This window comes from Lactuca saligna, chromosome 1 (assembly GCF_052625555.1).
Source record: "Lactuca saligna cultivar CGN05327 chromosome 1, ASM5262555v1, whole genome shotgun sequence".
Taxonomy (NCBI): domain Eukaryota; kingdom Viridiplantae; phylum Streptophyta; class Magnoliopsida; order Asterales; family Asteraceae; genus Lactuca; species Lactuca saligna.
In genome coordinates, this window is record NC_136417.1 from 6,023,360 (window position 1) to 6,095,448 (window position 72,089).

Consider the following 72,089-nt stretch of genomic DNA (forward strand, 5'->3'; position numbering starts at 1 on the left):
AGTATAGTGAGAAGACTTACCTCGAATGTAAGCAAGTAGATCTAGTACCCCACGAACAGTCTAGACTCCGCCTACATAGTATAATTATCTATAATAGGCAATTTGTAATAACCATTCTGAGATGCTAAGCTAACTCCTCCACTAAATCTCAAAAATGGTGAAAAGACCATTTTACCATGGTCTCTAAGGTGCACAATTGACCAAACCCTAAAAGTCAACGCTCAAGTCAACAGTTCATGTTGACTAAACTCGTCGAGTGCATCTATGCGACTTGTCGAGTTCTTTCGTTTTCTCTGAAGAATAGCAAAAATCCGACTCAACTTGTCGAGTTGTCTCATCAACTCGCTGAGTTGTAGCGCATCCAGTTTATCGGGGAAAACCCTAGCTGAATCTTCGAGTTGGCTCATGCACTCATCGAGTCCCTCTAAATCAATATTCATTCATACTATTCTAAGCATAAATAATGTCCCAACCTCTAGATCTTGCCTCCCAAGGCTGAAATACCACGTAAAGCTGCAAGCTTTACATCCATGCATGGCATCTAGGGCTCGAAATGCCATAATAAGCTCTATATGGGGTTTAATGCATAAAAGCTTGTCATTAGCTTGATAAAGCTTGGATCTTTGGGCTCCAAGGACCTCATACAGTCCAGATCTGATGTTTCAACTTCATGTCATGCTTAAAAGACTCAATAACCAAAAGATGGATGGGAGAAGCCCTAAAACCCCTAGAAAGAGATCTAACAAAAGAAATGATCAGGGTGGTAGCTTTTTACCTCCAAACATAAGATAGCATTGAAGAACATTGGATTCAAAAGTTCCTCGTCGTTCCAAGCCTTGTTGCTCCCCAACCTCCTGGGAGTCGGGATGTTAGATAAACGACATTAATCGTAACTTAATGTATATTCATAACACAAAGTATCAATTATTCTAACATCCATTACCTTTTTAAGTGATAATACTTATTTTTATGATCATTTAATAATATCATATAAACACTTTAACACATATATAACCATATATGGTTCACACAATACATGTTATAAAAAAACATTTAATCCAATATTCCAAAAAATAACAATTTAATTCAAATATAAACTTTCAATAGGAATTTAATATTTTTTCAAAATAATTTGTTTTAAATCGTATTTATGAAAGTAATTATGCATTCACCTGATTTAGGTGGACGACTCGCACGAAAGTTAGATCCTTGTGTAACACTTCTTCTAATGACATGTTTTCTACGAAAACTTAGAAACTCGGTGGGTAGAAGTTCGTCGTTGAATCCTTCATTAGAAAGATTCTTCCATTGCTTTAGCGTCCAACTTAATATACTATAACTATAGAAAGAGATGTCGAATCACGAGGGATCAACATGATTGAGGGTAAGAAAAGATAAGTTTTTAAAAGAGACTTGGGCAAAAAATATGAGAGCATAGAGCCTAAGAATTATAGTAAATGAATTTTCAAAAAGCACTCATATAATTATTTAAACGGCTAAACGACCCTTAATAATATTATTTTAAATAGATTTAATGATATTTGTGCTAAACTAATGTCGAAAGTATTCAATATTAGTCTTATATCGACCGCATCGTCGATACCTTTCTAATGATATATATATATATATATATATATATATATATATATATATATATATATATATATATATATATATATATAAGGTTGTACTCGTTACTTGGTACCTGTTCAGCCGATTCGGTAATTCATGTAGAAATATTTTTAGGGAAATTATATATGTCAAAATCATAAGTTGAAATAGAAAGTTAATTGAAATATATAACAACATTAGATACATGTGAATACCCAAAAACAAAAAAATGCATAATGGTCTCACTTTGTGAATAGTTATTGACAATTTAAGATGTATATGTAGTAATAATCACATATATGTGTGTTAAATAATAAATCATTAAGTATATTATACATATTAATCACCGAGTTGACCGTATTTTACAACACCGCTCAATTCAGTAAGGAGCCGATCGAGGAGTACTCAGGATTCTGCAACTCGCCTCGGTAAGGGGCGAGTAACGAGTACTCGGAGGAGTGATCGGACAACTTGGCGAGTTTTACAACATTGTGTGTGTGTATATATATATATATATATATATATATATATATATATATATATATATATATATATATATATATATATGATTTATACTTTATTTTATTACGTAAATATGCTATTACAAATCATAGCTTTTTTGAACTTCGTCTCAACATTCTGCATATCGACGGATTCGTATTTATGAGGACATCAACTTTCATTTAGATGTAATCGGCTAATTCTCATTCTATCACAAATTTACAAATATGTATCGAATTCTTTGCGCTCAAATAGTAAGGACCAAGTTTTGTCCATAACTTTTGTATATGAGCTCCGTTCTCGACGTTCTCTATATCGACGGATTCATATTTGCATGGAAGTCATATTTCAATTAGATAGTTTTGTCTAATGAGCGATCGATCTTTATTTTGTACTCTATGACATATACTACTATAATATGTTGTTACAAAAAATTATAACTAACTCATACGAAGTCAGATTTAGGAGTTCCTGTTATGAAAGGTCTTGTATTCGCGAAGACTTCAACTTTCCTTCACATTACTTTGGCTAAAAAACAACCTATATACGGTTTTCTTTCTATGACACACACTGCTGTATCAGGTAGAAAGCGAAATTTAGAAAAATCATAACTTTTTCATACAGATTTTGACGTTCTTTAAACTCACAAAATTGTCATTATTTCTGCTACAACTTTCGTTAAGATCATTTATCCTAAATAATATTTTATTGGTAATGTTATTTTATCTCTTAACGATAAATTTTATATTAAAGTTTTCTACAAATATTACAAACTAATAATATTTGTTTACATATCGTGGAAACGATAATTATTTATTAGCTTGTAACGCGTACAAAACACGATTACCCTATTCAACGATTTAAATTGTTCGATAAAATATATAATTACTATTTATTATACCTTAAACGTCTGGCCTGAAATTGCGGGTGTTACATTGGACCAATGATATAACGACAAGACATTTTGGACCAAAGTCTTAATTTTTGACAAACTATAGGGACGAAATTTACAGTTTTATCTATTTAAAACTATAAGAATAAAAAAACTTTATAATCTACTATAATAAATGAAGGTTTTTTTCTACATGTCCTCTTGTCCTTCATTTGGACACATGATATTTTCTAGAATTTTTAAATTTTTTATTTTCCACTTGTCATTTTATTGTATTTTTCATTTTATTAAATTAAAATTCCACATTTAATATGTAAGGTAATATATATGTAAGATATTTATTAGAAAATGTTTATATATATAATGTGTTCAATACATTAAAGTATCATTAATTTTAATAATTTAAATTTTTTCTCATTTTTCTTATAAATTCAAACTTTTCAAATTGTTAAAATTTCATATTTTTTTTTAAGTAAACCCATGTAATACATGGGTCTCACACCTAGTGTAATACATGGGTGAAAGAATAAAAAAAACACGCCTTCTTCATCGAACAATAATTAGCCAATGAGAACAAATAAAAGATTGCTTCATTTTATTCCCTATGAGGCGAGAAGGTGTACCCCCATGCATGGTACCAAACATCACACTTGGGTGCGGTGATGGCGAGCCAAAAAAACCGCATCGGAAAAGGTTAGCACACTCTTTCTCTTTACTTTCTCTCCTCGTTCTTCTTTTCTTTTCCTTTTAATGCTTTCACAACTTATACATTAGAATACGCTAATGCTTTATATTTATTCAAAAATATATATAAAAAGTGAGGAAAAGTGAGGTGTGACCATTTCCAAGATTTTGAGAAGTGATGAAAGAGTGAATGAAAAATGAGATGTTCCTTAAATGGCGGAGCAAAATTGAAGAATGAAATGTGAGTACTCATTTTTTAATTTTGCAAATAATGTTTCTTTCTATTAGACATGAGGATGTACCCTTACCATATGGTGCAGTGGGGTGAGTTGGACATTTCACCGTACCGGACACACCACATCGCCATGCGGTGAGTATGAAAAGAGTTGTAAGATAATAGGGATAAAATAGCCTTGGAAATTCTGAGAATTGTGATTTCACTATCAAGTCAAAGTATTGGGTGGTACTCCCTAATATTTGATTGGATAAGACTCATAAGAGAAAAGAACAGAGAATGAGTGTATGAATTTTCGTAAGTACCAGAAAAAACTGACCAAAATCGGTTAAATACCTTCTTTGTCTGAAAACTATCAAAACTGTCATAAAACAGTTTGGCAACAGTCAACAAACTGTCATAAATCCGGGTTTTCTATAAGAATTAATACCAAGTCAAAAACGGGTCAAATATTCTAAATTTGGATTTCTTATGCATTTTCAATACCAGCCAGGGGCTGCCGCCCCTTGGACCTCGCTCTCATGTGCGCTGCCCCCGGACCCCCGTTCGTTCACAGGCTTCGCCCCTAAATGACAGTCTACTTTTAATCTTGAATAAAATTAAACAATTGTGCACTCCACACCTTCCTTACTTGTTTAATATTTATCAAGATCACTTTTGGTCAACAAAAGTAATCCCATTACACTTAAAACATATTAGTGAAACAAATCACCAACAAACCTCCCCTATTTAAGTGTAATCTTGATTAACTTAAAACAAAAACATAACAAACTGATGCATAAATGAAATATCGTGACGATTGAATTTCACATTAGTATATTATTCATTCCAAATATTCGAATATCAGGGTGTCACTAAGGATTGAACCCTTTCTATTCTAAGTGAATACATGAAGATAATATACACAACAGTTTACATTCTCTAAGTTCTAGCATGACACTATATTTCACTAGCTTGTGTCCCATCCTTCAATAAGCATATCAAAGTCAAGTCCCAACTTCTTAAAGCAGCTAAACTTCATGCTTATATAGGTAGTTCTTTTGTTCTTGTACCTGCAAATGCATTTTTTCAAAGAACTATTAAGAAATAAAATTTCAACCTCCTTAACTTGCAGTACTGAACACATACCTTGGGATGATAATAAAATGTGTTCCAATCTTCAAATATCAAGCTTTCCACATTGAATTCAACATCTAATATTGCATTAGATGGGAATTAGGTATCTCAATATAAAAGATTTAAGTGGACTTTAAACCCATCCTTACAGCCGCCTTGTGCACAAGATCTCTTGCTAACCCTTTGGTTAGATGATCGGCTAAATTCAACTGAGTTCTGACAAACTCCACAGATATCACACTAGTCATGATGAGCTCACGAATCATGCTATGTCTAACACCTAAATGTGTAGACTTTCCATTATAAACTTGACTATAAGCCTTAGCCAAGGTTGCTGCACTATCACATCTGATAGAAGTGGTAGATATCGGTTTGGGCCATAATGGAATTTCATAAATCAAATTCCTTAGCCACTCAGCTTCTTTACCAGCAGCAAACAATGCAACAAACTCAAACTCCATGGTTGAGTTAGTAATACAAGTCTGTTTCTTAGATGCCCAAGAAATGGCACCTCCTCCAAGAAGAAACACCCAACCACTTGTACATGAGTGATCCTCTAAGTTGTTAATCCAGCTGGCATCTGAATAACCTTCCAAAACAGAAGGATATCCACTATAAGTTAAACCATAATTCATGGTCCCTTTCAAGTACTTGAATACTCTACTCACAGCTTGCCAATGATGTGAACTAGGATTACTAGTATATCTACTAAGCCTTCCCACAACATATGCTATATCAGGCCTAGTACTAATCATGGAATACATTAGACAACCAATAGCCCTTGAGTATTCAAGTTGAGACACTGGAGATTCTTTATTAGGTAGAAGCTTAAGACTAGGATCTATAGGAGTGCTAACAGGAGAACAATTCTCAAAGTTAAACTTTTTCAATATCTTCTCAATATAATGTGATTGAGAAATTGAAATCCAATTGTTTCCTTTTCTAATTCTTATACCAAGAATTACCTCAGCCTTCCCCATGTCTTTCATATCAAAACTAGATGATAAGAATTTCTTGGTTTTATCAACTTCTTCTAAATCAGTACCAAAAATCAACATATCATCTACATATAAACAAATCATGACTCCTTTACCAGAAGTATCAAATTTACTATATACACACTTGTCAGCTTGGTTTAATGCAAAACCATTAGACAAGACAACATCATCAAACTTTTGATGCCATTGTTTTGGTGCTTGTTTCAAACCATATAATGATTTCTTCAACTTGTACACTTTGTGTTCATTTCCAGGCATCACAAACCCTTCAGGTTGTTTCATGTATATTTCCTCATCCAAGTCACCATTCAAGAATGTGGTTTTCACATCCATTTGGTGAATCACAAGATTATGTATAACTGCAAGAGCTAATAATAATCTAATAGTAGAAATTCTAGCAACAGGAGCATAAGTATCAAAGAAATCAATGCCTTCCTTTTTCTAAAGCCTTGGATAACTAATCTGGCTTTATACTTATCAATTGTGCCGTCCACCTTCATTTTTCTTTTGAGGATCCATTTACATCCTAATGCCTTGCAATCAGGAGGTAAATCAGTCAAAACCCAAGTATTGTTATGCATGATAGAATCAACCTCATCATGAATTGCCTCTTTCCAGAAATGAACATCCCTAGAAGCCATAGCTTCACTGAAAGTCTTTGGATCCTCTTCAATATTAAAACAATATTGATGTTGAGAAATAGTCACATTCCTTGTTCCTTCAACTAAATATAGTTGAAAATCAGATCCAAAAGACTTAGCTTTTCTAGCTCTGGTGCTTTTCCTAAGTTCAGGTACAGAACTTGCCCCACCAGAAACATCTTCAGCTTTAGTAGTACTCTTGCTGGAAGATTGATGAATCATGTCCCTTGGTCTAGGTATAGATGTAAATCTTTCTTCATCAAAGATAGCATCTCTTCACTCTATCACTATGTTTACAGACATAAAGTCATTATATTCTAAAACATAGAATCTATATGCTTTGGAATGCTCAGCATATCCAATAAAGATACAATCTATACCTCTCTCACCCAATGTTTTCCTTTTGGGTTCAGTGAGCCTTACAACTGCTCTACAACCCCAAACTTTGAGATAACTCAAATTTGGTACCTTTTTACACCAAAGTTCATAAGGAGTATTCTTACTCATTTTATTTGGAGTTCTATTCAAGATGTAACATGCAGTTAACATTGCCTCACCCCAAAACCCTTCACTTAAACCAGAATATGACAACATGGAATTTACCATTTCTTTCAAAGTTCTATTCTTCCTTTTAGCTACACCATTTTGTTCTGGTGTATATGGAGTTGTGGTTTGATGTATTATTCCAGTTGATTCAAAATAATTTGGATCATAATACTCACCACCTCTATCAATATGCAATACTTTTATTAATTCATTTTTATGAAGCTCAACTTGTTGTTTATAAATTTTAAATTTATCAAGTGCTTCATCCTTAGAATGTAGCAAATAGATATAACAATATCTAGATGCATCATCAATAAAAGTAACAACATACTTCTTGTTTCCAAGGGAAGGTGTTTCATGGAAATCACATAAATCACTATGTATAAGATCGAACACCTTGCTTTCCCTAACAACATCTTTGAAAGGTTGTCTAGTGATTTTAGTTAGCATGCATGTTTTACATTTTCCATTATTTTGCATGTCAAAAGCAGGAATTAAACTCATTTTAGACATGTCTTTTAATCTCTTGTAATGAATGTGCCCTAATCTAGCATGCCATAATTCAGATTTATGAAAATTATTGTTACTACTACTAGAAGCCATGCAAATAGAATTATCACTAGAAGGATAATTAATATTAAGCCTAATCATTCCATTACATATATATCCAAATCCCATAAAAGAACCATGTCTTGACAAGATATACTTGTCACTTTCTAACACTTGTTTGTAACCACAGATATTTAATACAATTTCAGATACGAGATTCTTACGAATCCCTGGAACATATAAAACATTGTTCAAACACAAACATTTTCCAGAAGTAAAAGTAAGTAAAACAGATCATATACCCTTGATTGGTTCAGTCGCAACATTTCCCATCTTCACAACAGATCCATCTTCAATTGGTTGAAAGTTCTTGAACCAATATAGATCTTTGCAAACATGACTTGTTGCTCCCGAATCAACCCACCATGCAACTTTATCATCCTGCACATAAAATGCTTCAGAAATCACAGAAATATAATTCTGAATATATTTAGGATTCTGCATGAAAATAGAAATCTAACCTTGTTGCTTTTTCTGGATCCTTGGATCCACTTGGTCCAGCACCATCCTTGTTCACTTTGCGAAGACGACAATCTTTCTTGAAGTGACCCGGTTTGTTACAATTCCAACAAACCAACTTAGCCTTTTTGTTGGAAGATTTGTCATCCTTTCCTTTAAACTTCCTTTTTCCATTAGACTTCTTGGGATTCTTTGAACTTTCTCCTTCCACCATGTTCACAGAAGAGGAACCAACTTGGTTCTTGCCTTTAGGATTGTTATCAAGTTCTTGAGTCCTTATGGACTCTTCAATCCTTAAATGGCTTCCAAGTTGAGTCAAAGTCAATTCCTTTTTGTTATGTTTCAAATTGTGTTTAAAATCCTTCCAGGAAGGGGGCAGTTTGTCAATTATCACAGCCACAGAAATGACTTCATCTATTTTTAAATTGTGTTGAGCAAACTGTCCCAGAATCCTCAACATTTCATGGAATTGTTCCATAACAGGTCTGGAGTCAATCATCTTGTAACCCATAAAGTTACTAACAAGAAACTTCTTACTATAAGCATCTTCAGCCATGTACTTGGATTCAAGAGAATCCCACAGTTCTTTTGCAGATTCGAAATTTTGATAAATGTCAAAAAAAGAGTCAGACATATCATTGAGAATATGACCACGACATATATAGTCATCATTTTCCCACTTTCATCTTCTTCTTGTTGCCTCCAAAGGTTCATCTTCAACAGATTCTGGTAAGACTAGCATGGGTGTACTCAGAACATACACCACTTTCAGAGTGGTAAGTAGAAACTTCATCTTCTTCCGCCATCTACGAAAATCTTGCCCTTCAAACTTATTCAGTTTTTCAAACTTACTTGTCATTTCCTTCATAGAATCACCACTTGCCATGATCACAAAATACTTTGATTTTTGTAAGATCATAGGGATAAAATAGCCTTGGAAATTCTGAGAATTGTGATTTCACTATGAAATCAAAGTATTGGGTGGTACTCCCTAATCTTTGATTGGATAAGACTCAAAAGAGAAAAGAACAGAGAATGAGTGTATGAATTTTCGTAAGTACCAGAAAAAACTGACCAAAATCGGTTAAATACTTTCTTTGTCTGAAAACTGTCATAAAACAGTTTAGCAACAGTCAACAAACTGTCATAAATCCGGGTTTTCTATAAGAATTAATACCAAGTCAAAAGCGGGTCAAATATTCTAAATTTGGATTTCTGATGCATTTTCAATACCAGCCAGGGGCTCTGCCCCTTGGACCCCGCTCCCAGGGGTGCTGCCCCCGGACCCCCGTTCGTTCAGGGACTTCGCCCCTAAATGACAGTCTACTTTTAATCTTGAATAAACTTAAACAAGTGTGCACTCCACACCTTCCTTACTTGTTTAATATTTATCAAGATCACTTTTGATCAACAAAAGTAATCCCATAACACTTAGAACACATTAGTGAAACAAATCACCAACAAGAGTCATCGCACGGGCATTGATCACCACATTTTCTTCTTCTTTTCTGCTTTCAATGTTTTAGTAGCTTGTACATTACCATATACTAATGTTTTATATTCATTAAAAAGAACAAAAGGAGTGAGGAAGTGAGAAATAACCATTTTTTAATTGTTGGAGAGTTGAGGGAAAAATGAGAGTAAAATAAGATAATGCTTAGGTGACAAAGTAAGGTGAAGGGTGAGTATTTTCCTACTTCAAATACCGTAAACAAAGCAGTAACTTACGTTTTTCTTAAATGAAGTCGTGATCTTTTTTATTTGTTGGTAACTTCAAGTCCTCCACACAAAACTTTTATGGTCATAACACTAAATTAAAACGTTGAATTAAAATAAGGGGTAAGAAAAGGGAAACGATATTAATTTTTTATGACATTGCATCTTTGTAGGTGGTTGACAAAACAAAGGCATTGCCGTCGTACGGCGGGACTGGGAGGTGGGCCAACGATAGGAGCTAATGGATGCGTGGGTTGTAGTATATAAGTTTCCAATGTCATTTTAGTTGGATATGATGCAAATGAACCTGATTTGATAATTAAGTTGCTTGTTTTGAACTTTTTATAAATAAATAACCTAAGGAAATTTGAATCTAACTGATTTATGATAAATAAATATGAGGGTCAATACATGGCTATGTGCAATAACTCCATCACTCATGAAAAGGGCTGACTTCAAGAATTAGATATCATAAGATTTGATTAAATGAACATGGAGAATGACTTACTTCCAACTCCATCCCAACCCACTTCCAGTTTTCACTTCACTTTTACATAATAAGTTTTACAATCGAAATTAAAATATTTTCATCCTTAAGAGTTTTTAGGGAAAATCCTAGAAGACACAACATATTATATTCTCATATGTAAAAAAATCATTATGCTGTTGTTTTGTATAATAAAATCATTTTATTAGTGATTATGTCTAAAATGATATTTCATAACCAACAAAACCTTCGAGAGTGGTTACCTAGTCTATGTGGTTTTAGAAATCTCAACTTGTTATCCTTCAAACTTCAATATATATAAAAAAATTTATGTTATTATTATATACAATAAAACCGATTTTATTTTCTGATTTTGTAGACTAAAACGTTTTTCTTCCCCTTTATTCCAAAAAAAATCCACTTCAAAAACACTTCGTAGGAATTGGACCAACTGCCTAAATTATGAAATACCTAGCTATCTCCTAGAAACCATCATAAGTTCATCATAAATATCTCGACTAATTACTTCGTTACCAGTTACCTACAAGTGTTACTGATTCATATCATACATAATTCATATCGTCGTCATTTCTACAATTGGAGTATGCTTATGTTAGGGGTGCCAAACCCAACAAGTAATAGGGATACAATAGACTTAAAAAAAATTGCTAAATTGCACTAAAAAGCAGTACAATGCAAGCATGGTCGATCCTCAGAGACACGAGATAAAAGTCTATACCTCTTTGCGCAAGGTACTTTGGCTACAAAAAGGGCGGTTTTGTTTGAAAATATAAATAACAATCTACTTTTCAAAGCATGTTGAATATTAAATATATTTGTAAACAAGTTGTTGAAATGATTCTAGTTCTAGTTCTCAATATTGTCATTTAACTTGATTATGCATTGATGTAATTCATGATCATTATTCTATGTTGGTACTGAAAGATACTAACATGCTCTAATATTTCTCGCTTGCCAAATTATCTAATCAACACACACTCTTTGATTAAACATAGCTTCACTAATTCAACATAAATACACTCTTAGATTTTATTGAAAATCCACATTAAGTTTTGTATAAGCTTCACAACAATGTTCATTTCTTCTTATATGCTCAGAAGTGTGAAAACATATGATATATGTTCTACAATAAGAAAACATATTGCTTGTTACATATACATGGCCAGTCAAACATAAATCAAATTCAAGGATTGTAGTTAAAACAAGAACATAATCACTAGAATAAAATCATAAACCAAACATCAAGCCATATATATCAAATCAAACGATCAACATATTTTGAACTAGAACTAGAAACGAGGGTTGTTAGCCATACATGGCTAAAAACAAATCTAACGAAATGATGAAATTGAAAGTGTTTAATGCTTACACACTAATAATCCAAGTCTTTGCAATGATTAGAAGCATTCATAATTCTCCAAAAATCGCCCAAAAGTACTCCAAAAACTGTTTATGTAAAAAATGAGCCAATTTCCTCTAATTTAGCACAAGTGGTAACCGCCGTCAAAAAAGCACACCACAGTGCTGTTTGGTTGTGAGTTTTTGTAACATCCCAAAATACGGTCCCAAAAATTTCATTTTTAAAATAGATAAAATAGTATTTCCAAATATCATCAATACATCTCAAATAACCAATGTATCAAATGTCATAAAAATCAGAGTAAAACATCATATGTGGAATCCTAATGGTGTGTGCAATGCAGTCAACCAGAGCTTTTGTTTTGCAACTAGAAGTACCTGAACCATAAACTGAAAATCGTAAACACAAAGGTTAATGAGTTCCCTAAACTACCCCATATCATACATAATAAATCATACAGTAGGACCTCGCCTGGCATCGGGCCCCGATCGGCATCGATCCCCGCTCGGTATATAGATATATTATTCTTAGGCCTCACCTGCTATATACAAACCATCAATATCACATAATCATGCTAACACATAAAATGATCATAAACACTAGCATATGTTCCAGTCCTCAGGCTTCGCCTGGCATCGAGCCCTGCCTGGTATACATAGTAGCACATAACACATGCAAGGGTCACGTAGACCCCTAGCACCCTAACATAATCAATAAGGGTCAGCATTGGTGCCTTACACCCACTAAAACCCAGTGAGGAAACTCACCTAGAAATCCGAACGATAGCTGAATAGTTCCCGACTCCGAATATCAGCTCTACCCACCACCTAACAACAAATAGCGACCAATCCTTAGATACATCATAGATGACCTCAAGTACCTCTTATGTCATACTTGGTCAAAGACAAATGTCAAATGTCAAAGTCAATAGTTCGTGTTGACCCAAGACGCCGTGTTATCCTTTAACACGTTATGTTTCTCCATCATTTACAATGTCGGGGAAAAACCAAGCCAACATGCCGTGTTTACCAATAAACACGTCGTATTCGACTGAAATCCAACAACTTAATGCATTAAGTTGACTTCATCGAATCTAAGACCTCCAAAGCTCAAATCTTGACCAAAATGATATCTAGAAGGGTAAAGTTTCCAACTTTACCCCTAGGGACCACTAAAATGGGTCCAAAACCCAAACCATAGGCTTAAGGGAGGGAGAGAGAGAGAGAGAGAGAGAGAGAGAGTGAGTGAGTGAGAGTGAGAGAAAGAGAGATGACTTAACCATTAAGCTCTTAATCTTCAAGACATAGCCCCAAAATGCAGATCTGACACCCTAGAGCTGGATGACCACGTAAAGTTGCCAAATTTACATTAATGCTTTCCAAATAGAAGCTCTAAAGCTCAATAAGGGCTTAATAAAGGACTTAATGCATGAATGAGACCTAGAATCTTATAAATCTTTCACCTTTAAGCCAAAGGAGGTCACAAAACGCTTAGATCTAACAGGACAACCCATGAAACAACATAACTCTTTAGACAACCTAACAATAAGCCAAAAACCATATTAAAACCCCATAAAAGAAGATCTAATCAACAAAAAAAGCAATGTATGAAATTGATACCTCAAGGAGACTGCAACAAGTTGTAAGATTTTAGATCTATGGCCTTCCTTCCAAGCTTGGTACCTTCAAACTCCAAAGCTCCTTCAAAGGGACACAAAAATCCACAAGGATCCACTTAAAACCTCAAGAACACCACCAAGAAGGCTCAATATTCAATTTAGGGCTTTAGGTAATAAGGAGGCTAGTAAGGAGGCCGGTCAAGGGGACATAAGACCTTTAATTAGGGTGCAATACCCTAAAATTTAGGGTTTCCTTCCCAAGCTACCACCATGCCGTGTTGAGGCACCTCAACATGTCGTGTTGGTTCATTAAACTCCACGGCCAAAAACATCTTGACGCATCGTGTTGAGGCCACAACATGCCATGTCCCAAAGAAAAACATAAATAACTTGGAATTAAAATCATACTGGGAAATCAAGCATTACAGTTTTGGCAATAATCGTGTTTTTGGGCTTACGACTGTGCTTTTTTCTAAAATTCAATTGGCATTTAATCTTTACCTCGTCTTCATTCAAACTTCAACCTAAGTCGTGTTACTCAAATATATTATGAAAAGGACAAACACTATCCATATCGATGTAACATAGACCGCATTTTAAACGCAATCCTTTGTTATGATAGTGTGCAACGACTTTAGCTATATCTTCATGTTTTCTACCACGACCTAACCGATCCGTATTCTCTCTATGCTCCATGGTTCATCATCCAAGCTCCATGATCTATGTTCCATGTACCCGTAATGCCTACAAAATAATTAAAAATGACGAAGTACCAAACATTCCGAATAAAACATGCAAGTGCCCTAGTTGTTAACTAAATTCAAGAATTAAGAACTAAAATGCGGCGAAAAGATGGAATATGCAAAATAGGTGCATAAAATGCACCTAACAACTTAGTGTCATGATGGCTACGAGCTTGAATGCTCCCAATATTTGGAGATATTACCAGGACTATGCTAGACTATTATGCATTAAAATTATATAATAGTTATCATCGCAAAGCAATCTGATAAGCAAAAAGAGTTACGGTGATAAGACCTTCTATAATTTTGAAGCATAATAGCCCAACATACGGCCAAGCATATCTTTAGATTCTTGGCATGTTCGAGATTGTAGTAATTGATGTGCTAAGCATGCTCCATTTGCATAAATGGTGAGAGTATGAATATAATACTTATGGTCTAAATCATTTTCGTTTGCAAATAATTTGTAACATAATTATTAGAAACTTAGGATGGTTTCTAAAGGATATATAGGTATTCTGTAATTCTGGAAAGGTGTTTCTGAAGAGATAATTTGTTGAGTTTTTCTAAAGCCACGTTGGCTAGGTAACCGGATGTCAAGGGTTTTCCAATGACATAATATTATTTTATATATGATCAAAACATAAAACGATTTATTGTACAAAAGAATAAAATAATGATTTTTTTGCGAATTGAATGATAATAGGTTGTAGTTTTATAGGATTATACATTGCTTTTTTATATCAAACTCTACACTTAACACTAGGAATATTTTTAAAAGACGAAATTAAATAATTTTATATTTCACATTCAATCCCATTGATACTTTTTAATGTTGAAAAACACAATTATATCCACAATTATTTGAGAACTTGCATAAAGAAAATCAATTGGAGGTTCACACAACTTGGCTGCTGGTTTGGGCCAAGATCCATAGCTCTCATGGAGAATTCAATTATAGTGACCTAATGCTCTACAATATAGTCATTGACTCTTCGTCTCGCATCAAAATCACAAAATTGTTGACTATAAGTCCTCAAGCGTGCATGAGGCATATCTGTAGATGAACACGTTTTCCCTACGAGATGGTCTCCACCTTTGGAAATCATTTGTGGTGGGTTAAAATAGCTAACATGGTCCTTTTAGATCTAGATTTAATTCTTTATTTCTCCTATCTTTATTCGTTAACACACTAATGAATTTGTAAAGCTTAATTTTCGTTGATCAATATTTACAAGTTTCTTATTTCTCCGGTGGATATACATAATGGTACCATATAAATGTTCATGTCTCGTATGTTTATTTCTCATATGTATGTATTTGATATCATGGTACATGTTGCTCTAATTTATTAGATATTTTATCATACCATGTATTCTAATTTATTATATGTTTTGATTGTTGATTTTTATACACTTATTAATGGTATTTGGATATGTTTAAGGACTTCAACAAATGGTATCAAAACCTTTAGGTTTTAGTGGACTATTTGAGTATTTTCTTGTTTCTAAAAATACCAAGTGTTTGATAAATATTTATGGCTAAACAATAAACATATAACAGATAAATTAGTTTCTCTTAAACCTCGTCTTCTTGTTAAAATATAAATGTACACAATAGTTTTGGGGAAATTATAAAATTTGTTAAGATACTCCTCATAATTAGTACAAGTTATGGTATATTCAACTTTTTTGAATTAATGTCATCTATATTACCTACCACGGTATCCTCCCAGCATGTCGTCGTGATGGGTTCTGATTCATGGACAAAGACTCGACAATCCAACCATAATTCCAATGTTTAGTATCGTGATCATGTTTTTCACTCAAAACGTGTTAGCCCTAATATTCATTCCTTCTACAATACAAATCTCCCATATTACATAATCCTAAGAGATTTATGGCATGATTGTGATTGAATTGGAAAAATCACTTATATTTTTATATCTAATAAGAGGTCACGATTAGGTAAAAGATTTCGCTTTGTTCGGTTCTCCGGTGTGACTAGTAATGATGTTATAATTCAATAACTTTGTGATCTTTGGTTTACTTACCATAAGTTTTTTGTTTCCCTCCCTAGAGCTATGAACCCTGGAAATCTGAAATCAGAATCTCCAATGCCTCATTCTCGTAGGGTTTCGTCCAAAGTGGAGAAATGATATCCCCGGATAACTCTTATGCAAGTGTTGTTAAATGGCCACCTAATGGTCGTGGTGATTGGATTAAGACTCATGTTGATGACATTTTAGTCATTCCGTCTGGTGATTTTATAGTGGAAAAGAGAAAATGTGATTGTCTGGTTAAAGTTAGAGATTTCTACTCATTACCAAATATTCGTATGCTTTGCTATGATGAAGGTTTTGAAGATTTTGATCTAAGATATGCTGGTGGGTATTGGGTTATGATTGAATTCAAAGTGAAAGAGGCATGCACAAATTTCATGACTTATGATGGTTTGAATCATTGGTTTGTTGAAAAACAAGAGCGGGATAGGAATTTTACTCCTCTTGAAAGACTTGTGTCGCGAGATATCGAAGGAGTTCCTCTCCATGCATTGAGTAAGGATGCTTTTAGAAGAAGTCTAGCTAAGTGGGGGTATATTGCTCATCTTGACGATTATCTTAGTGAAGATGTTTATAAGAACCAGATTTGTATTTTGACCATATTCCAAGGAATTATTTCGGAAGACATTAAGATCAAGGTTGATGATTTAGTTTTTACTATTCACATCAAAGAAGCTTCGGGATAGGCACCTTATGTCTCTTCTTATTTTCCTAAATCTACCATGGAAAACCGTGAAGCACAAGGCCCTTTTGATGAAGATGAAGAATTTCAATCTAACCATGATAACAAATATGTTTCTGAGGACCCATTTGGCATTTATGATAGTTGGATAATATGAAAAAGATGATGATCTTAATAATAAGAAAAAGTTAATAGAGGTGGAACTCTTAAAAGCGGTATTCTTGATCCATGTGAAGAAGTGAATGGAAAAAATGGTAAAGATCCCATGCAAGAATTGGTCTCAACTAAGTTGAATCAAAAGGATAAGGTTTCATCTCCCAAAAAAATAGGAGATGGGTAGATATTTGGGTTATACAATGGATGTGTGCTTTGATCGGGTAATAAAAAATTGTACAAGGTCAGTGAAAAATAACCTAGAGATATGACTTATATCTCAATTAACATTCAAGGAGTGGGTTGTAGAGTTAAGCGGGTTTGGATTAAATCTCTTTTCCATAAACATAAAGTCAATTTTTTTTTATCTATCCACGAATCGAAAATGCCTAAGGTGGACTTCGGTGTGTTTTTCCAATGCTTTTTCTCCTTCTCGTGGTGCTTCGAGTGGTATTATTACCATTTGGAATCCAAACGTTATTTCTCATAATAGCATTGTGATTTCAGATTTATTTGTGTTGGTAGAGGCGAGTTGGAGGAATTTGGGCCTTAATATTATGTTTATTTCATTTTACGCTCCTTGAGATATGGAAAGTAAGCGATGTCTTTGGGTCCAACTCCTCCATTTGATCTCGAATTTTTCTGGTGAACGTATTATTATGGGAGATTTTAATGTTGTTAGAAATGAACCGGAAAGACGGGGTTCCCAATTTAATCAGGTGAATGCAAAATTGTTCAATAATTTTATTGAGCAAACTGACTTGGTTGATATTCCTTTGGGAGGTCCTAGGTACACTTGGAGCAATAAATGGGGATCAAATTTTAGTAAACTGTATAGATTCTTGGTTACTGACGGTATACTTGGGCATTTTCCTCATCTTTTTGGTATGGTTTTGGAGAAAAAAATCTTGTATCATCATCATATTCTTCTTTTGGAGCATATTGTCGATTATGGCCCTTCCCCTTTTACGGTGTTTCAGTATTGGTTTGATATGGATGGTTTTGATGGTATGGTGAGACATTCTTGGGCCTCAGGTTGTGGAGGCTAATAATCATTGGGTTATATTTAAGAAAAAATTGGAAGCTCTTAAATATAACATTAAATTGTGGAATTTCTCTTCTCAGGACCGGTTGGTATAAAAAAGAAAAGATTTGCAGGTGATTATTGAATCCATTGATTATCGGTTAATGCTCAATGATAGTTCGTCGGTTTTGTGTGAACAACGGGTCTCTGTTCAAAAGGAGATAAATGAGTTAGATCATATTTCTAATATTGATATAGCTCAGAAGGAAAAGATTCATTGGGGGTATAGAAGGGGATGAGAATTCGAGTTATTTTCATGGTGTTGACAATTGAAAGATAAGTTAAATGACAATTCGTGGGGTGTATAGTGATGGTATTTGGGTGGATGATCCAGGGCGGGTGAAAGCCGAATTTCAGAATTTCTATCAGTATTTGTTCTCTCACCAGAAAGGGAATAGACCTAATACTGATGCTTCTTCATTCTCTTCTCTTTTGGGGTCTGATTTACAATTTATTCAGGCCCCTTTTACTAGAGATGAAATCAAAAGAGCGGTTTGGGATTGTGGTTCTTCTAAAGCTCCGGCACCGAATGGTTTTACTTTTGGATTCATAAAGAGATATCGGGATGTCTTGGAGGATGATTTAGTGGCTTTTGTTACTCATGTTCATTCAAAATCGTCTATCCCTAAAGGTTGCAATGCTTCTTTCTTTACTGTCATCCCTAAAGTCAAAAACCTGAAGTCTGATTGTGATTATAGACCCATTATTTTAATTGGTTGCCAATATAAGATTATTGGTAAACTTTAAGCTAACAAATTGGCGGTGGTTATTGGGTCTATGGTTATTCCATAACAGCCTGCTTTTATAAAGGGTAGACATATTTTAGATTGCCCTTTCCTACTTAATGAGGTTTTTGCGTGGTGTAAAGATTCTAAAACTCTTATGCCGATTTTTAAATTGGATTTTGAGAAAGCTTATGACTCTCTTTCTTAGGACTACCTTCTTGAAATTATAAGCATTATGGGTTTTGGGGCTAAGTGGTGTGGGTGGATCATGGAGATGTTGAGTTCTACTCGAGCCTCAGTTCTGGTCAATGGGTCTCCTACTTAGGAATTCTGTATTCAAAGAGGATTGAGGCAGGGAGATCCTATTTCCCATTTTCTTTTCATTTTGGCTATGGAGAGTCTTGATGTGGCACTTCTTAGAGCTTGGGTGATAGGTGTTTTTAGGGGTATTTCTATTGGTGATATAGAAATATCTCATCTCTTTTATACAGACGATGTTGTTATTCTCTCTCATTGGGGTCTGGATGATGCTACTCGTATTATCTGTATCCTTAGATGTTTTTTTCTTGCTTCGGGTCTCAAAATCAACCTGGATAAAAGTATATTGATTTGTGCTTGAATTCATTCTTCTCAGGTGGTAGAAGTGGCTAATACCATGGGTTGTGTTTATGAGTTTTTACCTTTTACTCATCTTGGGGTTCCAGTCGGTCAAAATATGGACCGGGTGAATTCTTGGGCTCCTATTACTGATATATTTTGCAACATGCTTGCGAAATGGAAGGCTAAATGCCTCTCTTTTGGTGGTCGCCTTACTCTCATCAAATTGGTGTTAGGTTCTTTGAGTAGCTATTTTATGTCAATGTTCCCAACTCTGGTTACAATTATTCATGAATTAGAATCTTTGACGGTCATATGTTTTTAGGGAGCTAACCTTAACGATAGAAGGATGCATTGGGTGAGATGGAAAAAAATTATGGCTTCTAGAAGGGTTGATGATCTTGGAGTTGGAAGTCTTTTTGATTTTAACAGAGCTATGATGTTTAAGTGGCGGTGGAGATTCTTTCATCATTTTGATCTTCTATGGTTAAGGGTTGTCAAATCCGTTTACGGAGTTGATGGTGGTTTTTCTTCTCTTTCTTCGTGTGGTTTGTTTTTTAGGCTTTGGAATAATCTTATTCACATGCTTGTGGATCTTACAGGTCATAGAATTGACCTTCTTTCTGTATGCCCTTTTAAGGTAGGAGATGATGTTTCTACGAGTTTTTGGCATGAAAAATGGTTACTTGACAACCCCCTTGCAACTGCTCTTCATAGGATTTATGCCTTGGATAATTAGAAATTTGCTACTATCAGGGATCGAGTTGGTATAAGTTGGGACCCAGGAACTCTTCATCATTTTCCTAGGGGAGGAATAGAGAAAATCCAGTGGGATGTTTTTTTCGGAGACTATGAAAAACCATCATTTGGAGGACAGAATGGACAGTTTGGGTTGGCTTGCTGATACCTCAGATGTTTTTTCTGTTTTTGTGGCTTGTTCTATTATTCATTCTAGCATGCTCCTTTTCCATGGTGTTGAGACAAGGTGGAATAATTGGGTTGCTATTTATCTCAATTTCCTACTTGGAGGATTAGATCGGAGAGTATCCATACTAGGGAGAGATTATCGTATCACGGGGTAAGGTGCAGTCGATTTTATGTCCAGTGTGACATACGTTTGTTGAGACTATTGATCATATTTTTGCAGGATGTATGAAGATGATTGATAATTTGAGCAAGATTTCTATTTGGTGGGATGTTTAGTTGCCTGAGCATCTTACAGTTTCTGATCTCCTCTCATGGTCTAATTCTCTTCATTCGAGACACGTCAACATAAGGTTTTTGATGCGGTGGTGATAGCGGCCTTTTGGTGTCTCTGTAACTTTCGAAATTCCACCATCTTTGGAATGGTGTTACCTACGAAATCTCTTATTTTCGATGATATTGTTGAAATGACGTTTTTTTCCAATTGGTGTAGTAAAGATAAGCTTGTTTGGACTGATTGGCTTCATAATCATGTTTTAGTTTATATTTTGTTGTAATGTGTTTTTTTCTACCTTCTTGCTAGTTTTCAATAAAATCTTCTGTTGTTCTACAAAAATACCCACTATTAACCATTATAATGATGGATGTCACCTCATTACCACATGCTACCACTAAAACCATGAGATACCTACCACTAAAACACCATTCATACATCAATTTCTTTTAATTTAAAAATACATTAAAAACATTTATACTAGTATTTTCATTGAATTAGAATACCACATTACATTAAAAAAATTTACATCAATTAAAAAAATGCAACGTTAAATAAAACCTAAAAATTCCAAACATAACAAAAACAACTACCTCCTATTCCTATATCGGGTTCGAACATACTATTTTATCGCGATAAGTATCCCTAAGTCTTCGCCTTCGAGATCGTCCTCTTTCATCTTCAATATCTTCATATATATTTTTGTTTGAAGCTTCGTTTGTGCCTCTTGAAATAACGTTTGCGCTTCTAGCATATTTTTCCACCTAACTCATCATCTTCGTCTTGCTCTTTTACATTTGGACATATTAATCAAATTTATCTCCAAAATGATCGATAACGCTATATTCGAAACCGATGAACCCACTTTTTTGCTTTATTTCTTCCACCGGGTCGATAAAAAGGTTGCTAGTCTTCAAGATCTATTAGATTATCATTGATGTTGATGTGTGTTTACCCGTCAGATTGTCGTGATGTTGTATCGAGGTGTCTTCAACGCTTTGAACCCGAAGAGGTTTGTAAATTTCTTTTGGTTTGCTCTTTCCATTATGGAGTATCTTTCAGTTTTAGCCACAATTTGAGATATGGAAAAGCTTTGCTCGTTGTCGTTGTTTTTTCATATTGATCCAAGGTTACCTTAAACATATCGAAACCGCTTGACCCACTTTCGTGTAAGTTGTTGAGGTGGTTGTAAAACTTCCTCCAAATTTGGTACCTTTTAGCCTCAAATCATGCCGCTTCGAGTTAGTTTGGTTGTAAGAAAGTTGTGTGTAAATAGCAAAAGAGAATAATGGTGTAAAAATAAGGTTGTCTATTATGGTATTTTTATATGTTAAATGATTGTTTTTTAATAAATGTCTTTTTCTTTTTTTGAAAAAATGGCCGTTGACTAGCTAGTCAAAAGCTGAAAACAGTCAAATTGCCTTCGTTAGCCGTTGTCACTCGTCTTCGCCAAAACAACCATCAACAAAAACGTCCAACCACAAATAACCGGAAAGACCTCGATTGTGGCCACAGATGCCTTTGTGGTGGGTATTGCAGTGTGTCTAAAGAAATATTTTAAAAACGGGCTTGAACCAGTCGGTCGAACCGGTTAGACCGGGAACCGGGAAGGAAGTGGTTCAACTATTACCGGTTTTATATCTATTTCTGAACCGGAACAAACCGGCAGGTTTTTACAAAAATCTGGTTAAACTGGCTGAAGCGGTTAAATTGAATACAAACAAATGAAATTGAAACATTTTGCATAATAAACTTTGATGTGTTTTCACATCAATTAAAATTTTTCTAAATAAAAATTTATGAAGTTTTTTGATGTATTGTATTCATCTAGGATTTTATTTTCTTTTTTAATGCATGTAGATTAAAGTAAAACATATGGTTATATGTTATTTTAATATATTTAATTTAATTTACAACTTATTTTTTATGTGTATTTTTAATATTTGAATTTGTAGACATCAAATTCTTGATTATATATATATATATATATATATATATATATATATATATATATATATATATATATATATATATATGTATGTACACGTAGAAAAATATGAAAAAGAAAATGAAAATTATAAAAAACAATTTATTTAACGGTGAAACCGATTGAATCAAAAATTGATTACCAAACCGATTCAACTAAAAAATCGATTTTTAAAACATTTTTCTATAGGGTTTTAGATGTAAATTGTAGGCGTATAATCAAAATTTATAATAAGAAAAGTAAAGGTAGTAGAGGTGGCCACGTAAGAGGAGAGGGGAAAGGGAGGAGCACGTGCAACATGTATTTGCTAGCCTACCATTAATCAAATCCTCGTTGTTTATTGGGCTTTGTTGATCCCTATGCCGTTATTTATATATTATTTTTATTATAATCATTATTATAATTTTACTTTTTCTGAAAATCTGGTTTGACTTCCTCCCAACCAATTTTGCCATTTTTTAAACAAAATTTTATAAAAATATAATATAAAAAATCACTAAAATGACCAGAAGTTATATATATCCGTATGATCAGTTTATCACCTACTCATCTTTTATTACATGACAACCAATCTAAGTCACGAAAAAAATTTGGAAGCACATGAGATTATTTATAAACCTAGAGAAATTGAAAAGAATAAGATGGTGATCACAAGAGGAAACGCACTCCTTTTTATTTATTTATTAGTTTTATTAGGGGAAGATAAGCAATAATAACAACACCAACTAGTTAAAGTAAAATGGGTAAGCTTCTTATGTGTGTTCTTATATATGAGATTGAAAAAAAAACAAAGGAAAACACACATCCTGTGTGTGTGTACGCCTGTGTGTGTATACGCGTATACATAATCAAGAACAAATGAAAGGGGGACTGTTGGAGTTATAGAGAGCTCGAGGAACATAGCCGAAAAAGAGGAATGCATGTAGACCTCCAAAGTTGGACCATGAAAGATGCAAAAACAATGACCGATTGGAGAGATATATAAAAATACACATAGAATATATAAAACGCAAATGTATATTCATACACATCAACATATGCTATGCATTTAGACGTAATTAATCATATCGCATACCAAGTACCAACCATCAACTGATAGTGGTTGTGGATGATGACATGGTAAGCATTCCTCCATGAATGACCGGGTTTAAATCTCATCCAAAACACATAGTTGTTGATACTTGCTACATTACTAGGTCGTAAACGTTCTTAGGAAATGTCTAACAACATTTTTTTAGTTAGGAGCATTAGAATGGCAATTAATAGGGTTCAACGAAAAAAATAATGTTGGTTTCGTTAGCTAATTTTTTATTATGTATCTCGTAAAACATAAACTCCAAAATTAATAAAACTAGGAACTAACTAAAACAATATTTTTATCACATACAAGAAGAAAGAAGGGCAATTGTGTCAATATACACCAGAAACAGTAATGCCAACTTCATAAAGTTTGACTTGTAAAGATCCATCACAATCCGAAGTACACAACAAGGGACCGTCCGTTTCCCAATAACTTAAATCACCAAACCCAAGACCCAATGCACAACTTCCAATGCATAATTTACAAGTCAATGCATGTATGCAACAACGTAACATTCTTTTAATTAATGAGAAGATTAACCTCAAACTCCGAAAACACATATTAGTGTGTGAAAGGAGATTAAGATTTAACGTACTTCCTTCTTGTTAACGGGTTCAAAACCGCCCATGATCTCTACATCTACCTTACTCTACCATAGTAACCCTCTATTTCTATATATGTATATATACATGATACATCTTATTCTTCACTTCAGAAAAAGCTATACTCGATCTTTACTTTCTCTCTCTAGAAATGTTTGACCAAATGATGCTACACTACCCACAAAGGCCGATCGAAAATAGGTGGAAACCTAGTGTTGAAATCGCACCAAATTGTCCGAGATGTGCCTCACCCAACACCAAGTTTTGCTACTACAACAACTATAGCTTGTCACAACCTAGATACTTTTGTAAAGGTTGTAGAAGGTATTGGACCAAAGGTGGGTCCCTTCGGAATGTTCCTGTAGGTGGTGGATGTCGAAAAAATCGACGATCCAGACCTACCCGGTCATCACAGACCGGGAATGGTAGTACGGGTTATATTAGTAACCCGAGTTACAGTGGTGACTCTGCTAACGAGTCACCTGAAAGGGCCAATATTGACCTTGCTGACGTGTTTGCTAAGTTCTTGAATCAAAGTTCAGATGATCAACAAAATGATGAGATTGTGGGTGAAGATTCTCCTAGTGGATCTGAAATGTTGCTATGTGATTTCACCGAGGAGGCTGAATTGCAGAACATGGTGGTTCCTCCATTTACAGGCGAAGACAATGAGATTGAAGAATTTGTGGTTCAAAACACGAACCTTCTTGAGCTACAAGATATACTTAATGAAGAATGGCCACAAGATATATCTTGGAGTGATGACACTACCACACTTTCAAGTTTCACATGGCAACAAGATTTTGAACCTTTCATATGCAACAACGATGATCTAAACATATCTTCGGACGTAGTTACTGATAACTGGAGCTCAACACCTTTGGATCTGCCATTGGTCGGAAATTTTTTTCAGAGCTTTTAATTTGATGAATTCTCTTCCTCATCATTTTTTTTTCATAATTTTTATATATTAGGAAAAAGTGTTTGTCTTGGAAGTTAAATGTCACATTCCAAGAAAACGATACATATAATGATATACATATACATATGGTTATTATTAAATATACTTAGCTAAATACAATAAACATTGAACATTAGTTGATTTGATTTCAATTTTCAATTTATCTTCTACTTCAATTTTGATTTTATTACGTTTTTATGTAATTTATGATTACGTTAATTTAATAAAACCATTATTTCAATTAGCATATTATATATATATACATTTAGTGACCATCTTACAACGGGGCAGCTGTTCCCACAAGAAAAAAAAATAATGAAAAAATAGGTTTTTTTTTTTCAAAAAATATTAAATTTTAACCTTTCAAAATTATATATTTTGACTCTTCAAAAATATTAATCATTAAATATACTCAGCTAAATACAATATACAGTATACATATTGGATTATTAAATATACTTAGCTAAATACAATAAATATCGACTTTACTTGATTTGATTTTAATTTTCAATTTATCTTCTATTTCAATTTTCATTTTATTACGTTGTATGTCATTTATAATTATTTAATTTAATAGAACCATTATTTCAACTTGCATATTATATATACATTCGGTGACGGTCATACAGTAGGGGCGACTGCCCCCACATCACAGAAAATTAATTAAAGAATAGTTTTTTTTTTTCAAAAAAAAATATTATTTAACCCTTCAAATTTATATATTTTGATTCTTCAAAAATATTTGTTCCCTATAAAAAGTTATAAATTTTTATTTTGCCTCTTCTTAGGAAAATTCTTGGATTCACCGATGTATACATTTGATAATTATATCGACCATAGTATTTACTACCTTAATCAGATTTATCAAAATAAATAATCCTTAATCAAATATTAACATTCTTCCATAGAAAGTATTTGTTAGAAATTAGGGTTCACGAAAATGAGGATTTGGTAATCAAGAATGTGATACCTCAGGGATTATGTATTATTATTTTCTGTATTGGTATTTCTCTTCTATGTGTTTGGGTTAGTGAGAAATTTAAATTGGGATAATCAAGTAGTAAATTTTAAAGTTCTAGGAACCAAATAGTGAGTTTGTTTTTTGAGTGTATAAGGAATGTTAGATTTCGTATGAGAGTTACATGAGCGAAATATGATTACATCTACTCATCTTTCTAAAAATTGGTTAAGGCTTATAAAAATTATGAAATCTACATTTGAATAAAGGTTTCTAGAAAAACTATCCACACAACTAGAGATGCCTGAATATCGACTTTGAATTTACTATGTACTATTAGTATCCATTGTTTATAACCACCATGTCATCAGTCGATCCGTGTAACCCTTTGACAAATAACAATGTTTCCTCCTTTACATGCATATGTTGACATGTCCTAAAGCCAAAGAAAAGTTTGACAATACCCATAAAAATCAAAGAAAAAGGAGCTCACTTTATGAGTCACTAAACCTTGGAAGAATATGCAGTAGCACAACAATGTTGACAACTCTTCTAATAATCAACCTGCTAATAAAACTCATGTCTTTACTAGCAGCACCCTAGAAGCTTCACCACTAATGACGACAAGGAATAAACCCTCATCATGATTACTACCACAAAATAAAGTCCAAACTAGCTTAGTTTTCCTAATATTCAATTTAAGACAATCATGGCCTTTGATGTTCCATTAGTTCATATATTTCTATCATTCTCGATATGTATACCATTGAATATAGTCATAACAAGGAAAACCTAGTGGAGTGTTATGGAGTTAGAACGATTGGGTGTCGAGGTGTTCATGTGGTTCGATTCACATCTTTTCGGCAAAGTTCCAGTCTCCGGCGCCCTGTGAATAATCCATGAAGCATCATTGTTTGAGTCCTCCGGTGACTCTTGTTTACAGGGCGATGTACAAATAAGAGAAGCTGAGCTCTAGGAAATGATCAACGAAGTGGATGCAGATGGCAATGGGCCATTAATTTCCCAGGGTTCTTAACCCAATGGAATCTTTCAGCCTATTCGATGGGGATCTCGATGATCGCATCATGACAAAGGGACTTTGAACTGTTATGAGATTGCTTGGGCTTACATTTGGACATGTAATGCATTTCAGATTTGGGTTCTGAATGTAGGCTCACTGTAGCAGCCCAAAATCTAGATAAATTTTTTAATTTTAATTAAGGTTTACAAGCATGAGTTTGATATTAAAAATCCAACACATAATCATCATTATAAAAAATCATCAGAGTGTCCATATCAATGAATGTGGAAAATAGTGGAGAGTGAATGTTGTGCCATCAAGTCGGGCCATTCTCTTTAGAACCGAATGCACCTGAAATCACAATACAAACTATAAACTAATGCTTAGTGAGTTTTCCCAAAGTAACAGATACCAACCAAACAAATGGTCTCGACCCTAAGGTTCATCCCAACCTAAAAACAAGTATGGGCCCTGCCCTAGGGCTTCGCCCTAGGGTGTATTTCAACCCAATGCATATCACAGTAGGCCCTGCCCTGGGGTATATTTCAACCCAATCATGTAACATACAACAAATAGCATATAACATAAATGGATATTGGGTCGTCCTTGGTGCCGTAAACCCGTTGTTATAGTGTGTAACATCCCAAAATTCAAGACCAAAATTTTCATTTTAATTAGATAAGTTATAAAAAAAAAAGTAGTCTGAAACATCCATAGTGTTAACTCATTTCATAATTAAAAACCAGTATTTCAAATAACTAAAACATGTCATAGAAAAGTATTATCAGAGTACAACTCCCAAAGATCTCATAATGTGGAAATCATATGTGATGCGTTGCGATCCAGCTGACTCCTTCCCTTTTGAAAAAGAAGTACCTGAAATGAAAACTGAAAACCGTAAGCACAAAGCTTAGTAAGTTTCCCCATCATACCTCATATCATACAATAAACATACTGTCAGGCATATCTGGGTGCCCGACCTACCCTGTTGAGCATACTGGGGTGCTCAACCTGCCCCTGTTAGACATACCGGGGTGCCCAACCTACCCTTGTCAAACATACCAGGGTGTCCGAGCTACCCATGTCAGACATACCTGAGTGTGCGACCTACCCCAGTCAGACATATTGGGGTGCCCGACCTACCCTCTGGTTTATCTCAACCAGCAACTATTTCACCATTCTTACCACTATCACATAATATCATAGCATCTTAGCACATAAAACATAACAGATAGTGCCATACCAGACAATTATCACAAAGACAATCATCTCAGTTATAAACAACTACTAGTGGGCAGACATTGGTGCCTTCGACCCACTTCTACTAGTTATTTACTCACCTCACACTGCTGAAGTCCATTACAGGAAATCCTTAGTTGTCGCCCTTGCAACTCCTTGAGCTATCAATACCATAAAATCACCCAATTAGCAATTGAGTCTCAAACCATGATCCATAGACCAAATCTTAGGGTAAAATGGTTATTTTACCCCTGGCCCAACAAAACCCTTAACTAAGACCTAAGTCCAAAACCAATAAGGTTCAAAACCATAAAATCCATAAAAGCCCAATATATGGCCTAATTTCCAATTGGTCCTAACCCTTACATGGAACTACTTTTTAAAACCTATTCTGTATTTCATAGCCCTATAGGGGTCAACCTTGGTCAAAGTCAACGTCATGAGTTGACTCAACTCACTGAGTGACATTAACTCGTCGAGTTCCATAACTCATAAAACTCAGAAACTGCGATCCAACTCGTCGAGTTCTTTCATAACTCGTCGAGTTCCTTATGTCCATAGTATCGGGACTTTCCCATTCTACTCGTTGAGTTATCCTTGAACTCGTCGAGTTTTCCCTTTACAAAATCGGGACATTTCAACCCAACTCGTCGAGTCCATCCTTGAAATTTTCGAGTCCCTTCAGTCTTCAGAAACCCGAGAAAACCCCATCCCACTCGTCGAGTCATCTCTATAACTCGTTGGGTTTGCTCCATGATCAGAAAAGTCTGGGGACCACGAATCAACTCGCCGAGTTGGATAAGCAACTTGTCGAGTTTTCGTAGTCTCAACTCATTCAGTCCCTTCGAAGTGAGTCTAATGCCTCCAAACCATAGATCTGGAATCTAGGGATGGGAAGATCACGTAAAGCTTCAAGCTTTATCCACATGCATGGCCATTCGGAGCTAGAATGTAACACGTATTTCTGGGCTACACATTAGTATAATGATGTAATAGTCAAGGTCAACCATTTTAACTCATTTTGAAGTAATAAAAAGGAATTACTTGAATATTATGTGAATTATGTGATTTTATGTGCTTATATACTTGTTTATAAAGATATAATAAATTAATAATGAAAATAAGCGCTAAAAATAAAAGTGTAGACAAACCCAATATCTATGAAGAAAGTGGTAGTGGTTGTGATAAGAATTTCGGAAATATAACAACGCCAAAATCTAAGTTATAACGAAGAAATTATGACCCGTCGAGGTTTTACGGCTAAACCGGCACAACACCGCATAACGTAAAAAGTGAGTTTTTGATAAACTCTTTTTAGCCTTAGAGATCCAAATGAAAGTTGTAGTATACGTTACACCGAGAGCGTGCATAAAAAGAACGCTCAAATCTTATTTTGTATGAGGAAATTATGATTTTTCTAAGATTAGACATAACAGTGCACAACCCGAAATTCAAATTTTAGATCGATCGATTTCTGGCCAATGCAACCTAAATTAGATTTAAAGATCTCATTAATAAGAGCTCAACAATAAAAAGACAGACGAAACTGGAGTCCGTATGTAGAAGTTATGAATTTTACACGGTTATTTAACAGTGTCATCTTCTCATATTGTTAAATATAAATTGGTCGAGAATTAACCGACAGAGTCAAAAGGAGAGTCGTAGATCTTGTCAATGGCTATGCGTGGATATAAAGAATGTCGAAAATAGAGCTCATATGTGAAAGTTACAGAGTTTAGAAGTCGGCAGGGTGCTGCTGCGAATAGGGTGACGTGAGTGAATCTCGGTCATTGCTTTCTCCCCAAGTCTTTCCACTAGATGGTGACATGTGGTACCAAGTTGAGCCATATTTCAGCCTATAAATAGAACCCCTTTCACCCTCATTTCTTCACACCTCCACATTTCTCTTTCTCTCTATACCTCTTACACCCCCAGCCCCCTTAAAGCCATAGGAAACTCCCCTAGCACTAGAAGAAAGCTCCCGAGCACCCGACAGCTCTGAAAAAAAGAGCTTTTCAGCTCAGAAGCTCTACTCCAGCGGAGACCGGTTTTTAGGAAAACCCGTTGTAAGTGAGATATGCCTACCCTGATTTAAATATAGATTATATCTAAATATAATATCGTTATTATGAGCCTATAAATAAGATTTATTAGTGCTTCAAATTTGTTATACTGATTGATCTACTTACGGGGATGATGTATATGCTGTGATTTAGTAAGGTGTTTAAAGTGGGATTTCCAAACAGTATACTTCATATACCAAACGGACCCTACCTCCGATATGATCCTACTTGGTTGTTCCTTACTTGATAGATCACGAAGTAGACTCTGAGTTAATGACGAATCTAGACTAATAATTAGTCGCAATAAATATTAGACTAAAATTTAGTGGTAATAATACTAGGTTTCGTCGAAGGAAATCATATTGTTAGGGTAAAACATGGGTAGATGAAATAGTCGATGTGCGATAAAATGATGAGAGGCCTCGATGTTGATGATGATCAAGTCATCTAGCGGAGTATAGATGACGACCATAAACTATTCTACACAGTTCATTAGAACGCTAGTAGGCTCGCAACCTGTAGATGTTTGTGAACGATGTGTTCACCGGTGTACTCTATCCCCCTCATGGTGACCTTATGGAAAATTATTGTTGAGGAACCCCCTTTGCAGTAGTGTCCACCCCGATGAAATTCCTTACGCTAGGTCCTTTATATTAGATGTTTTAGGGACGTAAAGTGAAGATAAAGGGAACATATAATTGGAATTGATGAAATTAATAAACTTATTTATTGTGGGTTGAAACCCGTATGTGCTCACCAGGCTCCCAAGCCTGACCCACTCAGTTTCTTGTATTACAGGTAGTAGCACAAGAGCATAGTTGGATCACTTGACGAGGGATTATGGATTATAGGCCAGTAGATATAAATAAATGTTGTAAGGCCTATGTTGTTCTATTTATGCTTTTTCATCTGTATCGAACATGACATCCTGAGGTTTTAATATAATGAAATACATTTCTTTGGAAATGCTTTAATAAATTTTTTTTATCATATTTATCTTTTAGGAACAAATTCCACAATACTTTTCTTTAAAAGGGTACTCTGATTTTCGAATAAAGCATAAACAAATTAGTCTTTTCTAGCTGTGAAATTTGGGATGTCACATAGATAGACCAAAATAGGAGCTTAGAGGTTGCATGAGACTTCCATGGCCATAAATTTGGCACCTTTATGCTATGAGAGTCCCTCTAGACACTAGATCTGAAGTGTTCTTCACTTGGGACGTCCAAATCCTAATAGTCTAATCATTTGGGACCAAAAACCACTTAAAAGTGCCAAGAAGGATATCTAGGTATACTAGAGCTTTATACATCTGATGGACCAGAAATGAAGTTAAACTTCTGGATCTATTCTTCTCCAACACTTCCTTACTCCTTCTTCAAAACCTCAAGAAAGCACCAAGAATGGATCAAAATTTTCAAAAATGTATTAAGGTTCCGTGGCTAGGGTTTGGGACAATGAAGGCTATAAATGAGGCCAAGTTATGGGGTTAAGGTGTTTAAATAGGTTCAAAACCTTAAAATTCGGGTTTCATCTTCCAACGCCAACTCGTCGAGTTAGACCTCCCCAACTCGTCGAGTTGATCTTCCAAAACGCATATGTCCCCTATTTCCTACATGTCGAGTTTTTTCCTTAAACTCGGCGAGTTTACCTTTAGAATTGATGTTTTATTTCCATAACTACCCCTCTAAATTATGGGTGTTACAACTCTCCCCCACTTAATTTAGATTTTGTCCTCGAAATCGCTCTTATTAACACTTATGCCAACACAATCAACTTGATGACAATGACCAGAAATTATGAGCGTAAAATAACCTTCTCTAAGTAACTAGAACTTCTATCCTATGAATATCACCTAAACCTTTCGCTCTTGCAGCCACTTCTACCTTCCGAGACCCGACATCTATAATAACCTGACTTCCCGACAGCTCGGTTGTGCTGAAACAACCCATGCCTTCACCCAACTTATGGAAAACCATTCATAACCCTTCTAACTCTGATCATACAACGAGTTCTTAGAATAATTCTTCAAACTCGGTGCAGACGAATCCTCAATCTCTTCAAATGAAACCTACCCTACTTCACCTGAAATTCGAAGCCGAAGTCTCGATGGCCTGAATCCCTGTCAGATCTACCACCAAACCATCCTCATATATTCTTGCACCACACAAATTGCTTCCAATACCTACTCCCTTTGCTATCTTGAACGGAGCAAAATCACCGACCATACACCGCTACAGAACACTCATACTTGACAGAAGGTTCAGATCACTTTGAGTAGAAGATTCATCCCTGGAACGGTTAGAATCATGCTAGAGCTGCACAACAGAGTTAAACCAACTACTCTGAGATTATTTAATCCCACTGCGAGTGACCTACCACTTCCCAATTAATCAGTTACCCTGTCTGTACGTGAAACCCTAAAACACCAGTACTACCCGATATACTGAAATTGACTGAAAAATTGAACTGCCTGAAACTCTAAAATGCCTAAAACAATATGCTACCTCTTGGCTGCTTTACAAAATCCACCAAGACCTTCCTGTTCCTAGTTCGTCTGCCAGTCATCTGTAGTACCAGATTCCATGCCAGTTGATGAGCCTAAAGACTCCCACACAGTCGCCCCCACATGACTTCCAAATGTAATCCTCGTCTGAAAATAGTTGCCACTAGTTATATTGCCACTGAGGCTCTAACAACCTCCTGATTCAATTGATCGGGTCCATACGTCGAATCCTAACATTGCCAAACCCAAAGCTAAAAGTGAATGTATCATGACTAAAGATAACATTATATCGCAAACGACCTTATACGATCCATCGCTTCTTTGATCCCATGACTGTTGTGGTGTTCCCACGGTCTTATCACTGGATCAACCAGATCTAACCTATCTGGGTAATTTCGTAACCTAATCCATGGATTTTCCATGCCCTCACTACTACACCCGAACTAGTAGGTACAATAGTTCCTTTCGCGATCTAACAACACTCCCATGCTATGTACCAACCTAGTGAATGTTACAGCTACACCTACAGTGTTACAACATGGTCTATACTATCTAACTGCTTGTGAATGCTACGACTACCCCCACAGTCTTACAACACTGTCCATACTATCTGACCACTTGTGAATGATACGACTACCCTCGCAGTCTTACATCACTGTCCATACTATCTGACCGCTTGTGAATGTTACAGCTACACCTGCAGACTTACATCACTCTAGCACTATCTACCAACCTTGGTCCTACTGTCAATCCAACTATACCCATCCTTGGTTGAACATGCACCCGACCTCACACTCAACTGAACCTGGTTCCTAACCGGACCTCTCACCTAGTCCCCAGAACCTGGTATCCAATGCCAAGAAAAGACATGAACCACATGTTGGAACATTTTCCGAACTCTCAACTACCATAATTATCATCCTAGACAGTCACTTGACCGCCTTCCTTCCTAACGGGGATGTGAAACTCATCCTAGTTTCACACCTATTTCTTCTCCTGAATACCTAGTCGATGCTTCCCAACTTAGATTCAACTTATTCTTCATGGTACATGAGAATTCAAGGATTCCCAATCCTTCTTACTTTTTAATAATCCCATGTGGATAACCTGTGCTTAACAAGTATTTCTCCATCACTAGTCCATCCCCAAAAGACCACGCAAGTTCTAAAGACCTGACAAGCACTTCCTGAATCCCAGCAAAACTGATAGCCCCTGATGCTTGAATGCTACCACACTCAAATCTTAAAGAGTACTCTTGGAATTTGGTCCACTCCGATACCTCTATCCACATCCCATGCTGGCAACTGATGGCCTTAATCTTTATCATGGCTAGCGAATCCGCATTCCATTTCCATTCTCGTAGCAACACTGAACTCTAACTGAATGCAACCTTACAATTCTCTTGTACATCCAATAACCAAACAATTTTGCATCTAGCACCCGTATCTTTTTGTTATCGCTCCTCTCATAGTGACATAGTGCTAGAACCCAGAAGCTCTCCTATAGACCACCGCCGATCAGATCGAAATAAATGATGAAACCACTATATCCCATCGATACAGGTGGACTAGCTTGATGAAGCTAACCATAAGCCTTCCACATAATACCCCTGACTGACCTCTACTATGAACCGAGAGAACGCTGAACACCCCGATGCAACAAAAAGGAACAACCTTTTTGAAACGACCCAAAAATCACGACCAAAAAATTTCTTTAAAAGCATTACTAGAATCATATTTATAAAAACTGTATCATAAGTCATAACATAAATTCTCGAGTATTAATTCAAAACATAATATCATTATCAGAGTCAAACATTCCCAGGCTAACTGACTATGGTGTGTGCACTGCAATCTCCCCGAGCTCCTCTTTTGAAAACTAAGTACCTGAAACCAAAACTGAAAACCGTAAGCACGAAGCTTAGTGAGCTCCCCTAATCTAACACATGCCATACAACAACATATAAAGCACATACTGGGCCTTGCCCACTGCATCGGACCAATGTCCGGACTAACTGGGGCCTTGCCCCCTACATCGGACCGAAGTCCGGAAACTGACTGGGACCTTGTCCCCTGCATCGGACCGAAGTCCGGACTAACTAGGGCCTTGCCCCCTGCATCGGACCGAAGTCCGGAACTGACTGGGACCTTGTCCCTTGCATCGGACCGCAGTCCGGGCTAACTGGGGCCTTGCCCCCTGCATCGGACCGAAGTCCGGAAACTGACTGGGACCTTGTCCCCTGCATCGGACCGAAGTCCGGACTAACTAGGGCCTTGCCCCCTGCATCGGACCGAAGTCCGGAAACTGACTGGGACCTTGTCCCCTGCATCGGACCGAAGTCCGGACAAACTAGGGCCTTGCCCCCTGCATCGGACCGAAGTCCGGAACTGACTGAATCATAGCATAACATAACATATCAACTATCATGAACACATATACTGCATACTACATCGGGCCGTAGCCCGGAACACATAACACATAACACAGAACACATAGCACATAAATCCTGTTTGAGCCACGAAGGCATCAAACATACTGACTACTGCATCGGACCAAAGTCCGGAAACTACTGCTAACTGAACGGGCCGGCATTGTGGCCTTATACCCATCCCTACTGGAAGGAAACTCACCTGATGCTGCTGAACTGCTGCTGCTAATCCTTTTTGACTGCTACCTGACCTCTGACTTCGACTGCTATTCCACTAGCTCCTCAAGCTACCAATATGAATATAACACTTAGTCCAACTGACCTCCAAAGGTCACTAGGTCAATTCTGGTCAAGGTCAAAATCCTGGTCAAAGTCAACTTTCCGGGTCAATCCTACTCGCCGAGTCTATCTACTGACTCGCCGAGTTCATATGCTCTGGGTCTTTCTTATTCGCGACTCGACTCGCCGAGTCAATCCATGACTCGCCGAGTCCAACTAGGTCCAAGTCCTGTCCTGTCCAACTCGCTGAGTCACCACCCGACTCACTGATTCGAGTCTCAACTCGAAGGGTTTAGGGTTTCGCGATCTGACTCGCCGAGTCCAAGAACAGACTCGCCGAGTCCTAGACAATCTTCATCCGACTCGTCGAGTTGTTCATCCAACTCGTCGAGTTCCTACTCATCTTCAAGCTACTCGCCGAGTCCACTCGAAGGACTCGCCGAGTCTATCCAGTCCTCAATCCATGCAGTGGCTTTTCGAGCCAAACAGAGTTTCCAACTCATAGATCCATACTTCTAGGGACTATTCCCCACGTAAAGTGGCAAACTTTACGTGTAGATTAAGAGATCTAGGCTCAAAACACCCTAAACTCGGGTTTATGGCAAACATACTTCTTCAACATACCAAGGGCTGATACTTTAGGGGATTCAAGACCAAAACCAACATGGATCTGAGGTAGCAACCTCAGATCTGAACCTCCAACTCGAATTGGTTTCATAACAAACCAACAATGACCAAAACTCACACATAAGAATAGATCTAGATGCAAAGGGAGTCCAAGCAACAGCTTATTACCTCCAACTAGTCTGAAATGTCTTCTCAATCTCGGATCTACAGTCCCTTCTTGCACCTCCAAGGCTTTTCTTCCTTCTCCAAGCTTTAGTGCACTCTACAAGGCAAGATCTAGCTCAAAAACGGATATGGCGGCTAGGGTTTGGTGTTATAGGGTAGAGAGGCAGTACAGGAACCCTAGGAAGGAGAATGAGACGCTTAAATAGGCTCCAAGTTCCCGGATTTAGGGTTTTCCTCGTTCAGACCCAACTCGTCGAGTCTCCTTGGCCGACTCGCCGAGTCAGTCGCTTTCACCACAACCCGGATCCCGCTCGGACTCGCCGAGTCCCTCCATGGACTCACCGAGTCTCCCCTAAACTTGAGGTTTTCTTTCTTTTCTTGGCTTTCCAAACTTTGGGGTGTTACAACTCTCCCCCACTTAAACTAAACTTCGTCCTCGAAGTTTGCTACGATCAACTGCCTTCGAACTGCCTCCAACTCTCGGTCTGGAAAATCTAACACCCTTTTGTCCATCACTCCAGCCACTCACCTTGCCGATCATTATCGTTGGTACATACTGCATCCTTCTCCTTTCCATAATTTTCTTAGCGTTACTTCCTCTGACTGGCAATTTTGTACCCCTCATCCGCCTACTGGATGCACTGAGACCACTTTGGTCCAACTAATATACCGATATCCGAGTTACCGGACTCCCACCGGTCACTATACTCCATCGCAATCTCCTAGTCGCTTCCAGCGACTCCTGAAAATACTTCGACTATCTATAACTGTTCTATCCATTTTTCCGCTCATACTGAAACGATGTTGCTGGAAATAGCTTGCTTATATCCCATCTGATTACTCAACTCCTACTAACTCGAGCCTTCCATCCTGAAAGAAAAGCTACCTGCCTAGCTATCTTTACATATCACTATACTCGGCCGAAGGCTCAGCTGATCCTACTGAGAGAGATTTGCCATTTCCAAATCAACCAACTATACCGTCAACACTTGCATTCCAACGCAAATACAATACTGACCCAAAACCCTGAAACCTTCCAAACACTGAATTGTCTGCAATACTGAACCTGCCTGAAACACTAAACTGCCTGAAACGCTGATCTGGCTGAAACACTGAGCTGCCTGAAACACTGAACTGGCTGAAACACTGAGCTGCCTGAAACACTAAACTGGTTGAAACACTGAGCTTCCTGAAACACTAAACTCAAACCCAACTGTGGAGTCAAGGGACCCGCACTTAGTCGCTTCCACGACTTCTGAATGAAATCTTCTCTAGGACTAGTTTCCACTAGTTATCATGTCACTGTGGCTCTAACAACCTTCCAATCCAACCGATCGGGTCCATACATCACATCCTGACATCATCCATTCCACGGCTAATAACATGATGGCTCCCAGACTGACGGTAGCCTGCAACCTACCCGAATCCCAACGGTCCACTGCTACTCTGATCTCATAACCGATGTGACAATCTATAGCCCAAATTGTTGTCTTAGCCCTGACTGATCCATTTGGGAAATCCGAAATCTAACCCGTGGATTCCCATATCCTCACTGCTGCACTAGAACTGGTGAGTACTACTACTTTCCCGCGTCCAACACGCACTCATGCAACCTACCAATCTGATAAGGCTGCGACTACGCTCGCGGACTTACAACTCTCTAGTATTATCTGGATACTAGTGAATGCTCCGGCTACCCCCGCAGACTTACAACACCACTTACTACTATCTGACTGCTAGTGAATGCTACGGCCACCCCCGCAGACTTACAACACCACTTACTACTATCTGACTGCTAGTGAATGCTATGGCTACCCCCGCAGACTTACAACACCACTTACTACTATCTGACTGCTAGTGAATGCTACGGCTACCCCCGCAGACTTACAACACTACTACTACTACTATCTATCCCGAGGACATCCTGACTATCCCTAGTCCCGCTAGTGATTCCTCATCCCGATTTCTCAAACCAGCCCTCAGTCTTTGAATTCTGCATCATCCACGACATCTTATATCCTTGATATACTTAGCGCTTCGTCGAGGAATTCTCCGGCTTGGTTCCCAAACCAACCGTCTACTGATCCGGATACAAGAAGCTACTGTTAGGAAGTTTCAACCCTCCCAACTCCTGAATCCACATAATCCTGCATGCTGGCTCTGCCACTGGCTACTAATACGAAGACATCTCCTGCTAACCATTTTCTCCGGATCCTCATTCCGACTCACTTGAGCCTTTACAGGTGGTCCTCAAATCCTGGATTCCCAACCAACTTCTAACCATCTCCATTACATGAACCCACTGCTGGGAAAAGTTCTCGAACTCCCAATTCTGAACTTCTCAATCCATCCATCACTGTGCTACTACCACTTCTTCTCAGAGGCCGCGCACTAATTCTGAGTGACTCTTATCCATGTATACCCGGAGGGTTCTCCCCCACTTCGATCCTACTTACCCCTTGCTGCTTCACATTCAAAAGAGATCCCGACCTTTACTACCATTCCAAAACTTCTACTGGGGAACCCAAGCCCGCCAGGTAGGAATTTGACCATTCCATCCAAACCACTATCCACTCCGAACTAGCGAAACGAACCAGATCTCTCCTCTACCATGCTATAGTTACTGCATCCTCCGAAACTTCTCCATATGAGCACATCCCGTAACTACCAACCAATTATCCGAGGTATGCAAATGGCATATGACATAATCACAAGCAAGCCACTCCATAACACAACACTTATACCACAATTGATGCAGAAACCATAACAATATAATCATAACATAAGCTGACAAAAACAAAGTTACATACCTCCATTACTCAGTGCTGCTCGAATCCCTGCTGAAATCTACCGGAGAAACTCGGCTCCGAGCCGTAGGCACCCTTGCCCGGCCTTGACAACCACTGACGGTACTTGAAGTTCAAAGGGCAAGAGCTGGCGCCTGCCCTGCTGAATACAAACTCAGACAGTGGGCCTTCTTGTGGCCCCTCTGACTGCAATGGAAACACAACGGATCAAGTCCCTGGGCGATGGTAACAACACAGTCTCTGCTAAAATGACCAATCTGGCCGCACTTGAAACACCCAGCATCGCCACCACTTATACGCCTACACACACCCATGTGCGTCCTTCCGCACTTCCCGCATCGACTGCGGCTATGATAGTTCCTCGTCCTCAAATCTGAACTCTTGGGCCTCTTACTCGAACCTGTGGCAACCTGAGTCTCATCCATTTTCCTCTTCCCTTCCGACTCCCTGCCCGACTCTCGCTCCTGCGTTACCCCAACGGCAACGTCTGCTGACTGAACAACAGATGTCTGATCCCGAAGCCTCGCTATCAATCTATCAGTGATCCTCACGACCATGTCTTGCAGACCCTCGCGAATGGCTCGCGAAACTTCCTCAACTATCCAATCATGCAATGGTTTCTCTTGGAGACAGAATGCCCCACACACCCCTGCCCCCTGATAGCAGAAACTAGAAATGGGATCTCCCTCCCTGATGGATCCCTGAACTCCATAAGATTCGGGACCTAGACGAGCCCCAATCTGTCCTAAAACTAACCCGACCCTAAAGGCCTCAAGATGACTGTCCATGAGCTCCACAATAGCCTCTCTAACTGAACCGAAAATCACTGGAGTCTGATCGATGATGTTGCGCATAATCTCTGCAGAAATGAAATCCCTCATCTGATCATCAAGCTGTCCAGCTCTAAAGCCCGAGCCAGACCCTCCCCTGCACCTGAACTGCCAACTGATATCTCGCGCAACGTCACCATGCTGAAAATATAACAATCCCTGACCAATTACATACTACTGCTGAGGGATCTCTCACATACTCTACTAGTTCCTTGGTTTCGCCTCGGCCCCTCTTGAATCGAGTACGGATCCTCTGCTTTCAGTAGTATGGGCCCCTACTACCTTCCACATCTATCCGTACTTCCTCAAGAGTTACCTCAACTCCACCAAGTCCCCTTTACTCTTCTACTGGTCTCTGCTACTCTCATCCTAGGCTTGCCCTAGGGAACCTCTGACTCTACCCAAACAGTCCTCAGCTGCTGAAGGCCTCCTTGTAATGCCAATTAGCCACCACCTGAATACCATCACATGTGATGAGGCTCGGATAATCCTTCGAGTAAAAGTCTCGTCCCTACAACGGTTGGACTCAGACAAGAGCTGCGCAGTAGGGCCAAATCTAGCACTCTTAGATTATCCAACCCTAATCACATGTGATGTGACGTATTCACCTAATGGCTAACTCCCATCACTCAGAGTCCCACAAAGCACAAAGAAAGCAGCATTCGAATAAAGGAAACATACTTAGGCAAAACAATTCTCATAACAAGAAACTGCACTAGCATACAATGCTAAGCTCATGCTATCAGGCAGAACCTACACAGGCTATCCTACTACTGTCTACTCAATACTAGCATGCAATTCTTATCAGCTGAAACACATAAAACAGGCACATAAGGCATCATCCTAGATCCTTAGTCTTATTCTAGCATGCTATTCTACTGAAGCTGAAACTGAAACTGAAACTGATAATGATGATCATAACATAACTTGTATGGGTAAATTGGGAGTACTTACTTGAGCTCGGCTGATTGCATGCACCACACCCTTTTCTCGTTTTTAAAACTCTTTTCTTTCTAAGTTCTTTTTCCAAAACCCTTTTTCAAAAATGTTTTTCTTTTGAAAATCCTTTATCGTGTCCTTAGTTTGAGTTCAAATACACTCGAATGCATATCTGAATCCCTCAAACCAAGGCTCTGATACCAACTTGAAACGACCAAAAAATTTCTTTAAAAGCATTACTAGAATCATATTTATAAAAACTGTATCATAAGTCATAACATAAATTCTCGAGTATTAATTCAAAACATAATAACATTATCAGAGTCAAACATTCCCAGGCTAACTGACTATGGTGTGTGCACTGCAATCTCCCCGAGCTCCTCTTTTGAAAACTGAGTACCTGAAACCAAAACTGAAAACCGTAAGCACGAAGCTTAGTGAGCTCCCCCAATCTAACACATACCATAAAACAACATATAAAGCACATACTGGGCCTTGCCCACTGCATCGGACCAATGTCCGGACTAACTGGGGCCTTGCCCCCTACATCGGACCAAAGTCCGGAAACTGACTGGGACCTTGTCCCCTGCATCGGACCGAAGTCCGGACTAACTAGGGCCTTGCCCCCTGCATCGGACCGAAGTCCGGAACTGACTGGGACCTTGTCCCTTGCATCGGACCGCAGTCCGGGCTAACTGGGGCCTTGCCCCCTGCATCGGACCGAAGTCCGGAAACTGACTGGGACCTTGTCCCCTGCATCGGACCGAAGTCCGGACTAACTAGGGCCTTGCCCCCTGCATCGGACCGAAGTCCGGAAACTGACTGGGACCTTGTCCCCTGCATCGGACCGAAGTCCGGACAAACTAGGGCCTTGCCCCCTGCATCGGACCGAAGTCCGGAACTGACTGAATCATAGCATAACATAACATATCAACTAGCATGAACACATATACTGCATACTACATCGGGCCGTAGCCCGGAACACATAACACATAACACAGAACACATAGCACATAAATCCTGTTTGAGCCACGAAGGCATCAAACATACTGACTACTGCATCGGACCAAAGTCCGGAAACTACTGCTAACTGAACGGGCCGGCATTGTGGCCTTATACCCATCCCTACTGGAAGGAAACTCACCTGATGCTGCTGAACTGTTGCTGCTAATCCTTTTTGACTGCTACCTGACCTCTGACTTCGACTGCTGTTCCACTAGCTCCTCAAGCTACCAATATCAATATAACACTTAGTCCAACTGACCTCCAAAGGTCACTAGGTCAATTCTGGTCAAGGTCAAAATCCTGGTCAAAGTCAACTTTCCGGGTCAACCCTACTCGCCGAGTCTATCTACTGACTCGCCGAGTTCATATGCTCTGGGTCTTTCTTATTCGCGACTCGACTCGCCGAGTCAATCCATGACTCGCCGAGTCCAACTAGGTCCAAGTCCTGTCCTGTCCAACTCGCTGAGTCACCACCCGACTCACTGATTCAAGTCTCAACTCGAAGGGTTTAGGGTTTCGCGATCTGACTCGCCGAGTCCAAGAACAGACTCACCGAGTCCTAGACAATCTTCATCCGACTCGTCGAGTTGTTCATCCAACTCGTCGAGTTCCTCCTCATCTTAAAGCTACTCGCCGAGTCCACTCGAAGGACTCGCCGAGTCTATCCAGTCCTCAATCCATGCAGTGGCTTTTCGAGCCAAACAGAGTTTCCAACTCATAGATCCATACTTCTAGGGACTATTCCCCACGTAAAGTGGCAAACTTTACGTGTAGATTAAGAGATCTAGGCTCAAAACACCCTAAACTCGGGTTTATAGCAAACATACTTCTTCAACATACCAAGGGCTGATACTTTAGGGGATTCAAGACCAAAACCAACATGGATCTGAGGTAGCAACCTCAGATCTGAACCTCCAACTCGAATTGGTTTCATAACAAACCAACAATGACCAAAACTCACACATAAGAATAGATCTAGATGCAAAGGGAGTCCAAGCAACAGCTTATTACCTCCAACTAGTCTGAAATGTCTTCTCAATCTCGGATCTATAGTCCCTTCTTGCACCTCCAAGGCTTTTCTTCCTTCTCCAAGCTTTAGTGCACTCTACAAGGCAAGATCTAGCTCAAAAACGGATATGGCGGCTAGGGTTTGGTGTTATGGGGTAGAGAGGCAGTACAGGAACCCTAGGAAGGAGAATGAGACGCTTAAATAGGCTCCAAGTTCCCGGATTTAGGGTTTTCCTCGTTCAGACCCAACTCGTCGAGTCTCCTTGGCCGACTCGCCGAGTCGGTCGCTTTCACCACAACCTGGATCCCGCTCGGACTCGCCGAGTCTCCCCTAAACTTGAGGTTTTCTTTCTTTTCTTGGCTTTCCAAACTTTGGGGTATTACACTTTTACTAACTAGTCAATAATTCTTGGTATGCAATTGGCATATGAAATTTATTGAAAATATAATCCAAACACAAGCAGGATAAACTTACTCAAATCCAATTTAAGAAAACAAACACAAAATACAAATAGAACTGATAAGAGAAAAAGGTACATACCCACAATGTTGCCTGTTGTAATCCTGATCTCTCCTGTATGTCACTGTAAATTTCGACTCCTTTTTGCTAGGGTTCCTGCTCTACCCTCTCGTCCGTCAGTGGTCTTCAAAGTGTAAGGGGAAGGTGCGCTCACTGATCCTCCCCTCGTCGTCGGACAGTTGGCCTTCTTGTGGCCCACCTGATTGCAGTGAAAGCATATTGGGTTTCCCCCCCCCCCCCCCCCCCCCCCCCAAGGACAATCCCTGCTAACATGACCAGCCTTGCCACACTTGTAGCAGCCTAAACCCTTGGAGTGATAAACTCCCCTATGTACTTTCTTGCATGTGCTGCACTAACTCTGGCCCTATTGGCCTTTCACCCGATGATCAAAAGTCTTGGGTCTCTTCCCCATACCCTCTACTATACGCACCTGGCATGACCCTCTCTTCCCAATGTGTTCCAAATCGATCTCGCACCCCCGGACTCTCGAAGTCATGTCCTTCAGGGTTTGACACCCTGTCATGCTCACTCGCTCACTTACCAATGGCTGAACTACAACACCTAGAACATCCTCTGCCCCAAACCGAGTCACAAACTCCTCCTAAAACATAGTCTCCAACTCAGAAAGTGCAATAGATCGTGCAATCATTCCCAACAGCTCCTTGCTGCCCGATATAGGAGATCCAAGGCGAACCGAACCTTGGCTTCTATGGGTTAGGGACTAGTTCGGAAAACACCTTCCATCTCCTTAATCCAATGCGAACTCAAAATTTTGGCAGTCCTTCCCCCGACTGGCTCACCACCTGAGCCGAGACCTAATCCTGAACAAGAACCGCCTCCTTTAGTGCTCATCTCCAAACTGAAAAAAAAAAACACAAAACCACAAATCAAAACATACACAAGGATTCTTTTCCCCAAAGCTTCTCGGATTCTCCAAGACTCTCAACAATTCGAGTATGGATCTTGTGGTTTTAGTAGTACGGGCTCAATACTACCTTCCACACCTATCCATACTTTCCTTAGAATTCCTCCCGAATCCTCCAAGCCACTTTCTCAAACTGATGCACCCAAGTCTCACTAAATCTCACTACTAACCCATTGAATCCTATCCTTGGCTTTCCTGGGTTGTCGAACCCACCCAGTCTTTAGCTGTTGAAGGATTCCCAGTTATGTCAACTAGCTACCTCATGGATATAGCCACATGTAGCAAAGATCAGATAATCCTTCGAGTAAAAGACTCATCTCTAGAACCGTTGGACTCATACAACAGTTGTGCAATAGGGTCAAGTCCATCCCTCTGATATTATCTAGCCCGTGCCACATGCGTCTTAGCATATTCACTTAGTAGCTAACTCATATTGATAAGAGCCCCACAAAGCACAAATCAAGTGATATTGCCAAATTTATACATGTTTTTAGGCAATATTTATTTACATTTTTATTAATATTTTGGTTATTTGCATAGAATAATGGTACTTATAAGCTTAACTTATATTTTGCGGCCAAAATAGAAGCATTTTCGAAGAAAGGGACTAAAAATGTCAAGACATAGAACTTTGGAGGCTTGGAGAATGAAAGAAACAGAAACCCATGAAATTTGTTGTATTCACGTCGTGAGTTGTCTAGATTCACGATGTGAGTTGGAGTATTCTAGAAGATAGGCACCCAGTGGAAGAGTCCTTGTCAAACACGTATACCCCGTATTCACGTCGTGAGAGGTATCGGTTCATGACCTGAACTTTGAAAAATCAAAAACTATATATATATATATATATATATATATATATATATATATATCCTTGTCTAGTACGACTTGAGAGACTTTTGGCTGATTGAAGAGTTTCCAGAAGACGATTTTCAGAGGAAAAAAAGTCCACGAATAGGGTTTCAACACCAAAAGAGAATAAGAAGTTCATAATTTGATTCATAGTTTGGTACTTTAAACATGTCTTTGAATATAACGTGTGCTTGTTTATTTGCTAGTATGTCCAGCTATATCTAGCTGCTTCTGTTAGCTAGATGAAGCTGGAACTCATGATTTTAATGCATCAGATTTGATTTTACTTATTGGTAATATGCTTGTGTTGATTGATTTTACCTAGCATGTTTAATTTAATATTTGATTGCTTGAATTCTTGTTCTGTGTAGTTAGTGAATACAAAATTTGAATACCTAACAATTCAGAGAACACTAGTTTATTAGAGCTGAGATCAAACCAATCTTAAATAAGTAATTGAAGCATTGACTTAAGTTGTGCTAGGGAACTTATATTATGACTGTAATTATGTTTTGTTAATCAATCTTACATGGCTCCAACCTTAATTGGTACCAACAATACTTGTCACAGCTAATTTATAAACCATTGAGAGAAAATGGATTCGAACTAATATAAGTGTTTTGTTATTGATTGAATTTGTGTTAAAGAATTACGTTCATCTATACTTTCAAAATTAGATAAATCCCTTTTCTTTGTTAATAATTAGGTTAATTTAGTAGTAAATAGATTAATTAGTTAATACCGTTCCCTGTGATCGACACCCGACTTACTCAAACTATTCTATAATTTGACTAGGTACACTGCCTAGGTGCATTTTAGTTAGTTAAATTAGTTAGGTTATAAAATATAAAATTAGGTGTAGCTATTTGCATGCATCAAGTTTTTGGCGCCGTTGTCGGGGAACGGCTTATTTGATTGTTTATTTATTTGCTATAGATTGATTGATCCTTTTGTGGGGTAAAACTTGAAAAAAGTTACTTTTCCAACTTTAGTTTTTGTTCTGGTACCTAATTCAAGACGTGAGCCATAAGCTCACGACGTGAATTCAGTAGTCTTTCATTTTCCTTCGTTTTTCTTTTCTATTAATTTTTCTGCGACAACACGAGGTGGTGACCATTACCACATCGTGGTGCCCAGTCAGTGGACTATTTTTATTTACTTTTTGTTTAGTTTTACGTTTTATTTTTGTGTATTTTGTAGGACTTCATGACCAGAGGTTCCAACACACCATTGGTTCCACCACTTGAAGATCCAGAGTCATCCCTTCTCAAGAAAACGGATAAGAACGCGGGAGTGAGCGAAGCACCAAAAAAGTCATCTTTCAAAGACCTTAAATCAGTCTTTAGAAAGAAGTCGGGAAAGAAAGTAGGAGAGATGAGTTCATCATCAAAGGACAAAAACAAGACAGAAAGCTTTGAGCAAGATCTAAACCCAAAGGATACCGAATACAATACAGAGCCCGAATTTGAATTACATAGAAGCGGATCCGAAAACGAGTCTGAAAACGAAATGGCGGATATTGCGGATATGTCCATGGGAGCTTACAAAAAGAAAATTCGAGACGATGCTAGTCCTGGCCTAATACAACCTGCAATTCCTGCAACTTCCCCATTTGAACTAAAGGGACACATCCTTGCTGCACTTAGGGATGCACCATTTTTTGGAAAAGATCACGAGGATGCTTAGAAGCATTTGGATGAAGTAAATGATATAGCAGATTATATCAATATTTCAAATGTTCCAAGTGAGACAGTCTTGCTAAGGATGTTGCCAATCACTTTTAAAGGAGCTGCTAAAGATTGGCTGAAGGCACTACCATCCGGTGCAATCACTACATGGGTCCAAATGCACGAGCAGTTTTTGGATCATTTTTGCCCACCTGCCAAGATAGATAAACTCAAAAAGTCGATAGAAAATTTTGAGCAAAATCCGGGTGAATCGCTTTATGAGGCATGAGAGTGCTATAAGGGATTGTTGAGAAATTGTCCCCAAAATGACCTCAATATACAACAAGAAGTGTCTATCTTCTATGATGGTGTTAATTTCATCACAAGACAACTCCTTGATTCCCAAGGACCACTTACCAAGAAAAATCCGGGGGAGGTTAAGGAGTTACTGGAAGAATTTTCAAAGCATTCCCATGAGTATCACAATCCAAGAAGTGAGGGAGTAAAAGAAAAGGGGGTTGAAAATAATACAGATATGGCTGCTGTGATGGCCATGCTTGATACAATAGACAGGAAGATGACAAAAATGGATCAATCGATACATGCTATAAGGGTTGGATGTGAAAGATGTAATGGTCCACACTTGACCAAGGATTGCAGCTTAGATGATAACGGGTATAAAAAAGGCTCAAGTTTGTTACTCGAGTAGGGATAAGTATGATGAGGATTGGAGAAAACAAAATAAGGAGTGGCCATCATATGATGAGTACAAGAAGCAAAAGGAATAGAAATATTAGCAGACAGGCTGAGGCTTCTACCAAAAAGAGCAACCACCAGCCGAAAAGAAAGTAGACTTGGAAAATATTTTGACCCGATTTATGGAGGCTTCCAAGAAAAGGCATGATGATATTGATGCAATGCTAAAGGAACACATGAACATGATGAAAGAACAGCACAAAATGATGATTGACCAGCAAGCGTCATTAAGAAATCATCAAACATCTATCCAGAATCCAGAAGTCCAAGTTGGTCAACTAACTACTTTGGTGAGGAACAAATTATCCTCACAATTTCCTGAAAAAGAATGCTCAATCCCATGTTATGATGATCGAGACTGAAGAAGAGGAAATCTCTGAGTTCTTAGAAGCACTAGAGGAGGAGCCAAAGCCATTCAGATCAAAGCCAAAGAAGTCGAAGCTCAAAAACAAAGATGTTGTTGAAGTACCAGACTCACGACGTAAGCCCGCTATGCTTACGTCAAGGGCTTATTTTGAACAGAAATTTTTTGTAACAGTTCCGGCTTATAAACCGCCTTTACCATTCTCGTCTCGACCTGATTTCAGTCCACTAGAAAGGGAACATCTGGAGTTTATCAAGCAAGTAAAGGGTATTCCTATTAATACCCCTTTTATCGATTCATTATCTAAAATTCCAGAGTATGCAAATTTCATTCAAGATCTTATAGACACTCGTCAGCAGTTGAAGAAGAATTCTAAGTTCATTCTTAGTGAGCGGATCTCAAGAACTGTAATGGGATAAATACCTAAGAAAATGGGAGATCCTGGACGCCTCACTCTTCCATGTGAGTTTGATAACAACTTGAAGACTTATGCTTTAGCCGATTCTGGGGCTAGCATAAATTTGATGCCATATTCATTCCATCAATAGTTGGATGTTCAGAAAATGAAGGCTACAAAGATGACCATCCACATGGCCAATCGTTCAGTGACGCACCTAAGGGGAATCGTAGAATACATCTCTGTTAGAATTAGGAAATTTATTTTTCCAGTTGACTTTGTGATTCTGGATATGAAGGAGGATGTAAATGTCCTAATCATTCTTGGTCGCCCTCTACTAAATACTGCTAGAGCTTTAGTTGATGTTCGTGAATCCAAGCTTACATTGAGGGTTGGTGATGATAAGGAAGATTTTGGAGTAAAAGATGGATTTCAAGGAGATGATGTTAACGATGAGGTGTTCGATATTGATGAAGAAAATGAACTTAAAGAATTGGAGAAGCTCATGGAGGAAGAAATCAAAACAATTCAACAAGTCAACCGCATCAAACCGAGAGCATCCGTCCCGTTTTTAGTTGAAGTCATTGCCTATACAAAACCAACTGCTTTGGTGAGTGAGGAAAGCGATGATTTGTCGAGTGATGAAGACGAGGCTACTTCCAAGGAGACGAGTCTAGTGGTGAATGAAGAAAAGATTCATATGGAGCTTAATAAGAGTGATGAGAAATTAGAGACTAAAGGGATCAAACGCAAGCTCGATGTAGATGAAGTGAAAGCTAAAAAAGAAAATTCAAAGAAGGCGTATCTTAGACGAGTTCAAGCGTACAAGAGGAGATGAAAAGAGCAGAAAATCCAGGTGGTGATGGACTCCTCAGACAGCTCAATGTAGGAGGCACGGAGTCCGGCTTACGACTCCATAAAAAGAAGCGCTTCTCGGGAGGCAACCCGAGTTTGGTTTGAATTTTCTTTTCGTTTTTCATAGTTTTTGCATTTTTAGTTTTTAGGAAAATTGATCATATCATCTAAATCATTTCATGCATACTAGAACACTGAGTTTGGGGTCCCTAAAATTAAATGGTAATAAATTAAGAAATATAGTAATAAAATTGATGATTAATTAAGAAATTATACACCAGGCAGTATTCACGACGTGAATCTTTTAGGATTCATGACGTGAGTCCAGTAACACTTATAGACTTTTATTTGTTAGCCGAATACATGCCCTGGTCCATTTATTGTTTAATTGAATGGCCCAATTTGTCAGCTCACTAAACTCACGACGTGAATCCAAATGAATTCACGACGTGAATTGTGAAAACACACGGGACCACAAATGAGCAACAGATTCCTTTGACCTAGCCACTTTGTTTATTTCCCCACAAAGTGAGGCTATCTTTTGGTCCCCCCATCTTACCGATTTCGGTCAAATCCAACTTCTACTCCCTTTTTTCTTACGTAATCAGCAATCTAAGGTAATGATTTCTTGTTTTACATAGCTAATTTTACTTTAATAGTTGCATTTAGGGGCTAGGGTTTGGTAATTAGTCAATTTTTCATATGTGCCCTAAAATTCATTATATAACAATTGCATGTTGATAGATTGTGGTTAGATTTAACATAGGAATAAAACCCAACGAAGTTTTTGGCCCGATTCAAGTTCTTCCTTGACTGATCTTGACCTGTCACGACGAACTCACGACGTGAATCCTAAGGGATTAACGACGTGAATCTTGGACTTGAATAATATTGTTTTTTGTTTTCTTATAATTCTTGGATTTTTTTTGTTTTGTGGTTGTTTGCTTTTTTCTTTTGCAGAAATGGATCCAAGACGTGAGGTTCCAACCGGGGTTGCTAGTTTACACCCATTTTACGTCTTTCCAACGAATGTGTCACGAGATGTTTATACGCGTTCGAACAACTGGCTAGGATGGTTGTATAACCGGGAATTTGCTATTGCCCCTACCATTAATTGGGCAAGATTGAGGGAGGTTGGGCTTGTTGATTGGCTGTCTCAGTATCTCATAAAGTTATTTTTGGGGAATAGATTTCCGTTCACATGCAAGGGGTGGCATAACTATTTGCTATCCACGAGAGGGTATACAAGGAGCTTTGTGTGAAATTCTTTTCAATTGTGGCATTCCATGAGAATGTCCAAGATCCTACTTTCCCGCAAGCTTTAGCTTTTCATCTCGGGGGTGAATACCGATAATGTATTTTGGTCGAGTTTCTGTGGAGGATGGGGTTATACGAGGCTCAGGAGACCATGACTCATGAGTTTGTTTTGTTTCTGAGGGAGGCTACATATGTGGATACGAGAATGGGGAATCGGGGCTTGAGTTCTGAAGTAATATCGCATCTGGGGTGTTCAATTCTGGTGTATCGCTGGAAAGCAACATTAAATCACAAGTTCATCACCGTATCCATCACCTTATCAGATTTTCTATTCACCACAAACGCCATGGGGATAAGGTTACCAAAATAAACTTGTTCTTTTTATGGTGCATTCTACAGCCAGAAGTGTGTTGTAACATTCCGTACTTCTTGGCCCACTATTTGGCATAATATGTTGCGAGTTCCCTCCCTAGGAGCCCTATTTGTGGAGGCCACTTTATCAAAGGTTTGGCCTGATCTTATGGTATGATTGTTCCCGACATCACTCGCTCTTTGAGTTGTATGGAGGGGAATGAGTTTACTATGGGATATTTGGAGACGATGAGGGGGTAAGGAATTATGGAACACATTCGGGGATTATGAATGATAATGATGATGGTGATGAGCAACTGGCCGACCAACCCGAGCAGCAGCCACAACCGAGGCCAAGGGGAAAGAGAAATGTGAGAGCGGGGGGGGGGGGGGGGGGGGGGGGAATGGAGAGAGATCGTATAATGGAGCAGCAATATGCGGGTGGAGTACCCACCGACCCATTTCAAAGCTAGGTTGGTTCTTATTTAGATAATCTTCATGGAGGAATGACGTACAACACTCAAATGCTTGAAACCATGTTTTCTCACATGAATGTGGTTCGACCACCCACCATGCCACCTCAGTGCCTGTACATCCCTACGTGGGAAAAATTATGGATGCCAAGAGGCAAAGGAGCGGGAACAAGTGGAGCCCATAATGATGATGAAGAAGATTGGTTTGCTTTTATTTTAATTATATAGTTTTTAGTTTAATTTTGTTTCTGTGTTTTTTAATAATTTTTTTGGACTGTTAAACTCTTGTTTGGATTGTTACGTTATTATGTTACTTTTATTTTCTCTTTGGTTATTACATTTCAGATTTGCTAAGGGAGTCTCGGGAAGGAAATTCGAAAAGAGAGCGTATACATCTAGGCAAGCATCGTTTAAAGTCTAGTGCCGAGAATCGAAACCCATAATTGTAAATAAGTGTGAGGTTAATCAAGAGCAGAGTCATCAAATACTATATTTAGAAGAGTCTTAATTCATTAAGACATTGGAGTGCAGAAATTTAGAAGAGGAGCTCGACTATTTCAATTTTCGTTCACTCAGAATTCACGTCGTGAAACATTATGTCTCACGTCGTGAATTCGATTACGAAGGGATTCAGAATTCATGGTTTAGTGACTTCACGTCGTGAACTATATGTCTCACGTTGTGGGTAGTTTATTCTAACAAAAATGAAGCCTTTTTATTCACCTTTTCTACATGTGTTACGACCGTTCTTTTTGGAATTATCATCATAACATTTCTTGCTCGTTTCCTCCACCATATAATGTGGCGTATGCTTTCCCACATTGTTCTTATTTCTTGGAGATTCACACCGCCTTTGTTGAAGATTGAAGTTTCGATTCCGTATTTTGTGGCGCCTTATATATCTCACAATGATCAAGATCCAAGTTCGATCCAAGTTCGATTCCGTATTTTGTGGCGCCGTATTTTGAAGATTGAAGTTTCGCACGACTGGAGTTCGATCTTGCCACTACTATCCCAGGGGAGTCTGTTCCTTTTTCTCCCTTTTATTGCTTTTAATTTATTTTATACATACAATGAGGGCATTGTATGTAATAAGTGTGGGGTAGGGGGTCGAAAAAGTAAAAAGTAAATTGCTAGAAAATTTGCTAAAATTTAAAAATTTAGAAGTAAATTTTATATAGATTTGAAATAATAATCTAATAATTTATCTAGTAATGATATTTTGAACTTAAATTGCTGCTATTATATGGGGTGAACTGATGAGAGCTCGAATGTTTAGTTGAGTCAATATACGTTATAGTGCATTTATGGCCTCCTTTATTCTAGTGAAATCATGGGGAAAAAACACAACCTTGTTTAGTTTGAGGGATGCAATATGTTTAGCATCCTGTACCTGAAATGTATCCAGGAAAACTTATGTAGTCGTTGCACATAGACTAATATCTTAACCAATAAGTGTTGAAGTTAAGCGCCCCTGCTTAAGTATGTAGGTTTTGAGTGAAAAAAAGTGAGCACATGTAAAAAAGAGAGAGAAAATTACAAGAAAAGTAGAATAATTTTTGGAGCTATCAAGTATCAAGTTTGAAGATCAAAGATCAAAAATTCTGAAAAATAGAAATTGAAGATAACAAAAATCACACAAAAAGGTGGTAAATTCAAAGAAATCAAAGATCAAATATCAAAGAAGTGAAGAATTCAAGTGCTCCATATTGTGGTATCTTAAAGTTGTAATTCTCTAGTTTATGTATGCTTGGGTAGCTCTACAAAAAATACCTTGAGATTAGAAAGTTTTTTGCGGATGGATTCGGAGGGATGTATAAAATGAGCATTGTTCAAAAGAAGTGGGTGCGTGTTTATGAGGATTGTGAGTATTTAGAATTGAGGAGGGTCTTTAGGAAAATTTTAGACACAAATGCATGCGTTGAGGTCTTGGCATAATGGCTGAGTTTGAGTTAGATTGTCCTATGAGATGTTGGTAATGAAGGTTTGAATTAAAAAATAGTTAAATTTGCTTGAGGGCAAGCAAAGTATAAGTGTGGGGTATTTTGATATTGCCATATTTATACATGTTTTTAGGCAATATTTATTTACATTTTTATTAATATTTTGGTTATTTGCATACAATAATGGTACTTATAAGCTTAATTTATATTTTGCAGCCAAAATAGAAGCATTTGCGAAGAAAGGGACTAAAAATGTCAAGACATAGAACTTTGGAGGTTTGGAGAATGAAAGAATAAGAAACCCATGAAATTTGCTATATTCATATCGTGAGTTGTCTAGATTCATGATGTGAGTTGGAGTATTCTAGAAGATAGGCACTCGGTGGAAGAACCCTTCTCAAACACGTATACCCCATATTCACGTCGTGAGAGGTATCAGTTCACGACGTGAACTTTAAAAAATCAAAAACTATATATATCCTTGTCCAGTACGACTTGAGAGACTTTTGGCTGATTGAAGAGTTTCCAGAAGACGATTTTCAGAGGAAAAGAAGTCCACGAATAGGGTTTCAACACCAAAAGATAAGAAGAAGTTCATAGTTTGGTACTTTAAACATGTCTTTGAATATAACATGTGCATGTTTATTTTTTAGTATGTCCAGCTAAATCTAGCTGCTTCTGTTAGTTAGATGAAGCTGGAACTCATGGTTTTAATTCATTAGATTTGACTTTACTTGTTGGTAATATGCTTGTGTTGAGTGATTTTACCTAGCATGTTTAATTTAATATTTGATTGCTTGAATACTTGTTCTGTGTAGTTAGTGAATACAAATCTGCATGAATTTGAATACGTAATAATTTAGTGAACACTAGTTTATTAAAGCTGAGATCAAACCAATCTTAGATAAGTATAATTGAATCATTGACTTAACATGTGCTAGATAATTCATATTATGACTATAATTGTGTTTTGTTAATCAATCTTACATGGCTTCAACCCAATCTTATTCAATAATTGATTATGTGTTAACTATTGTGTGACTATACATAGAATACATGAATTAATTAATGTTAGTAGATTTGAACTAAATTGTTAATACAATCTTAATTGGTACCAATAGTACTTGTCACAGCTAATCTATAAACCATTGAGGGAAAATGGATTCGAACTAACAGAAGTGTTTTGTTATTGATTGAATTTGTGTTAAAGAATTAAGTTCATCTAAACTTGCAAAATTAGATAAATTCATTTTCTTTGTTAATAATTAGGTTAATTTAGTAGTAAATAGATTAATTAGTTAATACCGTTCCTTGTGATCGACACCCGACTTACTCAAACTATTCTATAAATTGACTAGGTACACTGCCTAAGTGCATTTTACTTAGTTAAATTAGTTAGGTTATAAATATAAAATTAGGTGTAGTTATTTGCACGCATCATCAGGCATCATTTGGATAATGGAAAAATCTAAGCAACATACTCCAATCAAACCATTCTGCTCAGCTATTTGAACCATACAAACAGGCAATTTAAAGAGCTCAAACAATTAGGCATAACCTAAACATGTCGTCCAATCGTTGACTGATCAGTACTAGCAAGCTGATCTACAAGCACACATAGTAGGCATATAAGGCATCCTTCCTAGATCCTTAGCCCTAATCTAGCATGTAGTTCACATATTCTTAATTCATATCATAACATAACATGTAAGGGTATCTTGGGAAAAACTTACTTGAGCTCGGATGATTGCACGCATCACACTCCTTGTTCTTTATCAAAGACTCTATATTTTAATTTCAGAAAAAATATTTTCTTGTGAAAATCTTTCAAACCCTCAATTTGAGTCCAGACACCCCCTCGAAGGTGTGTTCGTGTGACATCCCCATTTTCACGGCCAAAAAAGACCGATTTTGTTTATGCTTTATAACAATCAGAGTACCTCTTTTAATAAAAATGTTGTGGAAATTGTTCCCAGTAAAACATGATAAATACGTTATCAAAGCATTTCCGAAGAAAAGTATTTTTATTCATTTTCAAACATTTAGGATGTCATCGTCAATACAGAAACATAAGCATAAACAGAAGTTACATTCAGTTACACTAGTGATCTATATCTCCTTAATCTCTCAGTGTAATGTGACTTCATATCGACACCTGTGATATGAATAAACTGAGTGGGTCAGGTTGGGAAACCTGGTGAGTACATAGGGTTTTCAACCCACAATAATATAATTATTATGTTTAATCATCTAACAGTTAACTCAATTACCCATCCCCATTATCTTCTTTAATCTTAAGGATCTACCCTAAGAATCAGTTATTTCTCGTTCATTCATTCCTAAGGATTTTCCTAAGGAATCAACCTAAAGTCCATTGTTGCCAATGACACAGTGGTCAAGCGCAGCTGCTAATATTATCACTTAGGCGCAGCTTCCATAATTGGGACATTTTCTGTGAGGTGCTTCTGCCGGTATTGACCTTTAAACGCTACTATCATGGTCATAAGGCTCCCTATTAGGCGCAGTTGCCGATACTGTCCTTAGAGCGCAGCTGCTAGGACGTTTACCGTAGATCTAAAACATCTACGGGTTGTGGCGCAACTTCTAGTGCTCATCTATAGGGTACTAGGTCCATTGCTGCCAAAGTTTACCTATAGGGCACTAGGTCCATGCTACTAATGTTCCTCTATTTCAGCTTTTATCCCTCATCATTCATCTACCTATGTTTTACCCAATATATTTGGTAGATATAAAATACTTTATACAGTTTACATAATTTAAAACATGTATAAAAATCTTTCACCAGCATAGATAGCAAGTATTCAGACAATATGCACACATAGCATGTAATTTATATTAAAATACTTCATATCTATGTGGAAGATGAAAGTAACTATGCACTCACCTGAAAAGGTGGTGATTCTGCCTTCGAACAACGCTGCGTTATCTCAAAACAATTATCCCTCGATAAAACCTAGTATCATTATCACTAGGGTTTAGTATAACATTAACCGTGACTAATAATAGTCTAGCCATTATTATTATTATTATATAAGCGTTAAACAACACTCTATATAACTCAATAATAGCCCAAATAATTATTTTAAGTTCCTAATAATGTTATTATAATTAAATAAAAGCTATATTAAAAATAGTGTTGGTGTAGCTTACTTACAGTGGGTTTTTCTCAAAACCGGGCGCCGCTGGAGTAGCGTTTCCGAGTCGAATGGCTCTTCTTCTCGGAGCCGTCGGGCACTCTGGGGCTTCCGCCTCGTGCTAGGGAGGTTCCCTAGGCTTTTTGGGGGGTTTCAGGGCTAGAAAGAAGTTCTAGAGAGAGTGGGAAGTGAGGGGAGGTGTGAGGAATGAATACAGCCTGGTGCTGACACGTGGCATCGCACATAGGGTGGAAATCAGCCGATTTTCAAAAATTCATAACTTTTTCATACGAACTCCATTTTCTACTTTCTTTATATCCACGCGTAGGTAAAAACAAGATCTACAACTTTCATTTAGACTCCGTTGGCTAATTCTAGACCGATCTGAAATTTAACACTAGGAGGAGTTTAGACTGTTAAATGACCGCAAAGAATTCATAACTCCTTCATATGGACTCCGTTTTCGTCTGTATTTTTACCTTTGAGTTCCTATTAACGAGATATTCAACTCTAATTAAGGTTGCATAATGCAAAAACCGCTCAAACTAAAATTCGAGTTTCAGGTCGTGCACTGCTAAGCCGAATCTTAGAAAATTCATAACTTCCTCATACGAAGTCAGATTTGGGTGTTCTTTTTGTATGTTCTCGGTTTAATGTATTCTACGACTTTTGTTTAGATTGCTAAGGCTAAAAATCACTCTATCGTAAATTCACTATTTATGCTTCCCGGTGCCGTGTCGGTTCCATTGCGAAACTTCGACGGGTCATAAATCCTTCGTTACAACTCGAATTTCGGCGTTCTTTATATGTACGGAAACCTTTTGATGTATTCTACAACTTGGTTAAGATTATTTATTTTAAATAATCTTTTGTCAAAAAGTCGTTTTCGACACTTATTACCTCTAAATTGACTAGCCCGGATCCGCAGGCGTTACAGTCTGAATCCTCAAATCAAGGCTCTAATACCAACTTGTAACATCACAAAATTCAAGACCAAAAATTTCATTTTAATTAGATAAGTTATAAAAATAGTAGTCTGAAACATCCATAGTGTTAACTCATTTCATAATAAAAAACCAGTACTTCAAATAACTAATACATTTCATAGAAAATTATTATCATAGTACAACTCCCAAAGATCTCATAATGCGGAAATCATATGTGATGTGTTGCGATCCAGCCGACTCCTTCCCTTTTGAAAAAGAAAGTACCTAAAACCTAAACTGAAAACCGTAAGCACGAAGCTTAGTAAGTTTCCCCATCATACCTCATATCATACAATAAACATACTGTCAGGCATATCTGGGTGCCCGACCTACCCTGTTAAGCATACCGAGGTGCTCAACCTGCCCCTGTTAGGCGTACCGGGGTGCCCAACCTACCCCTGTCAGACATATCGGGGTGTCTAACCTACCCCTATCAAGCATATCTGGGTGCCCAACCTATCCTTTGGTTTATCTCAACTGGTTACAGGGACTATTTCACCCCTACCACTACTATATAGTAACATATCATAAACATACTGCTAGGCATATATAGGTACTACCTACCCCCTCGGTCTCTTTTAATCGGTGACCGGGGACTATTTCACCCCTCTTATCACTATCACATAATATCATAGCATCCTAGCACATAAAGCATAACAAATAGTGTCATACCATACAATTTTTACAAAGACAATCACCTCAACTATAAACAACTACTAGTGGGCAGACATTGGTGCCTTTAACCCACATCTACTAGAAGTTAAATCACCTCCCACTGCTGAAGTCCATTGCAGGAAACCCTTAGCTGACGCCCTTGCAACTCCTTGACCTGTCAACACCATAATATCACCCAATTAGTAATTTGGTCTCAAACCATGATCTATCGAACAAATCTTGGGGTAAAATGACTATTTTACCCCTAGCCCAACAAAACCCATAACTAAGACCTAAATCCAAAACCAATAAGGTTCAAAACCATAAAATCCATAAAAGCCCAATATATGGCCCAATTTTCAATTGGGCCTAACCCTTACATGGAACTACTCTTTAGAACCTATTATGTATTTCATAGCCCTACACGGGTCAACCTTGGTCAAAGTCAACCTCTTGGTTAAAGTCAACGTCCCGAGTTGACTCAAATCGCTAAGTTGACCCATCAACTCGTCGAGTTCCATAACTCATAAAACTTAGAAACCGCAATCCATTCATCAAGTTCTTTCACAACTCGTCAAGTTCTTCATGTCTATAGTATCGGGACTTTCCTATTCTACTCATTGAGTTTTCCCTTTACAGAATCCGGAGATTTCAACCCAAATCGTCGAGTCCATCCTTGAACTCGTCGAGTGTCTTTAGTCTTGAAAAACCCCAACCCACTCGCCGAGTCATCTCTACAACTCGTTAGGTTTGCTCTATGATTAGAAAAGTCGGGGGACCACGACTCAACTCGCCGAGTTGGATAAGCAACTCGTCAAGTTTTCATAGTCTCAACTCATTCAGTCCCTTCCAAGTGAGTCTAATGCCTCCAAACCATAGATCTGGACTTTAGGGACAGGTAAATCAGGTAAAGCTTGAAGCTTTATCCACATTCATGGCCATTCGGAGCTAGAAAGGCCAAATTAGGATCTTATAGGTTGCATGGGACTTCCATGGCCATAAAGTTGTCACCTTTATCCCATTAGATCCCCTGTAGACACTCGATCTGAAGTGTTCTTCACTTGGGACGTCCAAATACTAATAGTCTTGTCATTTGGGACCAAAAACTACTTAAAAGTGCCAAGAAGGAGATCTAAGCATACTATATCCAAGATAGGAGATTTATACCTATAATGTACTAGAAATGAAGGCAGACTTCTGGATCTCTTCTTCTCCAACACTTCCTTGCTCCTTCTTCAAGTATCTTCTTTTTTGAAACCTCAAGAAATCACCAAGAATGGCTCAAAACTTTCTAAAACGTACTAGGGTTTTGTGGCTAGGTGTTTGAGACGATGAAGGATGTAAATGTAGCCAGATTATGGGGGTTAAGGTGTATAATTAGGGTACAAAACCCTAAAAATTAGGGTTTCATCTTCCAGCGCCAACTCGTCGAGTTGATCTTCCAAAACGTGCACGTCCCATATTTCCTACTCATCAAGTTTTTGCCTTAAACTCGACGAGTTGACCTTTAGAATTGTTGTTTTATTTCCATAACTACCCCTCTAAATTCCAGGCATTACATAGTGAGAAGACTCACCTCAGACTGCTAATAAAAATACTGCTTGGCTACTTGTCCGAAGATCTCACACTGAATAAACACAAGTTATCCTAATTAGAATTAAATCACAAACTCAAGACATTAACCTAAAACTCTATGCACAAACTCCTTCAATAAGGCCCAAAAGTATTTCCTTCGTTAATGGGCCTAACATCTGAGGTCCAAAACAATAATAGGACATAAGCCCCAAAAGGTCCAACCATGCCATCTATGGTCCAAAAACAAGTTCAAAGGCCCAATACACTAATAGGTCCAGACCCTAGGTTAAATAGGGCCCAAATGGCTCAAAATTCCATCGGAATCCCATCACCCACTGGAAGCATACGCCCAATGTACATTTTTAGTACGCTTAGCATACTAAGCTCTTGGGCAGTATGCGCAATGTCCAAACTAGTCACCCAACATACAAGCTATTTTTGCACAAAAAGTCATTAAGTGCTTAATACATGAATACTCTTCTTCTAATTCCAGATCTTGGTCATTTTAAGGGTCCTAGGGCATAAAGTTGGCAACTTTATTCCTTTGCATCCCATATAGGAACCCAACACCTCATTTTATCCATTAAGACTCTTTTTAAGACCTTAAACTCATGCATGGTGCCATAAAAACCATCAAAAGTGGACTTATTACTAAACCCTAACTCAAACTAGCAAAAGGATTAGCAACATATGAACTTTTTACCTCTAAAGGCTCTTCCAGAAGTTCTAGATGCAGGATCTACAATCTCTCCCACATCCAAGACTTGCTCACCACTTCCTTCTTCATACTAAAACACCAAAAATGGGGTTACTTTTAGCACTTTCAAGCTCAAGAATCACTCCCAAAGGAACTATGGTTTTAGGGATGTTTGAAGGCAATGTAGGTTGGTAAAGAAGAGGGTCCAAGGTCATAAATGAGCTTAAATAGGGCTCAATTCCGAGAATTAGGGTTATAGATTTTGGCCTCGTATGCCCCGCCTTACAAGCCTCAACCACTTGATGCATCTACTTTTGTACGCTAAGCGTACATACATGTACGCCCAACGTACAAAGCGTCTTTCTTTGAAATTTTAAAATTCATCAAGGCTTACAATGAAATATCTAGATTTTGGATGTTACAACTCTTCCCCACTTGAAATAGACTTCATCCTCGAAGTCTGCCGATATAAATAAATCTGGGTAATGTTCTCTCATATTGTCCTCCGACTCCCAGGTCCATTCGGATCCCCTCCGGTTCTACCATTGCACCTTCATTAGCTTCACCACTTTGTTACAGAGAGCTTTAGTTTTTCTATCCAGAACTTCAATTGGATTCTTAACATATCTCAGGCCCTCATCCACCTGAATTTCATCTAACGAGATAACTACAACCTCATTTGCTACACACTTCTACAACCGAGACACATGGAAGGTGTTATGGAGTTGACCGAGTTCATTAGGGAGATCCAGCCGATAAGCAACCTTTCCAGCTCGGGCAGAAATCCTGAATGGACCAATGAATCAAGGACCCAACTTGCCCCTCTTCTGAAAGAGGATGACACATTTCCAAGGTGACACCCTCAGTAATACAAAATCTCCCACCTATAACTCGAGATCCGATCGGCGTTGATCAACATAGCTTTTCTGACGACTTTGTATGACCTGTAACCTATTGCACACCTACTGAATCAACTCAGTGATTTTAAGAACCACATAGGTGCTTCCCATGACTCGGTGGCTAACCTCCCCCTAACAAACCGGGGTCCTACACCTCCTTTCGTACAACATCTCAAATGGGTCTCGGTGAATACTAGCATGATAACTGTTGTTGTAGGAGAACTCTGCTAGTGGGAGGTAAGTATCCAACTCCCTCTGAAGTCTAGAATGCACGCCTAAAGCATATCTTCAAGCGTCTAGATTGTCTGCTCGCTTTACCTATCGGTCTGGGGTTGGTAAGTTGTAATGAAGTGCAGTCGAGTGCCTAACTCCTTATGAAACTTCCTCCAAAATCTAGATGTAAACTGAACATCATGGTATGAGACCCTAGATATTGGCACTTCCTGCCTGACCACCACTTTCTGAACATATATATCCACTAATTTCTTGGTGGATATACTTTCAGCAATCGGAATAAAGTGAGCACTCTTAGTCAGCCTGTCCACAATAACCCAAATAGAATCAACACCCCGCGTCGTCCTGGGTAATTTCGTGATAAAATCCATGGTGATCTCCTCCCATTTCCACATGGGGAAGGGTAACGACTAAACCTTGCCATGAGGCCACTGATGCTCGGATTTGACCTTCCTACAAGTCAAACACCGCTTAACAAACTAAACAACTCCCCTCTTCATGCAGGGCCACTAGTAGCTCAATCTCAGGTCTCGATACATCTTTGTGACCCCAATGTGAATAGAAAATTTGGACTTATGCGCCTCCTCCAAAATCTTCTACCTCTCCCCACCAAATACCGGAACCCAAACCCTACCACACCGAGTCAATAATCCCCAGTTGTCTCTGACAAACAACAAAATCTGCCTCCTAATCCGCTCAATCTTCCAATTTTCATTTTTCAATCCTTCTACCTGAGTTTTTAATCATATCCATCAATGGTGTGGTAACCAACGTCCGCAAACAAATATCTTGTATTGAAGTACACGCCACTACGACTCAAAGCATCGGCCACCACATTGGCCTTCTCGGGGTGGTACAAAATCTCACAGTCATAATCTTTTACCACGTCTAATTACCTCATCTATCGTATATTCAAGTTTAGTTGATCAATCAAACACTTCAAACTCATATGATTGGTGTAAATAGTGCATCAGACCCCGTACAATTAATTCCTCTAGATCTTGAGGGAAAACACCACCACCTCCAATTCCAAATCATGAGTGGGGTAATTCTTTATGAGGCTTCAAGTGCCTCAAGGTGTAAGCAATCACATGCCCCCTCTTCATAAGGACAACTCCCAAACCCAAAATATAAGCGTTGTAATAAACCAAAAAATCATCCAATCCCTCGGGTAACTCAAGAATTGGGGCCTCGCATAATTTTTGTCTCAAAGTCTCGAAGGCCAACTGCTGATCCACACCCCACCAAAAAGTGACTTTCTTCTTGGTTAGACGAGTCAAAGGCATAGTCATTAGACGAGAATCTCAATTTTGTACCTGGAGGGGATCCGAATGGACTTGGGTGCCGAAGGACGAGATGAGATACGAGAATCTAAATAATGTGACCCAAATCTTTGTGAAGTATTATTGATTCTTGCTACGGTGGGGATCTGGAATCACAATGTATAGTCATTAGAACTGCCCCGACAGATTGTGTCCTAGGAGTAGGCTCCGACAATCAAGTTAGATCAATTTGTAGAGGTGATATGGTTCTTCCTAGTAGGAGAGAACCATCTTGGTGTAGCGAGGGTGTGTATGGCCATGATAGACGTTGATGCCTTAGGGTTAGAGAACCCTCTCCATGGAGGAGATAATATTCCATTTATAGGGGATAATTGGGTTACGGGGGAATTAGGTCAGGCCTTGGGCCAACTGAATTTAGGCCCAACTAGGCAATGGGTAGGGAAGGCTAGTAGGCAAGCATCGGGGGAGGATTGGCCGGCAAGCGCCAGACAGGGCTGGTAGGTGGGCACCATGCAAGGAAGGCAGACGAGCGTTAGGCAATGCTGACAGGAGAGCGCCATGAAAGGATGATGCACTAGAGCTATCTAGGGCATGCGAATGGACCTAACATCATCAATTTACTATACAAATAAATTTATTGTAAAGTTAAGTATAATGCTATAATAGGTTAAAGATAGTGCATCTGGTTCAAGTCTCAATTTGGTCGCAAGGTGATTCTCATGTTATTTATAAAACAAAATTGGGTTAATGCCATTAGGATAATGTTATTATGACCCAATCAACCATTAGCTTTTACTGAATAGCTCCTTATTTTTTTATTTTTTTTGTAGTCTAAGTCACTTAACTTGTTGGTAACCTATTAATTATACCAATGAACTGTCTTTTCTCATTTTTGTAGTTTATACACTAACATGTTATATATGACTTGGTTAAAAAAATCCCATGTTAGCATCTAGATGGTTTTTTCATAAGTTTTTCAAAGTTTCGTTCTCATTCTTATTTATTATTAATTTTATTATTATCATTAATATGTAAAAGATAGACGATGAACATTTATGTTTTGTATATGTTTTGGATTTGAATAACAAGACCATAACAATCGACCATATTTACTTCTTATTAACTTTGGACCGGATCTGAACAACTATCCACCACATTTTTCTTTCTTGGATATAAAAATCAAACAACAAAAATGTTGTAAAAATAAAGGAACAAAATAACAATAAATACACACTTTGATAGATTCAAGGATCGTGTTTATTAAACAATTTTCAAAATCTAAATTCGTCCATTTGTCCTAGGTACACGAATTTAGAAGTGGAATAATCCAAGAATGAACCAATATGAATTGCATGCCTAATTCAGATTGTGAAACACATAATACCTTGTTTTCATGTTCTTGAGAGATAAACAAACCAATGTATGATTTTCATGTATGTAAAATCCAATCCGTATTCTAGAACCAAAAAACATTCTTATACTAGAGGGAAATATGGTTATTGGTGGTTGCATGCAGAATTGGCGCCAAACTGGTTAGTTGATGGATATAACTAATGCTTGCATCATCATGATGTCATCTAGTGGGTTTTGACGGAAAAGTGCATGGTCGGAGTCTCACCTTATACAAAAACCCCTTTAGGTTTCGGGGCGTTTCCCCTTGAACCATCACCAAGGGCTCTACCCTTGGATCCCGCTAGGGGCGCTGCCCTAGACCCCACCAAGGGGTTGCAGCCCCTTGGATACTTACATCCAGGGGTGTTACCCCTGAACCTCTGTATTCTCGATTTCACGTTTATCACTTCGAGTGTGCACCCTGCACCTCCAACCTCGGTGAGTGAAATATAACTCAAACTATCTCAATAGTAATAATAATTACACCAAAATATATTGATAACACTAAAATTACCAACAAAAAATACATGATGAAGATTTCAAATTTTATTAAAATTGAAGCAATAAAGTGTGTTAGTGATTAGGGTTTAGGGCTAAGCCCTTTAAGGTATAACCATTAGGGTTTACGAATTCTCTATATATTCTTATCTAATTGTATTTTGAATAATCAAGAAATTTATTATCTATCATGATATTAGAGCTTTAGGTTAAAACCCTACTACTAACTGTAGGTGATTTTAGTTTGATCAACATGTTTTAGTGTGATTGTATTAATATTGAGATAGACTGAGGTATATTTGCCTCACCGAGGTTGGAGGTGAGGGGTGCATACTCGAAGTGATAACACTCGGAGTGATAAATGTGAACTCGATAATACGGGGGTCGGGGGAAGTGCCCATGGATGCAGGGTTTCAAGGGGATACACCCCATGGCGGGGGTCTAGGGCAGCGCCTCTAGTGGGGTCCAATGGGCGGAGCCCTTGGCGGTGGTCCAATAACTGATGACATCATGATTATGAAAGTGTTGGTTATGCCTAATAACTATCATGTTTTGGCGCCAATTTTGGTCTAACCGATTTTAACCACCTTTCCCTCAAGTATAAATAACATGTGGATGTTCCAGAAAAAGAGTTGAACGTTCATATACTTGAAATTATATCATAATTTCTCTATCTCTCAAGAACACATCAAGCAAGGTATTATATATTTTCAATTTGAAAGAGCATGTAATTCTGATTGGTTTTTTCTTGGATTATCCCACTTCTAAATTCGTATACCCCGGACTATAGGGATGAATTACAGATTTCGGAAAGTGTTTGGTAAACATGATCCTTGAATCTATCAAAGTTTGTATTTATTATTATTTTGATCCCTTAATTTCTATCACTAACAAAAACCCACAACTGCCTCCCTCTACCTCTAACAACCTTCTTTAGTAATCGTCAGAGGTGTCTTCATTTTTCTCAATATTTTCTCTTTCTTATTTCTCCTCCTAAATAATAATACATTCTTGGGCACCAAACCAAAGCTCCTTCCTTGGCTTCTTCTACTACATCATCTACTTTTGCATCCTCCTCAGATAACCCTTACCTCCGAGCCTTCTGTCTCCTCCTCAGATGGCCCCTCTCCTCGGCTAGCCTCTTCTTCTTCGAATTTCTTTTTTTCAAGTGAGCCTATTTTGATGCTACTGGTGCCTCCCGCCGATGACATATTCTTCGTCGGACAGCCTCTGATTTGCAATCGTCATCGCCCCCCCCCCCCCTCTCTCTCTCTCTCTCCCTCTCTCTCTCTCTCTCTATATATATATATATATATATATATATATATATATATATATATATATATATATATATATATATATAAACACAAAATTCATTGATCTCGTTAGAATTGGATCCGCCTGCGAGAACTCGAGCCTTTTTATTTCTTGATGTCTTTCTCCAGACTCCTCTGCCTCTGGCTTCTTAACCGTCAGCATCACTACTCCTCTCACTTTCTACAATGAAACCGCCTCTAGCCATCGTTTCTTCTCTATTATTTTCTGACGAGAAGTCATTATTCGCTACTACCGTCAGAGCTCTACCACCACTGTTGTTACTACATTCATCTTTTTTTTTCCAATTTAATCATCTCATACCGATAAAACTGCGGGGAGATGTTAATGATTAGGGATTTAAAGTTTAGGCCCAAGTACTTTAGGGTTTTTATATTCTCTATATATTCGTATGTAATTGTATTTTAAATAACTAAGCAATCTGTTATCTATAGGAGTGAGGATGATGCTAACTGTTTAGCGAAGGCAGACAACATATGTTCATATTTGGAGTGGACATGGAAATTATAACAAAAAATCGGGGTTTGTGGGTTTCTTGAATCTGTGTTCATCAATTTCTAAACTTACCCTGATCTCCTTTTTTGGGTTACTTCAATTTCATGATCTAAACCTTTCATTTTTTCCCATGTGCTCTATTTAAAACTACCGATGGTGTCTTTATGTTTTATTCAAAACAAGATGATGCGTATATGCTTTATCTAAAATTGGTTTTTGGAGAATTAATGATGGCATTATTTTTTGTTGTAAACCGGACGAACCTCTGGTTTTTATTTAAAACAATCAACTTCCCAAAAGATATCTTGAAGTATCAACTCTGTAACAGGGGTGTCTGTGTTGTGCTTACTTCTTAGGCGATTGATAGTGGATGATGGTTGTGTTTATGTTTAATTTATTGGGTTTTGAGATTTCTTGAAACCCATCAACAAAACCATTGATCAAGATATCAAAATCAAAACCCTTCAATCGGTTTTGTACCGAGGTTGGAAACAAAAAACACCTAAATTTGGAAACAAAAATCCATGTATTACATTGATTGATTATAAAAAGAAAATATTAAAATATAAACAATAAGTATTTCTTAAAATAAAATTTAAAATAAAGAATAAAAAACATATTAGTTGCAATTTTGTATCATATTTATTATATTAGATACTTTACATATATAAGTATAAATATAATATGGTTTTTTAATCTTAGAAATTAAAAAAAAAAAAAAAATCATAAATTGATATGTGCATATCATTTATTTAAAAAATATCATAAAATAATAAATGTCAAAATTAATGGATCGTATAGAGTAGATGGATATATAAGTATAAATATTATATGGTTTTTTAATCTTAGAAATTAAAATAAAAAAAAACAAAACAAAAAAAACAAAAATCATAAATTGATATGTGAATATCATTTATTTAAAAAATATCATAAAATGATAAATGTCAAAATTAATGGATCGTATAGAGTAGATGATAATAAATTCTAATCTCTACAATTATGAGATTTATAAATATCAAAATTGTAATAATAATACAATTATGAAATCAATTTAATTTTATTTAACGATGGGATTTATTTGAACAATATAAGGACTTGTTATGTTCGTGGATGCCAGCCACCTCAACAATGTTACATGTGTACCCCTTTATTTTTAAAATTTTAGTTTTTTGGTACTGTATAAAGAACTACGATAAAAACAATAAAACTTTAGGCGTCCATTGAATAATAGAAAACCAAAATCCATTGACATTAGACCAACATAATTTCCACTATGTTGAATGCATTACATATAAACAAATTTTGTTGCTAAGGCCATACATAACTTGATTGTGTTTAACTAGGTGCGGAGTTAAGTGTGTAGAAGGTAGGTTTTAGGATTTTTTTTTTTTTTTTAATTACAACAAATATATATATATATATATATATATATATATATATATATATATATATATATATATATATATATATATATATATATATATATATATATGAAGGATGTATCTCATTTTTGCTAAAAGACTTATCTAATTCAGTTTTATTTACATAAGAAATCATGTGGTTTTTGGTTCTAGATTCGACACTATGTTTAACCCAGCATAATTTGCATGGAGTATGTTGAATAATAAGAAAAGAGGGAGTCGTGCAGGGTGGAAGGCGGGTTGAGAAAGGAATTGGTGGTATTGTCGGGAACACGATCCTAGCTGTCAAGATACCGCCAAAAGTGTGGGTTGAGAGGGTTAAATAGCCCGAAACTCCCAGTCTATTTCTCCCTTTTCAACTTGAACCCCGTGCTTCTATATTTGTACAATATTGTGTGGGATGAGATGATGAATTTCCATGATAAGAGGGATGGAAGTGTGAGGAAAGAGAAATCAATTTGGCATCTATGTGGAATGTGGGTTGGAGGGATGGACCCCCTCGACCCTTACTGATAAACATTTGTGGTTAATGCCATTCATAGCTTGATTGCATTTATTATGATTTTGACTTATTAAAGTATGATATGAAATCAATATGATCGAAAGCCAAATTTTAAAACATATTTCTTATTGTGTGATCGTGTTTCTGATTCCACAGGATCGTGTGAATGGAAGAAAAAAACATCCGAGCAACTCTTAAAACACACTTTCACCCGATGACCTTTAGATTGATATCATGAGAAGAACAATCAATTCGAGGATCATGGTTCAAATATGTCCCTTAAAAATATCTTTTTTTTTCTTTTTTTTTTTTTGGTGGAGAACGGGACTCGGGAGGATAACTACTGCAACCTTTACCTTTCTTTGCTATGTAAATAGAGGGTCAAGAGAAAGAAGGTCTTAGTCTTCAAGGTATCAACTTACCTTCTATAGTTTTGCAACATGTGCTTTGATGGCGAGGAGGCAATGAAACACCTTTTAGCAACATGTTTCTTATCCTTTGCACACACCGGTATTCCCCAATGACACTTTTCAAGAGTGAACAACATCCTCGATTTTGCAATAAACTGGGGGCATTGTCCGAAAAAAAAAACACAAATTGCTACTAGATATGTGCCACAGGCTATTTTGACGTATAATTATGAAGATGATGTTATTGTCATGGTGGTTGTACATGTACAGATTAAACTTAAAGGGTAAAAAGGATATTGTAATTAAACTAGTTGGTGTTGTTCTCATTGATTTTTATTGCTTATAACTCTGTGTACTTGTCTTTTTGCCCTTGTTTAGTTCCTTGCTAGCCCTGTGCCATTTTTAGTTTTATAGAGTTTTTGCCGGTTCAAAAAAAAAAAGAGCAAACTATAAAATCGAAGCACCAATTTATATGTTAAGGTTGTGTTTGGCGCGTCACAGCTAGCAGATAAGCTAGCTTATTTTTCGAGTTTTTTTATGTTATCGTGTTTGGTAAACTAAAAAGTAACTTATAAGCTAGCTTTTGGAAAAGCTACTTAGACTAGGTTTTTAGGAGTTTTTTTAAAAAAATTCAAATACATCCCTTAATTACTTATAAAAACACATACTCTTCCATATCCATTTATGTAATTTTATATATTTCAGCTAGTTTTTCAACTAGTTTTACCAAACATTTTTTTTTATCAGTTAATTTTTCAGCTATCAACTAGCTGTTTATTTAACAACTAGCTTTTCAACTATTACGCCAAACATAACCTAAATGATTAAATCAAAGTTATATTTATTTTTAGGATAATGAAAGATCACATTCATAATCATGTATATGGACGCATGTTTACCATCGCCTATAAATGTGGTAACATGTATTAAATAGATGTCCCATGTCATCTGTGGCATGCAAACTACATCTAACATCTATTTGTCTCGATGCCAACCACATCACATGATTGTATTTCTTGTTACCATTACGAAAGCCCACATTCATAGCCACATTGACAAATCATACAGAAAAAGTAAAACTTAATGCCTTTTTTCAGTTTATATTTTTTAGGACATGCATGCAAACTATGGTTTCTTTATTTTATCATAAACTTATAACATAGGTGTGGTGTTCAAACATGAATTTTATAAAGTATAGTAGGTACTTCCATGATATGGTGGTTACTTGAGGGAATTTGCAATATCGATGACAAAACGATACTTGATATCTTTGTTAATTAACCTCTCAAGAGCCTCATTCGCATACTGAATCGGGACAATCTCTATGTTGGGGTAGATCTCATGGGCTGCACAATAGTTCAACATTTCCTGAATTTGTTTGGTGCCACCTGTCACACTCCCCGAGATGCTTCTCATTCCTACCAAACACCAATTCAATTCAACGTGTTAACAACTCTTTCTACACAAGGTACAATCAACCACAGCATAAACTTTTGCTTCTCATACCTAGAATTAGGTTTATGGGTTGGAATTTAACTTCACTTGGGACCCCCACCAAGGATAATACGCCCCCACTCTTCAATAGTGCCAAGTATCGATCAAATGGGATGTCCGCAGAAGCGGTGTTGATTACAAAGTCAAGTGACTTCTCCATTGCCTGTAACCAAAGTCTCATATTTTTCTTTAATCACACTTCCTAACAAAAATACAGTCCAATGTATGTCAAACACAGTATAACATGTTCTGTATGAAATTTACCTTCATGTCCTCATCATTGCTGGAGATGATGAAGTTATCGGCTCCTAGAAGATTGAGCGCTTCATCTTTCTTTGACAAACTTGTGCTGAAAACTGTTACTTTCAACCCAAAAGACTTACCAAACTTGACAGCCATGTGTCCAAGACCACCAAGCCCGATCACTCCTAGAGACTTGCCAGGCTGGTTCATGTTATGGCGCATCATCGGGGTCCAAACCGTAATTCCAGCACACAGCAATGGAGCTGCAGAAGCTAACGGGTAGTTCTCCGGTATTCTATAGCAATATCTGTAACTCAAAGTACCATTTTGTCCCTTGATCATTCTAGAAGATGTTATATAGAATATAAATATATAGGCTACTTAACTCACCTTTGGTGAACAACATAATATGATGAATATCCTCCTTTAGTTACACTCCCATCGGTGTCAATCCCATCAAATGTGAGAACTGCTCCTTTTATGCATTGGACTTCAAGCCCTTCATCACAATACTCACACTCTCTACAGGAATTTACGTAAGTACCCACTCCCACATGATCCCCAATTTTGACACGTTCAACGTTTGACCCGACCTCTTTGACTATTCCAACGATCTCGTGACTGGAAAATAAGGAAAGATAACAACAAAAAATATTTATGAAAAAGAACAAATAAATGGTATTTTCCATTCGAGGAATGGATTCAAAATGTCGAAATGTTGTCACAGGGTACATACCCAGGTACAAGAGGATATTTGGAGTGGCCTTGTACATTCCTAGTCCATGCAACATCCGCATAACAGACTCCACAGTAAAGGATGGTTAGTGAAATATCATCAGCTCCAACAGCCCTGTTCACAGATGATTAAAACCTTCAGACATTATTTTTGTTTACAAATTTGGGAATTTGATTACTAATCGAGAAGATATAATGATACAGCAGTGGTTGAAACAAAAAGGCATAAGCCCTGATATCATTATCTATGTATTGGGGAATATGTTAGGCAGGGGCATGAATTCATGGTTCAATTGGTGGGTGATTAAGCAGTTATGTTATGTAGATATGATCAAAATTAAAATAGAGTTGAATATGAACCTGCGGTTAAATTGGTATGGTGATAAGAATCCAGATGGATCCCTTGCTGCCCACCCAATGCAATTCTCCTTGCCAGCATCACAAGTCATAGTCATAGGTGACTCAGTTGTCTGTTAC

The 72,089-nt window shown here is 37.6% G+C and overlaps 3 protein-coding genes and 1 non-coding gene across 5 annotated transcripts in view; 2 read left to right on the top strand and 2 right to left on the bottom strand.

Annotated features, from left to right (window-relative positions):
- The first annotated feature begins 17,793 nt into the window (after nucleotides 1-17,793).
- LOC145002099 (uncharacterized) lies at nucleotides 17,794-20,279 on the top strand. The gene is made up of 7 exons (XM_078961399.1): nucleotides 17,794-18,147; nucleotides 18,260-18,264; nucleotides 18,337-18,441; nucleotides 18,527-18,872; nucleotides 19,435-19,488; nucleotides 19,578-19,769; nucleotides 19,866-20,279. Exons 1-7 carry the CDS (start codon nucleotides 17,794-17,796, stop codon nucleotides 20,277-20,279), a joined length of 1,470 nt encoding a protein of 489 aa, XP_078817525.1.
- A 4,084-nt stretch (nucleotides 20,280-24,363) lies between these two features.
- On the top strand, nucleotides 24,364-25,493 carry LOC145047905 (Dof-type zinc finger DNA-binding family protein). The gene has a single exon (XM_078996270.1). The coding sequence runs from the start codon at nucleotides 24,560-24,562 to the stop codon at nucleotides 25,328-25,330; it is 771 nt and encodes a 256-aa protein (XP_078852396.1). The 5' UTR covers nucleotides 24,364-24,559; the 3' UTR covers nucleotides 25,331-25,493.
- A 21,941-nt stretch (nucleotides 25,494-47,434) lies between these two features.
- On the bottom strand, nucleotides 47,435-47,541 carry LOC145027931 (small nucleolar RNA R71). Its single transcript, XR_013675693.1, has one exon. It is a non-coding gene; the product is annotated as a small nucleolar RNA R71 (small nucleolar RNA).
- A 22,714-nt stretch (nucleotides 47,542-70,255) lies between these two features.
- The window catches only part of LOC145039568 (cinnamyl-alcohol dehydrogenase), a 2,442-nt gene continuing 608 nt past the window's right edge, over nucleotides 70,256-72,089 (bottom strand). For both annotated transcript variants that reach the window (XM_078987666.1, XM_078987623.1), the window contains exons 2-7: nucleotides 71,973-72,082; nucleotides 71,614-71,727; nucleotides 71,268-71,498; nucleotides 70,899-71,184; nucleotides 70,647-70,797; nucleotides 70,256-70,558 (exon numbers count right to left, since the gene is read on the bottom strand). In XM_078987666.1, coding sequence (XP_078843792.1) covers nucleotides 70,362-70,558; nucleotides 70,647-70,797; nucleotides 70,899-71,184; nucleotides 71,268-71,498; nucleotides 71,614-71,727; nucleotides 71,973-72,067 — 1,074 coding nt within the window. In that variant the 5' untranslated portion in view covers nucleotides 72,068-72,082 and the 3' untranslated portion in view covers nucleotides 70,256-70,361. The remainder of the gene's footprint in view (nucleotides 70,559-70,646; nucleotides 70,798-70,898; nucleotides 71,185-71,267; nucleotides 71,499-71,613; nucleotides 71,728-71,972; nucleotides 72,083-72,089) is intronic.

Bases quoted from the DNA above. Each gene is read 5' to 3' on its own strand.
- LOC145002099 (XM_078961399.1), top strand. From the start codon at position 17,794: ATGGGAGATTTTAATGTTGTTAGAAATGAACCGGAAAGACGGGGTTCC. The intron at 18,873-19,434 runs GTCATCCCTAAA...TCTTTTATACAG, and splicing joins GCAATGCTTCTTTCTTTACT to ACGATGTTGTTATTCTCTCT. The intron at 19,770-19,865 runs GTGTTAGGTTCT...ATATGTTTTTAG, and splicing joins GCCTTACTCTCATCAAATTG to GGAGCTAACCTTAACGATAG.
- LOC145047905 (XM_078996270.1), top strand. From the start codon at position 24,560: ATGTTTGACCAAATGATGCTACACTACCCACAAAGGCCGATCGAAAAT.